Source organism: Pleurodeles waltl, chromosome 1_2, assembly GCF_031143425.1.
Source record: "Pleurodeles waltl isolate 20211129_DDA chromosome 1_2, aPleWal1.hap1.20221129, whole genome shotgun sequence".
NCBI lineage: Eukaryota > Metazoa > Chordata > Amphibia > Caudata > Salamandridae > Pleurodeles > Pleurodeles waltl.
Genome location: NC_090437.1, coordinates 185,414,690 through 185,486,778, shown reverse-complemented (window position 1 = coordinate 185,486,778; position 72,089 = coordinate 185,414,690).

Here is a 72,089-nt window from a genome sequence, read left to right as displayed (position 1 = left end):
ACCTCACAGCAAAATCTATGACGGAATCAGATTTACAATCTTGTCCAAATAAATTTGATGCTGATTTGAGGTTTTATATTTTTAAGAAGCTTGGGGGCATATTTATACTCCGTTTGCGCCGAATTAGCGTCGTTTTTTTTGACGCAAATTCGGCGCAAAACTAACGCCATATTTATACTTTGGCGTTAGACGCGTCTAGCGCCAAAGTATGAGTAAAGAGCGTAATTTTTTTGCGTGAACGCCTTCCTTGCGTTAATGAGATGCAAGGAAGGCGTTCCCGTCTAAAAAAATGACGGCGACGCAAATGCGTCGTATTTATACTCCCGGGCAAAAATCACTCCCGGGAGGTGGCGGGTCAAAAAACCCCGCATTTGCGCCACTATTTAACGCCTGGGTCAGGGTAGGCGTTAAGGGGCCTGTGGGCTCAAAATGAGCCCACAGATGCCCTCCCCTGCCCCCAGGGACCCCCCCTGCCACCCCTGCCCACCCCAGGAGGACACCCAAGGATGGAGGGACCCACCCCAGGGACATTCAGGTAAGTTCAGGTAAGTATAATTTTTTATATTTTTTAATTTTTTTTGTGTGGCATAGGGGGGCCTTATTTGTGCCCCCCTACATGCCACTATGCCCAATGACCATGCCCAGGGGACATAAGTCCCCTGGGCATGGCCATTGGGCAAGGGGGCATGACTCCTGTCTTTACTAAGACAGGAGTCATTTAAATGGCGTCTGGGCGTCGAAAATAATGGCGCAAATCGGGTTGAGGCGATTTTTTTGCCTCAACCTGACTTGCCCCATTTTAAGACGCCCTAACGCCATTTTCCCCCTACGCCGGCGCTGCCTGGTCTACGTGGTTTTTTTCCACGCACACCAGGCAGCGCCGGTCTGCTTGCGCCGGCTAACGCCATTCCATAAATACGGCGCCCGCATGGCGCTTCAGAATGGCGTTAGACGGCGCAAAATTTTTTGGCACTAAACTGCGTTAGCGCAGTTTAGCGTCAAAAAGTATAAATATGGGCCTTGGTGTTGAAGTTTAATTTTCAATGGAGTTAGAAAATTTCCCTCTGTCTGTTTTGAGAACCCAGGAACCAAAACTAATGTAGCTCTTGGAGAAGCCATTGGTTGCAGTGTCTGAGAAGTATAAACCTGTATGTTCAATTCATTCACTTCTCATATAAAGACAACCTGACGACTAGAGTGACATCTACAGGTGATGACCATGCAGGAGATAAAGCTGGAGACATTAGAGTGAATGTAGCTTAAATGTTCGTATAATGAGACCTGGTTGTAGAATGCAAAAGAGAAAGAGATCTTCTTTTTCATTCTGTTAAAGCTGACTGTCTGGGCAAAGACGTCAGAGGTGACCTAGGTGAAAGAGAGGACATGGATGTGGCTCTTGGCACCATCAATGGAATTTGTGGATGAGCTGGTGTATATGGTTTAGGTGAGCAAGAAGTTGAAGTGGTTCTCAGTGGAAAATCCAAGGGTGTGAAAGGTTCATGTAAAGGATCCTCCCCTAAAATAATCATCCTTGTTACAGGTAATGAATGTGAATCTTCCCGGCAGGATTGATGTTGTTCCTTTGAAAAAATGGCAGTTACAGAAGCAACAGAGAGCCTTGATGTCAATCTTCTTGAAAGCAATCTTGACGTCAATAGTATGTGCTAGAGTCAAAGTCGTGGTGCTGTTGTAATTTTTGGCAGAGAGCAGGTCTGTCTTGACATCAACCGGAGGCCTTGGGTATAACGGGGTGACCACAATGGTGGCAGCAATGTTTTTTATGTCATCACTCTTTAGATCTTCGTCTTTGAGGGTCTCTTTGAGAAAAAGGTGACTCTTTCAGTCTTTTTTCTTCTGCTTCCTCTTTTCTTCTGCTCACATGTCCTCAAGCTTCCCTTTGAGACCCCCCTAAGTACTAGGAGAGTTGTTTCAGTGTGTAAATTGATTCTTAAGTTCCATCTGTGAAACAGTAAAAGGTGTTTTTCTCATGTAGATATTGCTGTACTTTGATAATAAAGTCCAACTTCACTTTTGCGCTGTACTACTAAATGTGCAACTGCAAAAAAAATATATATTACGGTGATACCCTTGCAGAACTTATCTACACATCAAAAGGTTGGAGTACAAAATGCGAAGTTCAAGAGGCCTTCTTACAGGTCCTCTCTGAAATATGAGCACAATTAACAGGAAGTTAAATCAGATATACATTTAATGAGTCATATTGACTACACCTATTGTCGACAACCAAAGTTAAAATGTTTTTTTATTTACACCATGAGACCAGAAGACATAGATGGTTGAATAATTCACAGCATGTGGATCTAAAACAGGTTCACGCTGTAAAATTCTGGTAACATCCTCTCTCAAACTGGTATCCAAACTCAGCTTCTCAACTGCTCAGCCACAGGCAGTGCTTAATTTGTAAATTAAGAGGTGCTGGTGCTAAAAGCCCTTCTCTTAAACACGAGGCTGCTGTAATTAAATCTGCCAGCACTGAATACTGAGGCAGCGTAATCCTGAAGCCAACTCGGGCCTCTTCAATCCATTTACTGCCATCCCTGCCCCTTCAGCTCATCCTGCAACTTTCTACTTTCTCCCTTTATGACGCTTTTTAGTTTTTCCTTCTTCCGTCTTTCACATATGTGTCTTTTGCTCGCAAAAAATGCTTGAGGCATGAGAATAAGCCCCGGCCCTCACAAATAAGTGCCGGTGCTCAGCACCGGAAACAACAAGCACAAATTAAGCACTGGCCACAGGTCAGGCAAATCAGATATACTGTATACTCAGAAACATACCTATAATGTGATATATGCAAAAACAGATGATGGCAAAAATATGCAGAAGAAATCAAACATTCACCCCCAGTCACAGATCTGGGTTTAATTCATCAGTTTGCTTTTGCTTGCCATGCCATTCTAGTTTGGACCCAGACATATGCAAATCAATCTGGACCCTGTTCCCCCTGGAAACAGTCCAAACTGCCAGACCAGGTCCTCCCTAGACCAGAAACAAGAATCCTGGGACCAGTTTCAGAGTATCACCATTCATAAGCCAGGCAAGCACAGGACCCACATTTGGGCATACCCTTACCACTTAGGGTGACAAATGCAAAAACAACAGATGATGGATGGAATGCGGAACAAATCAAGCATTCACCCCCAATCACAGATCTGGGTTTAATCTATATTTTTTTTGTTATCCATGCCATTCCAGTTTTGACCCAGCCATATGCAAATCAGTCTTGACCCTGTCTCCTATGGGCTCACTATGCCACTGAATTCAAGCTAGCCTGGCTGGTGAAAGGTGATACCCTGAAACCGGTCCTAGGATGCTTCTTTCCGATCCAGGGAGGATCTAGCCTGGCAGTTTGGGCTGGAATGTTCCCCTGGGGAACAGGGTCAAGAATGATTTGCATATGGCTGGGTCCAAACTGTGGTGGCATGGTGAGCAAAAGAATTGATGGATTAAACCCAGATCTGTGACTGAGGATGAATGTTTGATTGGTTCTGCATTCTGTCCATCATTTGTAATTGTTTGCTTTTGTCGCCCTAAGTGCACCGGGTATGGCCAGACCTGGGTCCACTGGATTCTAGCCAGCCTGGTTGATGAAGGATGATTCCCTGAAACCAGTCCTAGGGTGCTTGTTTCTGGTCTAGGGAGGACCTAGCTTGGCGGTTCAGGCTAGACTGTTCCCATGGGGAACAGGGTGAAGACTATTTTGCATATGGCAGGGTTGGAGCTGGGGTGGCATAGTGAGCAAAAGAATTCATGGATTAAACCCAGATCTGTGACTGGGGGTGAATTTCTGATTGATCTGCATTCCATTAATCATTTGTGTTTGTTTGCGTTTATAACGTGATGTAAGTAGTTTATGTCCACAAGTGTTTAGTCAACATATCTGTACAAATAGTGAGCAAATGAATCAATGTGGTGCTCACTCGCCTTTTGGACACTTTCGCGTGCCAGTCCTGTTTTCCTAAAACCCATTTTGTGCAAAAATAAGTGAAACCTTTGTGGTAGCTGAACTGTCATGAAGTTTGAATGGCTTAACTTGCACAACTTCATCACAGTCATTTTTTTTAAATGTAAAAGTTAAAAATCAACATATGCCACTGAATATGGCAATTTATCTTAAGAAAAAAACAAGAATACTCCAATTAAAGCTGGGAATTGCCCAACTGCCCAGGAGTCATTAACTGTACTAGCTCTAGGTGAACAGGAAATGGTTGAGTACATATCATATCTGCAGCACATCTCCCCATTATGACATGAATGCTGTCTAAACATCTCCCTCATCCAAAATAATGAATGTTACAAGTGTGTTATTTTTTGGGCGTGTGTGGTACAATAATAAAACCTTTATTTCATGGCCAGGACCAAAAGTACCATTTATTTTCTCCGTTTCTTCCAAACATCACATGCCACCAGTAGTGGGCTTCTCAGTGCTAGTGAGCAAGCGTGATGAAGAAGACAGAGCAAGAACTGGCAGTACCTGAATCTTTATGAAAATTCTTTTTTCCTTTGAGAGAGACCAGCACTTGTGCAATCCCACCTCGTCACAACTGATCTCACAGCATGAACAGACAGAGGAGAAGCCCCTATTCATTTTGTGTGTTTGCCAAAACAAGCATTACATCTGATCAATAAGCTTCCAATATTTCATTCTTGCAAAGGCTGTGGAAATAGCCAGCAAGCAAGCTCTACAGAGGTTCGAGATGGGCATGAAACTTTGAGAAGACACAGACGCTTCTTAGATCCTGCTGGAGGGGGTGAGACGCCAGAAAACGTGGTAACAATGCATGTGTCTTAAAAAAGAGACCTGAGATAGCAGTACATCTTGCAACTAATAACTGCAATTTAGCTTTTTGGCATTTGGTCAAAATATTGGCAGTTTCATTTCATCAACTTCAGTCTCGTCTCCCTGCTGCCCCAATGACTACAGTTACACTGACTTGTATTTTCATAGACCCTTCTCAGTGAACCCGTGAAGCAATGGAAATGAAACTTATGAATCTGTATAAGAACCTCTTGGAGGTAAACCTTCATTTTGACTTTGAAAGCCCTACCTTTCTCTGCTTCTTTGGCCTTTTCAGTGTGCATCCGTCATGCACTCAGCAATCTACAGTCATTCGAAGTGTTAAATTCTTACAACAAGATGTTCTGCAGTACAATTTCATCTCTACTGGATAGTAACAATTTAGTGTGTACTATTTCCATAGACAAAAAGTTGTTACTGCTCCCTAAACAAGCCAGTTCAGAGACTAACAATCAGAGGGAGCTGATTAAATTTGGAGAGACACAAGTCCTTTACCTATGCCATTGAAGGGAGAGGACCTACCAGCTTCTACCCTATAAAATCTGTGCAGTTTGCTTAACTAAGGTCGTCACTTTCCACTCAAAGTGTGAAGGGTAAGGGGGTGTTTGTGTGTATATGAGTGCCTTTCCCCCATAATGTGTCGAGTCTGTATTGAGTATGTGTGCATGTAACAAGAGGAACAGAACGTATGAGTGAGGTTTAGGGTTGTTATGTATGCGTGAAATGGCAATTCAGAACTGTGGCCTTGGTGTCCCAAGCTTAAAACTCCATAGTTACTGGACATCCGCTCTTGCACCCTGTAAAACACGATTCTGCTCACCCTGAGCACACCGCTTACTCTTCCTTTGTTGTGCTCGACATCACCCAACAACCAGAGGACTTAGCTTGGGGCTGTTTTAGTGAAATTCACATTTCCAGTGACCAACTGGTACCAGTTCTCCTCTTCTTTAAATACCGCCTGGGAAGGTGGATAGGCATTCTATTTTTAATCAAGGAGTGCTTCAAAATGTAAGCAAACTATGGTTATTGGCTCTGGGATTCTGCAAGTTCAGATAAATGACCACCCGCTGGGACCTGTATTTTACTCCCTCTAGACTCTTATGAGCCTCTGTTCACCAGCGCAGAGATACATTTACCAGACACAAGCCCCTGCAGGTGCTTTTAGGGCTGGGAATAAACCTCAGACTCTGAATGACAACCGCGGTTGTGACCTAAAACAGTAGAGAACTGCACTGCCAAGTGAGAGGAGAAAAAATGACCCCTAAGCAAGAAGAGAAGAACACGGTCCCGCATACTCAAGTGTGCATGCAGGGCTCCTCAATGCGATGAGTTGTCCAGGAGTGATGAGGACCTTAAGCTCACCCAATCAGAATCAGCATAAGAAGCTACTGAGTGACCAGAAGAGAGTGGTGCACATACATTGCCTCTTCAGGACCAACCATAATCACTACAGAGCCTGCACCTTTCGCGATCCAGCCTGAAAAGGCGTGTGTTTCCTTCTTCAATCCAAGCATCAGGTAGAGTACAGGTGGCTTTGGCTGGCTGCTCAAATTCAGTGTGAACAGTCTTTTTCGGGTTTGTATTCATTTAAAGCCATACTTTGCCCCCAAATATCAGTTTTCAGAAACTGCAGGCCACGCATGCAGATACTGTGCGAGTCCTGGGTCCTGTGGGTAGTTTAAGGTGTAGTAGAGAAGCTCAGGACTAACTAGGGACCTTGAGCATACAACAATTCAAAATAACAGTGTTCCCTAATGTCAGATTGTTTTTTTACTAGATTGTATAATGCCCAAATGGTATTTTACTTATACAAAACAACGAAAGAAACTGCAAAAACAAAACGCAGTAAGTGCTTATGGCAGGAACATGCCCAGTGCTCTCTCCTAAGTGATACACACATGTGATAAATAGTAATCGGTATGTGTATCACTAGAACAAGAAATGTGCAGTCTGTTAATGTAATACACAGAGTTCATAGAGTCCTTGTTTAAAGTCAACAATGTTTCGATCCCTTTGAAAGTTTTGGGATCATCATCGGGACTCAAGAAGATAGAGGAGCCGCAGGAAGAAATATGTACACAATAGTCTGAGGTCTCTTATTTTCCTTGAGTACGTGTGCAGATTACTCCTGGAGGAGGACCGGAAGGCAGGGAACAATCGGTACGAGTAAATATACCCAGGGAAGCTGCCTTCCGAAGCAGGTGGGGGGGGGGCAGAACCTGTGCGGTGCCTAAAGGTGCAGCGGCTAGCAGATCCACTCGTGGAGATGCATATGGTTATACCATCAGGTTCATCTGGAGAGAAATTGGCTTGAGCAATTTGCACCGGTGATCTCCCGCAGGCCAAAAATGAAAAGGGTGCAATGGATGCAAAGTCAAAAATTAAATGAGCCAGCTGGTCTGCTCGAGAAGAGGTGTATCTGAAATTCTGTGGGTAGCCCACCAGCCACAAATTTTGACTATGACCAACAAGTTAACAGAAATGGGTTTGTGAAGTTTCAGCCCACAGTAAAGATGTGGGAGCCTTTTGTACTAATTTCCTGCGTCTCTCCATTAACAGAGACCTATTAGACCTTAACTAGAAATCGGAACTCAAACTAAAACTGAGTGTAATGTCAGTGAAAGGTGCTGGAAATGATTCATGGGAGGTGATGTCCAGATTGCTTAAAGTATTTGGCTTCTCGTTATTGGTGGCATCTAAGCTTCTATAAGTGAAAGGACAGCTGGCTAGCGCACCTGGCAATATCAGGAGTGTTAAGGACCATAAGCTCACCTGCTGAGAATCAGCATAAGAAGCTACTGAGTAACGAGAAGAGAGTGGTGAGCATGCTTTAGCTCTTTGTGGCCAACCACAATCACTCGTGAGGCTGCATCTTTTGGGAGACAACCTAAAAAGGCAAAGTTTTTCCATCTTCAATCCAAGCTTTAGGTAGTGTCGAGTTGGTTTCGTTAGACTGCCCAAATTCAGTTTGAATAGTCTTTTTCGGGTGTATATACATTCAAAGCCATACTTTGCACCAACCCAAATATTAGTTTTCAGACGCAGCAGGTCGAGCGTGTAGATATTATGTATTCCCTGGGTTCTATGGGTAGTTTAAGGTGTACAAATGAAGCCCAGTACTAAATAGGGACCTGGGGCATACAAACACTCAGGGGAACAGTTGGCCTTATTGTAAGAAACATTTTACTATATCCAAATGGTATTTTACTTTAAATACAAAAAAATTAACAGAACAGTAAAAACAGTAACGCAGTGGGTGCTTAGTTCAGGAACGTGGTCGGTGCTCTCTTATATATGATACACATAGGTGATCAATTGTGATTAGTATGTGTATCAATAGAACAAGAAATGTTCAGCCCGTTAATGTAATACAAACAGTTCATAGGTCTGGGTTTAAAGTCATTCGCATTTCGATCCTTATGAGAGTATTGGGATCTTCCCAGGCCTCAAGAGGATATAAGAGCCCGCAGAAGAAATATGTGCACAATAGCCTGAGGGTTCTTATTTTCCTTGAGTGTGTATGTATATTGTGCTAGAAGGAGGACTTAAGGGCACAGAGCATATGGTACCAGTCAATATAACTAAGGAAACAGGAAGCTGGCTTAAAAAGAAGGGCTGGTGAGGTGCTTAAAGGTACGGTGGCCAGCATGTCCACTTGTGGAGACACATATGTTTGTACGATCAGGCGCATCTAGAGAGAAATGGTCCTGAGCAATTCGCCCATCTGATGTACACCAGGGCAAAAATGAAAAAGGTGCGATGGATACAAAAGCCAAAACTATATTAGCCAGGCGGTCGGCTCGAGGAGAGGCGTATCCAAAACTCTCTTGGTAGCACACCAGCCATAAATGTTGACTATGACTAACCAGTTAAGAGGTATGGGTTTGTGAAGTTTCAGCCCATGGTAGAGATGTGGGAGCCTTTTTACTCATCACCTAGTTCTCTCTATCAACAGAGACCTGTTAGACCTCAACTGGAAATCATAACTCAAACCAAAAGGTGGTATTATATCAGCAAACAGTGCTACAAATGATTCATAGGGGGTGATGTCCAGATTGCTTAATGTATTTGAGTTCTGGTAGCTAGGGGCAGCTAAGGTTCTAAAAAGTGATAGGACAGCTGGTTATCACAACTGGCAATGTCAATAATCAGGGCTTGAAGGGTCTTATGCAAAGGGATTGCACTATCAGCTAGTAAGAAAAGATAATCACATTTTTATCTCCAAAATGGCTAGTCATAGCCATAATGTCTTGTAGTCAGCGCACCCATAGTACCATCTGGACAAGTTATCACCCTCAGGAAGAGAGGCACCTTAACTTAGGTTCAAAGTGACACCATATCGTGTAGCCACAATAAACTGTGGATCACAGACAAGAGGACAATGCTTCAAACTGTCTTGAAGCACCATGACCAGGCCCACAGAGATGATCGCCCAGGTGATCCTAGTTGCTCCAAGAATCTATGCACAGATTCTTGCAGGAGCTAATAAAAAGGTTATCACTGAATATCACTGATGCACTATTTGAAGCATATCACTGAATTCTTGAGCAGAATGCAGACATAACTGTTTCCGACTGAAGACAAAGTGCATAGTATTGTGTATTTTTCCAAAATGTATTGGTTTCCCATTTTCCCCCTACCACATGATGACTAATGATTCACAATGAAAATCTAGCATGAGGCCCAGCTGGACATTAGGCTATGGGTAGTGTTAACGCGTCCCTCTTTGATAATTTATTACACCATAGGACTCGTTTTAGGCCAATGAATCCTTGAGACACACCTTAGGACGAGATAGCTAATCAATATGTCAATCAGTGCGTCAATAATGTCATCAATATTTAGTACAACAATGCATTTCACCTTAGTCAGAGTCATTTAATCAATTCAAGACACCACCATGACCTTGCAGTCATGAATAACCACACCAGTTTATTAGAATTTTATGAGGTTTATTCCCTATTGATTACAATTCTAAGAGCAGGTGTGTTAATCTCAAAACCAAGAAACAAAATAGCATAGTCACAATATGGCAACTCTGATAAGATTTCATTAAGGCAAGAATCACAAACATCAAAACATAACACGACGTGAACATAGATCAACTTTAGCAGAGTGTCATTAACGCATTAGTTCAACAAAGCATGGATTCAGTCGTTTGTCTATTTGCGTCAGTTTAGTGAACCCCTTTCCTAACCACTGATTAGCATAGGCATGTTGGGCTTCATGCAAAACAATTTAGAACGCCAATTTGGAAAACATCTAGCTATGGTCTCTGTCAAAATTAAGCAGTTGGTACCTAGAAAGGAAAAGCAAACAGACAAATCACAATTTCATTCTCATAGTTACCCTCCAAGGTTTAGGTCAGCACTCAGGTTCAGTCTTCGTCTTCAGGACATCAGTTGATTCGCCATCAGTCAGAGAATCAGCTCTGGGGCAAAAGGGGCACTTCCCTCATAAGGAGGCACAGTGTGAAATGGACAATTTAAGGAAAAGGATGGCTTGAATAAAAACCATATAAGTCACCAAACAGAGTGACAAAGTTTCTGGATAAAGTCAATCACATTTCCCTAACAAATCTCTCCTGGCCTCCTGCTCCCTAATTCTCCAATTTACTTCCTGGTGACAGGGGTTTTTATCCCCTTTTCATCGTACATTCCCCTAAAACTTGATTGGACGATTATTGCACCCCACTATCTTTAGCCAATTAAAAACAGATTATGTCATTAATTTTGTCACCCCACAACATTTCCCACACATTTTATTGGTGCTTATTATTGACGTCTTTAGCGGAAGCATGTCCGGTATGATTTCATCCTTCTGTAATTTTCTTTGCACATCTTCGGTCAGTAGCTCCATTGTCTGTACCGGTTTGAGCGACCTTGTACATTATATTAATCTACACTGTTGCCTTTTAATTATTACATTTCTGCAAGCAATATGAATTTCATGAGAACAGATCTACTATAGTTACATTCAGCTTCTAGTTTGAAGGAAAAAAACAAGAGTTCATGTCCTTTTGCGAGTCAGCACACTGCACATTTAGAAAACACATTCAATATGAAAGCCAGGCAGCTAGGCCTCGACTCATGCTAACTAAGGCCTACAAGATTTATTTAGCAAAACTTTAATAATATAATCATTAATAATTAGTACAAAACCATTCTTTAACAGAACATTAGTCATTTTCATTAGTCCCCGTATACAATGGCGGCCACTCCCCGCGGTCACATCTCAAGTGCACGTTTTAGCAAATTATACTAATACAATTTCTATGTAGCATTATCACACATTAATTCATAAACATTTCATGTTAATATAGATTATATAAGCTACACTCTCTCAGTCCCTCCTCTGATGACGTTCGTCATCACACCAACCTTTCCCTTTCAACCTTTCCCTTTTAATTTTTCACTTTGCGCATAATGCGCATTTCAAAATCTTGCCCATTGTGTGAGCTTTCCCAAATTTCATTAAACATTTTCTCCCTTTCGTTTTCTTCATTTCTTTTATTTCTTTTGGTCCAATTTCTTCTAATTCTCTCATTAATTTTGCATGCTCCCCATAAGCCTAATAAACAAATCAAAATGATGAACAGACCCCCTAATATTTTTGCAAGCACCCCATTCCAAATATTACTAAACCAGCTCCCTACTCTGGCAATTTTGAAAAGATCCGGGCGGATGCGGTGATTTTAAATAAAGATAATTTATTCCGTAAAGATAAAACCGGGAGGGAGACACCACAACCGCCGCTGCCTCCTCGACACTCCGTTTTTCCCATCCCCAAGGATATTACAAATTCCTTTTACAAATTTCTCCCAAACTCCAGGTTCCTTCAAATCTTTCAAATCTGCACTATCTCTTGTTAGGTTAGTAAACATACCTCTAATCTTTTTACTGTTATCCGGAATAAACGAGCAACAATGACGCTCGTTAAGCATCGAACAGACTCCGACGCTCTTTGCTAAAAGAATGTCTAAAGCAAGCAGATTTTGAAGAGTCATAGGGCCAGATGTAGCAAAGGGTTTTACCTATTCTGTCCTTATGGGAAAATGTGTTCGTACATATGGCCCATAGCTCTTTCCGCAGCAAGTTCAGTATCCATAAGGAGTATAGCCCCTGTAAAATTTGTCAGCATGTTACCCACATTAGTAGACAACTTTCAAATCTTTATGGAGTTTAAAATAACCCCTACTGAAGGAATTATGGCTCCAAATATGTCACCAACGACAGCAGCCGCTGTCTCTAGTTTTTGTTTAGTATGTTGTAATATAATTTTGGCCTATATATACAAAGCCTACCTACATGCAATGCATTTATGGCTAATTTGCCCTGCTTCTTTATTGCGGTGTAATCATAATCATTTGCGTATGTGTGTTTTTCTAACCCCTTTTCTAGCCGTTCTTTCAGTGCTTTGCTTCTATCATCAGTGTGATCTAAAAAGCTTTTCTCTACAGGTGTTAATAAGCAGGTCAGATTGTTGGGTTGCGCATAAGCGGTGCCAAATGTCAATGTCGGCTCAAAGAAACCTCTAACTAATTTTATACTATGCTCTTTAGCTAACTTGTTCAGAAACTCAATCACAGGCACAAAAGAAAACACTACGTCTAGATTTGAATACAAATATTGCACATGTTCCTGGTCATAGAATCTTGTTAGCAGCAAACTACAGCTTATCCCGTATGTTAGTGGCAGACTATGATAAGTGACCCCTTCTTGTACTGATGAAGGAATCTTTGTGCACACATAACAGTTCCTCGCATCCATAGTATCAACATACTCATTCAGCAAGCAATAAAAGACATTAGTAGAGAGTTCCCCCTTTGAATTAGTTCCCTCATGCAAATATTTAGTATCCTGCTCTAACTTCTCCCATGGTGTTAGTGTAGCAGTCTCAGGTTTTGAAGCACTGTTAGTCACTTTCTTATCCAACCGTGGCATTCCCACAATCACACCCACAATTATTATTGCACACACAATACCTAATATAATACTTAACCAACCAAACACTTTACCCTTTTTGCTACTACCTCTAGTGTAAGCCATGATCTGTAAAGAATCAAATAGCAGGAAATATAGGACAAACAATCAACTTGAGGACGATTAAAATGCTCTTTTTTTTTTTCTTCTTAATGCAAAGTCTCTCTTTCTCTCTGCGTGTTATTTACAGCGTTTCACTCGCCCCAGGACCCTTTTGTAAAATCAGGTTAGCAGCTTGTCATAATCGTTTTTCAAAGTCAATTCAGGTTATCAGTGTCAGCTTTTAGCTTTCAAATTTCAATTTCAACACAGTCTCTTTCTCTATTTGAATTCAGGTACCGTAGTATTGGCCTGGTACTTCTCGATCAAAGCAAAATGCTAAGAATTCTTGTTGCTATTCAGATGTCGTTGCATACGCCCATTCAGGACCTGCGTACCTTCTGTTTGCGACTCTTTTCCTTTTTAGTCTGTGTTCACTCTGCAATTCTCCTTCACTAAGATCCTCCCTTCTGGTTGTATCGACTTCTTCCTCTATTTTCTCACAAGGGACGACCTTTTCTCTTGCAGCTTGTTTCTTTGGCCAGTTATCACCTTTATGCGTTTTCTTCCTGCTTGGCCTTCAAGGACGCTGAACAGCACACTCCTCTTGTGCTATGGTGTTTTCTCTTGACAGACCTGCAATTGGCTCAGGAAGTGTTTGTGTGTTCTGATCTCCTTCTGCTCTCTCCCCCTCATCTTCTGGGTCTGTAACGGGTTCAAGCTCTAACCCGTATCCGTCTACTTCTGGGAAAACTTCTCCTTGTTGCGGTTCTACTGCTGCCTCTACTGAGATAGGCTCACCGTCAGCTCTCTCAAACTCGTTTACTGTTTGAGGGACTAGGCCGTCCTCAGTGGCCTCTCCTGCAGTCTCAGTTCCCCTTTGAATACTCTCCGGCTCTGAGACTTCCTTTTCTGTAGTTGCTGTTTCGGGCACTTCAAGTTCCTCATCAGTTGGACATGTCACTTTCTTTGTGTGACTGGCATGTATCCAGTTTGGTACGCCTGCACATTTTACAGCAGTGGTTGTTATTGTTATTACGTGATATGGCCCCTTCCAGCGTGGCTCCAAACACGACTTCCTCACATGCTTCTTAACAACCACCCAGTCACCGGCTTGTAGAGTGTGACCTGGGTCACTGATTGGTGGCAATGTATTGGCCTCCACCTGGTGGGAAAAAGAGCGGACCACATCAGCCAAACCCTTGCAGTAGTCCAACACCATATCATCCGTGATATTCACGAGAGCATTTGCAGGTACTGCGGGTAACCTCATAGCTTTGCCCATGAGTATCTCATGGGAAGATAGTCCTGTTTTCTTGTCAGGGGTGTTTCTCATTGACATCAGCACTAAGGGCAATGCATCTGGCCATTTCATATTGGTAGCTGCGCACAGTTTTGCCATTCTCGACTTCAAGGTACCATTCATCTGTTACACTAGTCCTGATGCTTCGGGGTGATAGCTACAATGTAGTTTCTGCTCAATGTCTAATGCAGCACACAAGAGCTTTATCACCTCATTGTCGAAGTGTCTGCCCCTATCTGATTCTAAAGAGACCGGAAAACCGAACCTTGGTATTAATTCTCTAAGCAACAGCTTTGCTACTATGAGGCTGTCATTCCTACGTGTAGGGTAAGCTTCAATCCAGTGACTAAAAACACACTCAATTACCAACACATACCTCAAGCCTCCACACACGGGCATCTCAATGAAATCCATCTGCATCTTGCTAAACGGACCTCCAGCTCTCCTTATGTGGCTCCAAGTCACCACAGTCCCTTTTCCTGCATTCATCTGTTGACAGATGATGCACCTGTGACAGGTAACCTCTGCGGCTTGTCTGAATTTCAGATTAAACCAATCAATTTTGAACAATCTAATCATTGCATCTCTCCCAAGATGTGCCTGCCCATGATAAAGCCTTGCAAACTGTGACAAAAGACTGTTTCGCAAAACCAGTTTCCCCTCCTCTGACACCCACAAGTCGTCAGCTCTTTGCACACATTGCATTCTATGCCAGGAGCGTTTTTCTTTTCTGCTAGCACGGTCCTGCAGTGATTTTAGCTCATCTAATGTGTCAACAACTCATAATGCAAAATTTAAATACGTTTCATTTTCAGTTTGCGGTAACAATTCCCACTGATCCTTGCACGATATACAGTTCAATGCGCAAAACCTTGCGACTTGATCTGCATAGCCGTTTCCCATTGGCACAAAGTCTTGTGACTTAACATGAGCAATGCATTTCACCACTGCAATTTCAAGAGGTAACTGAATCGCATGTAACAAATCCTTAATCTGTTCGCCATTTTTAACTGGTGAGCCAGAAGAGGTCATAAAACCCCTCTGTGACCACAATTGGCCAAAATCATGTACAATTCCGAAACCGTACCTGCTGTCGATGTAGATAGTGACTTTCAGATTTTCAGCTGCGTGGCATGCCTTAGTAAGGGCAATTAATTCTGCCACTTGTGCGGAATACACTCTTTCGAACCAGGAGGCTTCTATAATACCAGTGATTGTACATACAGCATAACCTGCTCTCAGTATTCCGACTGAGTCTCTCAAACAGGATCCATCCACAAACATAATGTAGTCATTTTCTTCTAACTGCGTATCTTTAATGTCAGGTCTGGGTTTGGTACATAGTTCTGTTACCTCAAGACAGTCGTGCTCCACTTCCTTCGTATTGTTAATCTTGGTGTTTTCAACAGGAAGAAGAGTTGCCGGGTTCAACACAGTACATCGTTTCAAGGAGACATTAGGTAACCCTAAAATAATGGTCTCATATCCGGTAAGTCGGGCATTTGTCATGTGCTGAGTTTTAGTTTGGGTCAACAGGATTTCAACTGAATGTGGAACCATTACTGTTAGGGGATGTCCCATCACTATGCTTTCACACTGAGTGAGGCTCTGACCAACTGCTGCAACTGCGCGCAAACAACCCGGTAAGGCTGCTGCCACTGGGTCCAGAGTAGCTGAAAAATATGCTACAGGGTGGTTTGCACCTCCATGGACCTGTGTCAAGACAGACAAAGAACAAGCATCACGTTCATGACAAAACAGTAGAAAAGGCTTTGTATAATCAGGCATACCTAAGGCTGCTGCCCTACACATGCACTCCCTTAATTCCATGAATGACTCAAGCTCTTCCTCTGACACAATTATGGTATACAGGTCATCCTTAGTTTCCTTGCCTGTCAGTTTTATCAATGGTTTAGAGATAATCGAAAAGTTGGGTATCCACTGGCGACAGTAGCCCACCATTCCCAAAAACATTCTGACATCTCTCTTTGTTGTCGGGGGATTCATCTGTAGTATGGCCGTCACCCTCTCTTTTGATATTCTCCTTGACCCTTTCTCAATCAAGTGCCCTAAGTATTTTACCTCTTTCTGGCAGTACTGCAGCTTCTTTGGGGACACTTTGGGGGTTATTACAACTTTGGTGGAGGTGTTAATCCATCCCAAAAGTGACGGTAAAGTGACGGATATACCACCAGCCGTATTACGAGTTCCATAGGATATAATTGACTCGTAATACGGCTGGTGGTATATCCGTCACTTTACCGTCACTTTTGGGACGGATTAACACCTCCTCCAAAGTTGTAATAACCCCCTTTATGTCCGTTCTTTCCCAAATGGTTTAATAAGGCAATTGTGTCATACCTACAATCATCTTTTGTTCTGGACGCAATCAGCAAATCATCAATGTACTGCACCAGAGTCGAACTGAAAGGCAGTTCTAATGACTCCAAATCCTTCTTCAATATCTGATTGAAGATAGAAGGTGACTCAGAAAAACCCTTGAGGAATTCTGCACCAACTGTACACCTTGTCCAAGAATTTGAAACTGAATAAAAATTGGCTGTCCTCCTGAAGAGGCACGGAAAAGAACACTTGTGATAGGTCCACCACTGTGAACCACTCTGCATCACACGGAACCTGGAACATGATTACTGCTGGATTCGGTACTATTGGGCAACATTTTACCACAATGTTGTTTATTTTCCTCAAATCCTGCACAATTCGAACCTTCCCACAAGGCTTTTTCAAACCCATTATTGGTGAATTACATGGGCTGCTCAAGACCTCCTTCAGAACTCCCTGCTTTACAAAGTCTGAAATTATCTGCGATACCTGGATGAGAACATCTTGTGCCATGTGGTACTGCGGCACCTGGGGGAACACTGGATTTGTCTTCACTTGTACTTTAACTGGTTCTACTCCTTTTATCAGTCCCACTTCCTTTCCTGTCAAGTCCCACACTTTCTCTGTCACTGTTCCTTGCAGCTCAGCTGGCAAGTCAGATACTGTAAGCATCGGGAACAAGGTTATCAGAGGGTAGTCTTCATTTGCGGTCTCTGTTTCTGATTCTGAAAGCTGCCCATCATCTCCGTCATCATCACTGTTTGTTTGCACTTCAATCCCTTCATTAGAGCAGGTAATCAAACATTTTGTCTTGCACAGTAAGTCTCTTCCCAGTAAGGATACAGGACTTGAATCACAGACTACAAACTTATGCAGTCCCTGGAAGTTGCCCCTCATATTTTGAAATGTACCGACATCAGTGCTTTGTTGAACGACCCCATCATGCACCACATTTGGGCATTCCCGCTTCCAATGCCCCACGCCCCGCACGTGTGACATGGTGACATCTTTTTCATCCCCTGTGCATCATTTTGAACCACATCAGTATTCAAGTCTGGACCACGATTCACAAAACCTCGACCTCTCTGCTGTGCATGAAACATGCCATTCCCTTGCGGCTGTTGCTGTACCATCTGTTGAATTCCATTTCCCTGTATATCTGCCTGCGCTGCCTTAATCTGCATCACCATCACTTTCTCCTTCAACTTTCTCTGCTTCAGTTCAATCTCGTCACTACAGTACTTCGCATACTATAACACCTCATCAATCGTCTTTGCTTGCCAGCAGATCAAATGATTCTTAATCATCTGGCTAACCTCTGGTCTCAGTCCTTCAACAAATCTAAACACAAGGTGGTTCATGTCTTTCGGCTCAATAGTCTCAGTGCCACTGTAATGCTTAAATGCTTTAAACAACCTCTCATAATGAGCGTGGATTGACTCCTTGACCTCCTGTGAGTTCTGGTCGATTTTCTGCCAATCAGTCACTTTCGGTGACACTTTCTGCTTCAAAAACTCAATCACTTTATGATAGTACTTCATCACCTCCTCAGATGGTGCTCCAGTCACCTTATCCCTTGCCGGTTCCTGTGTCGGACAGTCCACACCTCTCTTGCACTCAAGCCATAAATCAGGTGGAACAATGATCTCAAACAAGGTATTCAAGTCCACCCAGAGACACTTCGCAAGCTTCACAAACCTGTCCGTCTGGTGATACCACTCTATCGGTTTCTCCCTCAACCTGGGATAATCATTTGTAAATGACAAAATGTCTCCCCTAGTCCACGGTACGTGGATTAAGACCCCTCCAGCTGTTTCTCTCATTGGTAGCATTTTTACTGATCCCGTGTCTGGTGAAGCTTTAGCTTGAATTGATCCCGGACTGATGCTTTTCTCCTTATCTCTCTTCTTTGCCCATCTGCCTTCCCATTTCTCTAAAGCTCCCCAGATCTGCACACTGTGTAGTATTTCTTTAAGATGCGCTTTCATTCTGGCAGACCTCATATGCTCAAAATCCTTGGAGTCAAAGTCTAATCTGTAGCTCCTTTTCAAATGTTTAGTATTCTCAATATCTATATTGTATTCGTCTGCCAGGTTTGCCAACCTCTGATGTACCTTACCTACTTCTTTAGTGATTTGGGGGTTACAGATATCTTAATTCTGCTTCTGTGTATGACTCTAACCTGTTCACCCCCATTGTCCCTTCCACTAATTCCGCAGCTTCCAGTCTCACAAAATGTAGGTATTCTTTCCTTTCTGGCTTTTCCGCAGTTACCGCAGTATTTTGTGAAGCATAGGTCCTTTCTAACCACTCATTCAATTGTTGCACCGAGAATCCTTGCAACGAAATGTTTACAGACTGCATCAATGGTGACTGTGATGTATCTGCACTCATTGCCTGTGGGGCCAGCACGCTCAACCCTGCTTGTCTCATTGCCTCTAGAGGAGCTCCAATCGGACTGAGGTCTAACAAAGATCTGAGTCCTTCAGCTGCTTGTTCTCTTGGTAAAATGGGCTGGGGGGGTTCCTGTGAACCCTCCTCTTGTTACTTCTGGGGTCCTCATTCCCTGATCGCATGTGCCAGGCTTATCCTGTGCATACAGTGGTACCGGGGGCCCAACTGTGATAGGTAGCGATATGGCAGCTGGTGTCTGACCTGATCCCAACCCCCGCAGAGCAGTAACTCCCAACGCTTGGCTCACTGTGGCTGGTGCAGGTACTAACGGAGATCCTGCTGCTGGATTATAACCCAGGATCAGCTGTTGCTGTGGCTGGGGCAGCAATTGCGGAGTTGGCTCAATCTGCACTAATCTTGATTTTGTATATATCGGATCAAGCGGCACCATTAGATTCATAGTAGTCTCTAGTACTGGGACGTCTGGATAGATTCTCTGTATCTGCAGTGGAGGTTGCAACTGTATCTGCATGTCTGGCGCAGTGGGTACACTGACACCACTTTGTGTCAAATCTGTATCACTAGTCTGTACTGTATCTGTAACTCCCTTATCCTGCGTCTGGTTCCCAGGACCCGCACTAGTGCTCGGGCATTGTCGTTTACTGCGTAAGGTGGTGGGCGATCATGCAACAACTGATTAAGAAACTCCTCATCATCTGAGTCGCCTTCCTCTATCCAAGACCTCCTAGTTCCTCTTAGTCTCTTTGGGTTTGCTAGAGCTCTTATCTGTCTTACAGCTGGCTTTCTTTCCCTGTGTCTCGTCTTCTTGTGTTATTGCTGGAAACAATTTGAGTCCGTCAACTATTCCCCTTCTCCACATTTTGCTCTCGTGGTCCCATCTAGCCTCCACTAAAGTATTTTCTGCCCTCCTCATTCTTCTCTCGAATTTCTGCTGTCTTTGTTTAATAGCCATTAAATCCCAGACTGCTAATGCCTCATACTGAGCTGGCCTCTGAGGTGGCTTTTGTACATTTAACATCCACCTCAAATTTTCCAAAATTCTCGTATTGAACGTTCCGTGTTCCGGAAACGCCAAACATCCTTCCTTCTCTGTTAATGTGCGCCACTTTTCCTCCATTACTGTATAAGCTGGAGTACCCTCAGGCGGTGTAGGCTCCCCTTCACTCGCCATAATGTATGCATCTCCTTTCAGAGCACTCCTAAAAGCCTTGATAAAATTCATCTTTGCGTCTTTCCTTTTGTTTTGTTTTTGATCAGGAAGTGGCTTTAATTCCCAGGACACTCTTCACCCACCTTTCTCCACCTATTGCCTCCGTGTCCAATCCGTGGCCAATCCGTGCGTGACCCCTCTCGGTAACTGGCCTATCCCAGCGCGGCACTGCTGACGTCACACTCACACACTGCAGCTGACAAAGTCTTGCGGCTTGTCCTCCTTATACTGGATTTACACCAAACTAATGCAAAATTATTGTGAGCACCTTTAACAACAACAACAACTCAAATTTGTCGGTTTACTACAGGTACACAATCGCTTTAGAACTTTACAGAGATTTCACTTGAAGCCTCGGCCGCTACTCTCTCCTTCTCAGTTCCCGCATACGCAAGCAGAATTCGACCCACAAATCCTACTCTCGACTTGTCAATGGTTTGTCCTAGTCACTTTAGAACTTGCCAAATCTCCATCGAAGGTTTCACTCATACACTTATCTCAAACTCGACTTGTGAACCACTCCCGATTGACCTAATTAAACCGCACAAATTACAACATAAACCCAAGTGTCTCCTACACTTGTCAATATACTCCACAGTCTTAGACCTCCCGCCGCCCGCCAAGCTTGGAATCACCCCCTCAGTCTTCATGCACATTTCAACTACTTGGCCAGTAATGCTCAAATCCAATCAGGGTTTTTTGTGTGGATAAAATATTATATTACAGGAAATAATATCAAATGGTGGTGCAATTAATAGCATCAGTGCCTGAATATGAAACTGTCTACAGATGGGTATTCATAAAGTTCATTTTCCTTCTGTAAAGGTTTCCCTAGCTGCTGCTGCAAACCTGATCACAAGGAATAAATGTTGTGACAATATCACCAAAGTCTTCCATTCCATGCTTTTTGATCAAACCTGGAGTATTTCTAAGATGGCTTGTATAGTACACAAAGTCCAACACTTTGGAATCCTCCCTATCTGACTCTGAAAATATTTTGTCTGCAGGTATGGTCTCATTAAGAAGCTTGGAAACACTTCTGCTTGATACTTTAGTCTGCATAAAAACATATACCATCAATAGGGGACTCTCAGGCAGTGCTCCTAAAATCCGGACTGTTCAACCTCCTAATATCTATTTAATTTTCTTCGACACTATTTTTACAAAACACCTTAAATGTCTACCTTCTAATGTTGCTAGCAAGTATGGTCCCTCAAGCCTTTTTTTGCTCTCAAATCTTATTTTTCTAACTACACCCCTTTCTCAATTTCACTAAAAGCTTCTTTCGGTCTCAGGAATCTGTGGATTTAGTATCAAGTGATTCTGTGCTTTTTATATAGCTTGTATTTAAATAATGGACCAGGTATTCATGTATTCATAAACTCTTTTCTTACAATATATTTTTTTCCTGTTTGAGAAAATCATATTTTATTTTAGTTTATATAGAACTATTTGAAACAAATGGGTTATTGAATACTTATATTTGATTTCTGAAATATTTATGTTGTGAATCTCTGACAAAATCAGTAAATTTCTGTATTTTTCTCTTCTTCTGGGGGTCACTCACTTTGGTTTGTATTATTTAAAATTTCCAAAAAATACAAAGATACATACCACACGTCTACTGCAATTCCGGATTTTCTGAAACACTCAGATCAAATGTCCTTACAAAAAACCAGGATGAAGGACAGGAGCAGTCGGCAGTATGTTTTACCCTGCTCTTTGAACGAGTCCCCTGCTCAGGTGCTGAGCTGGGGCAGGGGGCTGCTATCGCGTTCAGGATGGGTTTTCTAAGGGCCCATGGGATGGCTTCTTGGTGGCTGTGCATGTGTCTGCTTGGTGCGGGCTGCAGAGATGGGCTGCTTCTACTTGTGGCAACTGGGTTCTTGAGAGATGAGACCCTGTTGCTTGGTGATGGCTATAAACAGGAAGCACACATGGTGCCGTAGCACACTCCTGTGCTTCGTGGTGTCAGTTTGTTGCAATGGCAAAGCGTTTGAAGAAGGAAAGGCATGTTCAGTCTCCAGAGCAGCAGGAGCCTGAGGAATTACTGCATATTTTTTGTGCAGACTTGCAGTCCTTGATTCTGCTTGACAGGAAAAGGAGGTCCCTGCAAAGTGTCAGTGGTTGGATGATGAGGCAGATGAGACTGATGATTGTAAGGGTGGGTACATTCAGTCTGAACAACTAAGGGAGGTCTTATCTCAAATCAGAGACCAACTGGGGTTTGAGGCCCCAAGTCTTAAAGAGGATGAGTTTCTGGTGATGTAATATAATTGTATTTTGTAAGTTTGCGCCGCTTTTGCGTAAAACAATGACGCCCATGCAGCGCAAAAAAAGTATAAATGTGGGCCTCAGTCTTCTTGGAAACAATCTACACTGACGTCTTACGGTAAGCTTTGGGGGTCTTTCTCTACTTGGTGTAAGGCCCAGTAAGAGGATACAGCTCATATTGATTCCTTTAAGATCATGGACTTTTTACGGGATTGTTTTTTTTAAAGGGATCGACTCCAAACACTCTTCCAGCTCACTGGGCTATGACTTGTGCTTGTCGTTCTTTTTTGGATTATTTTTCTACCTTGTCTCCCCTGGTTTTGAGGTTGCTTAAGAGCTTCTGGTTACAACAGATCCTTGTCCGCAGGATGGTTCCTTCTTGGGATTTGTCCATTGTTTTGAGAGGAATGTAGTAGGCACCGTTTCAGCCTTTGGAGGAGGCAGAGTTGGTCTGGTTGTCTGTCAAGATAGTTTTCCTGGTAGCTGTAACCTCGGCCAGGCATTTGGGTGAGTTGGGGGCTTTGCTTGCTGTTTTTCCCTTGTTGAAGTTTTTCCCCTCAGGCTGGAACCAAAATTTGTCCCTAAGAGGTCTTCCTCTTTTAATTTTTCCCAGGAGGTGGTTTTGCTGTTTTTTCCTGATTCCTCCTCTTCCCTTCCTTCTAACCTGGACGTCAGGAGGGCTCTTCCGATTTATTTGGATCATACTAATCCATTTCTAGTTTCACAATCCTTATTGGCTTATGGTTAGGTTTCCAGGGGACAGAAGGTCTCCATCCAGACTCTTAGTAGCTGGGTGAGACAGACTATTTTCCTTGCTTATGCTGCGATGGGGGAGTCTCTCCCAGAGTATGCACAGGGAAGATCTACTAGGGCAGTGTCCATGTCCTGGGTCGAGGCAGGAGGTGTTTCTCCCTTAGAAATTTGCAGGGCACCCACTTGGTCGTTCCATCAGACTTTCGTTACACACTACCATCACTCAGTTTGTGATGATCTTGATGGACATTTTGGTTTGTCTGTCTTATCTGCTGCTTCTAAATTAATTTGTTTTTTCCTGTGAATAAACTTTGTATACAGACCACCTTTTGGTGCTAGTTTATTTCTTTGTGCTTGGTAACTTCCTCATTTGTTAGGAATGTGAGGAGGAGGATCACATGAGGGGGTAATGTTCAGTCACTTACTAGTAATCTTCACTATCCCGTGCAGGGATACTTCTCGTCCCAGTCCTCTTCCCTCCCTCCCTCCCGGATGCACGTTATTGGGCACTGCTTGGACACATACAAGAAGAGTCGTTAAAAAAAAAGATGTAAAAATAGAGAAGTGACTTTAGTACTACTGCTCTCAGTGAGATATCAAACCTCGTTTGTTAGGACTGTAACCAGGAGGATCCCTAATCAGTGCAATGAAGATTACTGGTAAGTAACTGAACATTCATGGCCAAAACCACAGAGTATCTAATTGCAAGCTCTCACTGCACTTTAGAAATGTATTGCTTTGTTAAGCAAATTAATAAAACTTGTAAAGAATTGCTTTTCGTGGACAGTTGTTCACTAAGTGGGCCTTCTTTCTAAAGAAAAGAAGAATATTTGCTTTAACCTCATGTAAGAGATCTCTAATGAGTGGATGCCATGTATGAGCTACACCTGCTTTATTTTCCTTTGCTAATGATAAAATGAGATACCCCTAGGAGTTCTTCACTATTGCTTTCAAAACTCAATTTCTAGCTGTTTTGGGGTTAATCACATATACATTGCAACTTAAAAACAGAGTGGGCTAAACTGTGTATTTTTCAAAGCAGTGCAGTGCCGGAGAAGTGGATCAAGCACATCTCGAAGCTCTACAGCAGTAATGACACAGCGGAACTAATTTCTAACTCTAGTTGCGCGATGAATCCATTGTCCTTTGAAATACAAAAGGTTGGTGGACAAATTCAACGCTGCAGACAGAGTGGGGCTCCCTGTCCAAATGACCTCCTCACAGGCGTTCTAAAACACAACCCTGTCTTATGCTCTGGCTGGCTTTGCGACATGTTTAACACCTGCGGCATGGAAAACAAAATTCCAGAATCCTGGAAAGGGGCAATTTTTCATCCAATCTACAAAAAGAACCTCTATGGGAACTGAGGCAACTATCGTCTGATTGCACTGCTTGACCTTGGCGCACAACTTTTTGCAGGCCTCCTGCTAGAAGAACTGAAGGTATGGGCAACTAAGCTTAATCTGATACCCCTTAATCAAACCGGCTCCCGACCCTCATAGAGTACCTCAGACAATCTGACAGCATTAGCCATGTTAGCGGAAAAATACACAAACAAGAAATTGGTCTTGTACATCTGCTTCGTGGACTTATCCAAAGCTTTTGACTCAGTAGAACGGCACAGGTTATGGAGGAAGCTAGTGAACCTCAACATCACCCTGGGCCTGTTAAAAAGAATACAGCTTTTATACTCTGACAACTGGGCAAGGGTAAAAAAAGGCAGCAATGGAAGAGTTACCGCTAATATCCAGATAGATAGAGGAGTCAAGCAAGGTTTCATACTGTACCCAATGCTTTTCAATCTATGCTTAGCAGACTTGTGTACACAATTGAATGCCACTAGCTCCTATGCTCCCAAACTGAGTAATCAGTCCTTAACATCATTATTCTATGCAGACTGTATCATCCTATTAAACCTCTCAGGCACAGGCCTGCAAAAAATACTAAACAGCTTCGATGAATACTGCAAGACAAATGAGCTGTTGGTAAATTTGGAAAAAAACAAGGTAGTCATCTTTGGCAAGTGGGTAATCAAGAAAAAGCAATGGCTTTGTGGGGATCAGCCAGATGGCAGAAGTAACAGCTATAAATACCTTGGTGTCTGGCTGCAGAAGCGCTAGTCGCATCGCCTGCACCTAAACACCTTGAAAGCAAGAATGGCGCCCCAAAGTGAATCAGTACAAGCCCTGTCGATGAAACTGCAAAGTCCCACCAGGAGTCCACTCCTCATGGTGATCAAGGCAAAGTTCTTGCCTTCCATGGTGTATGGTTTGGACATATTTCCCAGCAAGTTTCTTGAATTCATGATTATCACCCAGAGCAAAGTATTTCGCACACAGTGCCTCACTAGCACAAATCAGGTTGGAATTCAAACTGGGAAGCATCCCGAACAACGAGTCCTGAACAACAAAGTTGTTAAAAATGAAAGCGGAACAACGTTTTCGTTTTCCATGAATTCCTTGTTCAGGGCCTTAACCACGCATGTGCTGAACCATGTACATGCGTGGTTAAGGCACAGAAGAAGGGAGTCGGCTGAGGAGGGCGAAGCAGTCAAGGAGGAGGTAAGTTGGGCTGGGACTGGGGCTGTTTTTTTGGGGGTGGGTTGGGGTGGGGGGCTTGGTGATTAAGGTTTAGGGTTGGGGTGGGGAGGTCAGGGTTTAGGTTTTAGGGGTGGGGTGGGGTAGGGGATTGGGGTTGGGGTGCTTTAGGTGTTAGGGGCGGGGTTGGGGATTTGGGGTATTTTTAGTTTTTGGGGGTGGGGTGGGGGCTTGGGGTCATTAAGGTTTAGGGGTGGGGGTTCAGGGTTTAGGCTTTAGGGGTGAGGTGGGGGGTTGGGGTGCTTTAGGTTTTAGGGGCGGGGTTGGGGATTTGGGGTATTTTTAGTTTTTGGGGGTGGGGTGGGGGCTCGGGGTCATTAAGGTTTAGGGGCGTGGGTCAGGGTTTAGGTTTTAGGGGTGAGGTGGGGGTTGGGGTGCTTTAGGTTTTAGGGGCGGGGTTGGGGATTTGGGGTATTTTTAGTTTTTGGGGGTGGGGTGGGGGCTCGGGTCATTAAGGTTTAGGGGCGGGGGTCAGGGTTTAGGTTTTAGGGGTGAGGTGGGGGGTTGGGGTCCTTTAGGTTTTAGGGGAAGGGGGTTGGGGTTGCGGTAATTTTGGGGGTGGGGGTTTGGGGTGGTTGTGTGGGTGGGGGGGTAATGGTAATTTTTAGAGGTGGGGGGCCGGGGGGACGCCTCCTGGAACCATGCATGCCGTTCACTAAGGCCTTTACCACGAATGTCTTTACAACGAAAAATCGTTGTTAAGGCATTCGTGGTAAAGGCTTTAGTGGTAACAACGAGGTCGTTGTTCCGACCTCATTGTTAAGCCATGCTTGGTTCGAGCATGCGTTGTTCCGACATATAACCATTCAAACTACAAGGCCAAGCATTGGTACAGGGTGGGGCGCTCTTGAAATATGCCTCTATGCTAAGACAGGCACAACCAAATACATTAAAAGCACTGATGTGGGAAGAAATAGGAATGAACTTGCCGGACATCGCAAATTTATGGGCAAAGAGAATCCCCTCGGCAGCAAAGCATTTGCAGGCAGAAGACCTATGTGGCAAAATTCCATACCACACAAACTCTTCAAGCTATTATTAAATGAACAAATCAAGCGACTTTCGTGGAGCAAGGATACAGATACATTTTTAATGTGATTGCATTTATGGATGACAATTAACACTTATAGGCCCTGATAGCGCAGCCATACATGGCAGAAATATTGAAAAAGATGGTAAAAACAAAGGTGCTCCACGCCTGACTCAGACTACTCCCTTCACTGGACACAGCTCCAAAATGGAGCACACCGCAAACAGCAGGAGATGCAGGCCTTGGTCTTATCCCCGGAAAGACCTTGTACACATTCTTTGTATATGCCCTGTACTCTTATCTTGGTGGAAGCTGTATCTCAAAAATATCTGCACCAGCCCTTCCTCGTAACTAGTATTTTCACACAGTCTCCAAACCAAGTAAACTATATTTTAATCAGCCCTTTTTACGAATAACAGATGCTGCATGCACCTCGCTAGATACTGTCTGCCAGTCGTCTCTCGAGTTCGCACAAAAAACACCTGTGACCTGACGCGTTTTCTCATTTTAGTGCTTCCATTGGGTGGCCAAATATGTTATTACCGTTTTACTGGGTTTTAGCAATTTGCGTGAAATTTGGCTTTTACCTGGCTGTTTTATGGTGCTTGTTGACGACAATGTTCCTTTATATGGAAATTGCGATTATTTTTATTAATTGTGCAAATAAAGTATTCTATGTGTTTTTTCCATGAGTAATACGCATATTATATACTAACATTAGGTATAGTATGCAAAGTACACTTGGGTGGTTTTCTGTGGGAAAATGGCACGTGAGCTAAGTCCTTTAGCCAGTTACCTATGGGGAGTCTGGCATGAAACGTTTGCTCGGGAGTTACAAATCCCTGAAGAAAGTACCTTCTCAGAAACGCACTGGGGCATTATCGGAACAGTTCATAAAAAATATACTTTACTTACGTAAATATATATGGAACATACATGTTTGTTATACAAAGATGTTTTGAATAAACTGTACCCGCTTTTCAGAAATACTATGAACGTGCAACTCCCACCCTCACTGAAGAAATATGGAAAGACATCTCCTTCCGTCCCCAACAGTGCACTGAAGGTCAATTCTATTTTATAGCCTGTGCTTCTTTTGAACTGCATGACAACTCGCCTCAATCTACGCCTGGTTACACCAAAAGCATAAGAGTAAAAAAAAAAAAAAAAAAAACTGGTTTCTCAAAACCCAATTTTCACCTAGGCCGTGCCTTGGCTTTTTTCTTTGTGTCCAGTACTTTACTTGAAAGGCACTTAACACATAATTTAAACTAAATAAATTTAAAAACATAGCAGCGCCAGATTTATACGCAACTGAAAAAAATAATAATAAAAACACGAAAGCAACAGAAAAAGCAAACCTAATATAAAGATAAACAAAAATCAACAGACAGCACTGTGCTTTGTAAAAGTAGAACAGATCTGGAGAAAAAGGTTAAGTATTCCAATAAGCATGCAACTGTAAAATGAGAACTAGCACCTGCCAGCTCGTGGTCTCTTTATGTAGCAGGATCTTAAACAATACAGCGACTAAACAATGTGTATAATAAACGTTTGTGTTTTAAAGAGCGGTTGTGTAATCCTTTATCTGACACTTGGGGACATTCAACGGTCTGTCACACTTTGAAAAAATACTACAACACAGCTGTTTATTTGTCTTTAAACTTACTTTACATCGGTAAGGCAGCTGGCCGGTATGAGTCCACGTATGCCGCCTCAGCTCAGAGATACGGAGGAATGTCTGCACGCAGTAGTCACCCTTGTGTTTCTTAATAACACTAAAAAATAGGTGTTCATAGTGAGGGTACAGGGACTTCGATTACTTGCGGCTCAATCTACTAACTAGAAAATACACAGCGTACTGCATGAATGGTCAGTTCTCTCATTTTAAGAATAACTTAAAAGTGAAAAAATGTTTTCGATTTAGTCGTTATTCATAAAGCACTGCACATGTGCTTAGTACTATGCAGAAGATTACAAAATATAAAAATATGCCCAGGTTAATGGCTAATGTACAATAAGCAAATTCAGAGGAACAGTCCAAGCACGAAAGCAAAACTTTAATAATTTCTGTACTTCATACAAAACAAGTTAATATGACGATTAGGTGATGAATGAAACCTGGCCGGACCTGGAAGGGATGATCTATAATAGTATGTGAGGCTGAACTGTGAAGGCTAGCATCAACTGGTTCAAGACAATATCTTTCTGGGTCACAGGAAGAGGTCCAGTTAGGAGAGTGAATATTCTCTAATAATCCCAGATTCTGGATTAGCAAAACAGGGCAAGTCACTTCTGAGTACATGCTTAAAGAATCTTGTAGGGAGCAGTAGTCAGGCCTTTCCACTAGGTCAATGTGATGATGTAACAGTGAATCCTGTTTATGAAGCCTAGTGTTGCAAATTTCCTCATGCCACCAGCTTTCTGGCATAAAGGTCACATAAAATGCTCAGAAAGTCAGGGGAAACAGAGCTCCGGGCACGTGCCCGAAATCGTGATGTTATCAATAAGAGCAGCTTCTTGATCTACTGGAGCAGACTTCATGTCAAAGCACAGACTGCATAATTGGCAATGATATGGAAAACTTCCATAGAAACTAACTTTGCTGGATTTGTTCATGGTGGAAGATCAATAATTAGAGATGAAATGCCACATTATTGTATATTAGCTTAGGATGGTCTTGCTGACTAACAGGATCTTTTCTTCCTATAGTGAAACTGAAGAAGTTGGGGCCAGATGTACGAAATTCCGGCATTGCGACTCGCAATTTGCGAGCCGCAATGCCGGATGCAGGATGGTGTCCCTGACAGCATCTGCGAGTCGCATGGGGGTCGCAAAGGCCCACCTCATTAATATTAATGAGGTGGGTCGCAATTTGTGACCCCCTTCCGAGTCGCAGCACTCACAGGGATGGTGGGCCTGCTGGAGACAGCAGACCACCATGTCTGTGACTGCTTTTAAATAAAGCAATTTTTTTTTGTTTTGTAATGCAGCCCGTTTTCCTTAAAGGAAAAAGGGATGCATTACAAAATGATAAATGAAACATTTCAGTTTCATTTTTTCAGAGGGGAGGGGTCCCATGGGGACCTCTTCCCTTTTGCGAATGGGTTACCACCAGTGTGACACTGGTGGTAACAGTGAATTGCTTTGCGACCGCGTTCGCGGTCACAAAGCAATCCCACATCGAGCTGCAACTCGCAAATAGGAAGGGGAACACCCCTTCCTATTTGCGACTCGCAGTCCCATTTTGCGAGTCGGTAACCAGGTTACTGACTCACAAAATGGGAATGGGCATCGCGATGTGGCTTTTGCGCCTCGCAAACAGCCATTTTGGCTGTTTGCAAGGTGCAAAAGCCTTTCTACATCTGGCCCATAGTTCGGACAGACAACACATCAATGCGCGGTAAGGAATTTTATTTAGGATCTTTGGTTTTGGCCCCTCAAACATACCATGTCTATTTGGAGTGCACCATCCACACACAGATACCACAAAGAAAGATGCAGCCATCAAAGCTTTATAGAAAGATCATACCTGGGAGCTCAAAGCAGAAGTAATGCATTACTCAGTAGTGCCAAGCTCTAAATTTAGATCTTGCAGCAGAAAAAACTTTCCATTGCCAGACGTTGCCTTGCCTCATGATTTCCAGAATGTAATTCACAAGAAAAGCCCTTTTAAGCCTGGTTGCTTTGAGGTTATCGAATCCCTACGGAGATCCAAAAGGAGAGCAAATAAGATGGATCCATGATTCTCACAGCAACAACAGGAACCCACTAATGGTGGTAAGCAGATCTGTGTCAGTGAATCCTCAGACAAGACAACCTCCCTAATATGGCAGCAAAAACATTCCCATCATGATGTGGAAACTTTGTATTTTGGTTGCTTCAGTCCTTTATTATGGAGAGCTGACCCCTCCAGAAGAATGCCCGCAAATGCTGAAAGAAGCAATACGACAATGCAGTATAAGTCTTAAATAAATGTTTACAGGAACACAGTAGCTATGACCATGCAAAATGGCTTCTAGTCAAGTAGTTTTGAAATTCTATGACAACCAGCCAGTGTCCTTCACAAACCCCCTTACTAAACAGAGATAGCCCTAGAATCTTTGAAGCTAAGGCGAGCTTAACATTAGTAGCCATTCAAAACAAAAGATAGGAAAGTGTCCTTTGTTTGCTGTTTTGGAAGCCAGCACAATGCACTGAGCTGCTTCCAAGCTAGCAGGCTGGCTGCCTCCTGCATCAATTGTAAGCTCTCATAAGCACATTGTTTTTCACCAGGTCTTTTCATTCTCTTTTCACAATAGACAAGGCATCTTTGACGGCTTTTTTAGGTAAATAATCTTAACGTGTGCACGACCCCTTAGTAGATACTTCAGTCTGATATTCTCACAAATTAAATTTATTGATGGAGAATCATGTTTATTTTCTCATTGAAAGTCACCTACCAGTATATTGGTTTAGTGAACATGAAGAGAATTCCAGGGCAGATAAAAAAGTTGGGTACCTGTTAGGATAGCGTTTTATCATGGTTATCTTCTCATATTGGTATTGTTAGCATAGAACCGATCACTATGCTACAAATATACTTTCAGGGAAGCTTATGGCTGGTCACCAGAAGGCTACACAATACAAAACAAAAAGGCTTCCAGAAAGAAAAGTCTTCTGGTTTATCCTCTCCTTATGATATTTCATCTTTGAAAAGTATTTGCCTGTTTTGCATGTTACTTATCAGTTTGAAAACACAGGAAGCAATAATCAGGGTGTGAATATGAGGCAGAAAGGAGAGCTATGATTACATGAGTAACTTGTCTCTTCTTGGAGGTAGAGCTGCCTCAATGTCGGGAACCCATTAAATCTAACAATAAATTATCCTCTGGGGAAAATACCTGGTAGATAGCCTAAATAAATATCCACTTCAGTTCATAATCGTGCCTTCTCAAGTTCAGTATTTAAGGAACCAAGAAGAAGTACAATTTCTAATGTGGCTTGCAAAGGAAGAGAGGGCCCACTCCCTCAGCTTCCTTCCAAAGTAAAGTTTCAATTAAATAACTACTATCATGATTCCTGTCTCTTACTAAGTACCCACATGTTTACTGATAAGAAGGAATTAATTTGTGCAGGTGGTTTCTGCTTTTGAGCACAGTCATTCGTTTTTGGGGACTGACACTGACAGGATCAGCCATTGACAATTTGCACTGCAAGAGATGCATGTGAGAAAATGTAACCCAACCGTGCACCTCTTCCCTCTGCCCACAGACTGCACAGTGCAGATGCCTACCTGCAGAGTCCATCTGTTGCAAGTTGATGCACACTTATCAAGGGATAATAGTGAATAGTATACACCATTGTCAAGTTATCAGCTTGCTTTTGTGTGAAATCTCCATATTTTCAGTTGACATTTGTGTGAAATTTCAATGCATAATATGTGACATTTTGAGGGACACTGTTGCAAGCAGAATTAAGCAATCAAGTCAATGCAAGAAGAAGAGTTTCAGAAATTACTGTTTCTGATGGATACTTCTAACCACAGATTCCTCACCTCAGAATACTCCCCAGGCTCCAGATTGGATCCAAAAACTGTCAGAGCAATGCTCCTGTGCACCCCTTTGTGGCACCATGAGGCTCTGTGCTGGTGCCATACCACCCTGGAAGTTACAAAGTGGAGCCATATATAAGCTCCTCCCCACCCTGTGCAGGCACTGATGTCAGTTAATTTCATTCTGTACCTTCTGGATCAATTCTGTTTACTATAATTTTAATCTGAACACAGCTTTGTGCCTACAACCCTGCCGGCCAGCAGCGTTTAGTAGCAAGTGATGGCCTGTTACAGCTCTAGTGCCAGAACTAGGGGGCCAGCAGTGTTAGAAGCTACAACTAGTATAGAAAAAAACTGAAAGAACAACCTCAAGAACCCCCTTCCCACAAAACCACCCACCTCCTGCCCCCAACTCAGCTACGAGACACTATAGAAGGTGAGTCACATGAGTGTAAGAGAGTCATAAGGACCTGCTGGCCAACTAAAGGTTGTGTTGTGAGTTTAAGTCGCTATAGTATCGACTGGAGGTAGGAGACGCAGGACTTTCAGGTAGGTAGGGGAGGTGACTTCATTAAATTCAGAGGAGAGAATTTGGAGTATAGGTGCCCAAATGGTAGCAAAGTTGCAATTTTGATGGTCCCTTGCAAAGGAAAGTTTCCCCATCCCCAGCAGGAAGCAGAGTTTGTGGAGGCATGACGTGTAGTTGGGTATTTTCTCTGTGCCCCAGAGTGATAGAATTACCTGGTGGGCTGCCCCAAGAGCCAAAGCCATCTGCCTTCCTCTCGTGGAGCGAAGTGGGAAGGTTAATGGGTTGGGGAGACCTAGGATGGTGTACATCGTGAATTGGGGGATTGTCAAGTTAAAGGCAAGATCGATATCATCCAGGATGCAATCCTGGAAGTTCTTCAGTTTTGGGGAGTGCCAAATGAGGTAAAATAGCATGCCTGTGTTATTGCATCTCCTCCAGCAATCAGCAGCCTTAGTTGAGCTCCAGGAATGGATTCCGGCTGATACTAGTAGGAGGCAAGTTTGTAGGCAGTTTCTGTGCCTCCTGGGCTGTGAGCAGAGTGATGAGCCCTGTAAAATATATCCCCCCACTCAGCGTCTGTCAGTTCTCTCTCTAGTTCGGTCTCTCATGGAAGCAGACCCGGTGTTTTAGGCAGGGGAGTTTGAGAGCTTAGGAGTGTTTAAATCTCAGAAATGTTTGCGTTTAATGCCGCATTTGAGTATTACCCATTTCTCGAACGGAGTGAGAGGCCTCTGAGCAAAAGGGTGAATTGAGGTTGTATTATCCAATGGCAGACTTGTAAGTATAATAATCTTTTGGCTTCAGTGAGATCATAATCATCTTTGAGGTGGTCAAAGAGTATGATACCTAGTGGGTCAAATAAGCTTCCAACTCTCTTGCAGCCCCCTGCATGCCATCGGTGTAAGTTATCTAGACTCAAGCCTGAGTGCAAATTCGGAGTTGGTGCATATTGGTGTCATGGACGATTGAAAGAAAGTTAGTCCTGCTTTGAGTGCGACCACGTCCTACATCAGGATGGAAGAAGCTGATGATGGGAGAGGAATATACAATTATCGCCCTATGTTTGCCAAGGAGCCAAGTTTCCTTCCAAATGTGAGACCGGTCCACTGATTGGTCCATAAAGCACCAGTGTTTTCGGTAAGTGGGTGGCTCAACTCGACTAGGAAGCACAACTGAGCAGCTTGGAAATATCTCATGAGGCACAGGACCGCCAACCCTCCCTCCAGCTTGGGGAGGTGGAGTTTCTGTCTGGATAAGCACTGGGGTTTCCCATTCCAGATGGATTTAAAGATTGCTCTCTAAAGAGTATGTACTATGGTGCCAGTAGGGTGAGGAGGAGTGTTTGAAAAAGATATAGGATACGAAGGAGGATGGTCATTTTGATCGCCGTTATGCGACCTGGCCAAGAGAGGTTATGGCGGCGCCATGTCTCAATATCAGCCAGTACAAGCCTTGTGAGGGAGGTGTAATTACTATGGGCAGTTTGCAATGAAGTACGAGCAAGCTCAATCCCCAGGTAAGGAAATGTGGGTAGATGACCAAAGGAATGGAAATTGGGAGAGGGGGGGTTGCTTCCAGTCCAGGGTGAACTGTGAGCTTTAGGATTTGGGACTTCGGCATGTTACGTAGGCCAGATATTGGCCCAAAGTTATTTAGTTCAGTAACGAGAGCCGGTAGTGAGACCAGTGAGTCGGAGAGGGCTATTATCACATTGTCCGGTTATAGGCTGATGAGATGCTGGCCCCTGCAGATTTGATCCCTGAGAAGTTAGAATTCATTCGGATATGCTGGGCCAAGGGCTCAGTATAGATGGTGAAGAGGAGGGGAAACAAGGGGTAGTCCTGTCTAGTCCCTTGTCTTATTGGGAAGGGCTGGGAGGACACTCCATTCACTCAACCTGAGGCCCTGGGCGAACTGTAGGCACATTTGATCCAGCACATCAGCTTGGGACCAAAGCCAAAGCGAGAAAGTATCTTGAATAGGAAGGGCCAGTGGATGCTATTGAATGCTTTCTCGGCTTTGATCAATAGCAGTAGTGCCTCCCGTTTGGATCAATGTATCTTGCTGATTAGGGGCAGGAATTTTTTCGTATTGTCTTTGCATTGTCTGGTTGGGACAAAGCCTGCCTGGTCTGGGTCCATTTAGCCAGGCATGAGGGGGTTCAGACGGGGAGTAAGGATGCAGGTGAATAGTTTGGTATCTATATGAAGTAGGAATATGGGTTGGGAGGACATGCAGGCCGTCGGGTCTTTGCCCTTCTTCGGAATCACAGTGATGGTCGCATCTAGTGTCAGTGAGGGAACCGGTGTCGGCAAAGAAATTAAACAGTCTTATGAGGAGCGGAGTGAGTTCTGGACAGAAGGTTTTATAGAAGAGTGGGGAAAAGCCATCAGGACCTGATGATTTCCACAGTTTCAGCTGAGATTACTTCTTCTATGCAGATAGTTTTAGCAAGGGCCTCTGCTTCAGATTGGGGGAGTGGTGTGCAGATGCAGTCATTCAGGCAGGTGGAGGGGTCTACGGTCGTGTCAGCCTCAGCTATATAGAGGGATTGGTAGAAGTCTCGAAAGGTAGGTGCAATCTGGGGGTCCATGCGTGCTTCACCATTTTGAGGGAAGCGCACCATCAAGATGGAGGCTGCGTGGGTGCGAGCCCTGAGTTAATGGACCAGAAGTCATCCACAACAGTTGCCTCCCAGATAGAATTTGTGTTTTAACCTAGCCATGGCGTATTCAGCCCGGTCAAGGTCCAGGCGTTTCAGTGGTTGGCAGGCTCTCTCCAGTTCCCTCCATACCCATGGGAGCTCCTGTATGCTTATGTATCTTCTCCCATTCTGTCACTTTGCATTCTAGGTGAAGTCTCTTCTCTTTGCAAGCTTTATTCTCTCCGGAGAAGATGACAATCACCTCTCCCCGCATCACTAGTTTAAGGGCTTTCCATAGGGAGGAGAAAGGCGTCAGCCCATTATCGTTGCTGCTAAGGTAATCTGTAATAACTCTGTGTACCGTAGGCTGTCCCTCATTCTCCATCTGGAGGACCGGTAGTGTGATGCAACTATGTGTGCTGTGAGTATTAGGGGTGTGTGGTCCAAGAGGGACCTGGGTTTGATCAAGGTGTCCCTAATGCTAATGTAAAAAGCATGGGATGCCTGAAAATAGTCAATGTGTGCTTAGGTTTTCTTTGCCTCAGAATAAAAAGTGTAGTCTCTGGTGCTTGGGGGTGTTATGCGCCATGTATGGACAAGCCCACAGTCCTTGAGCCATTGAAGCCCAGCATGGGAGAAAGTTCTGGTCTGGTCTGATCACTGTCCTGAGCTGTCTAAGTCATTGTCCATGACCATATTTAGGTCGCCCCCTATGAGGATTGCAGCGTCAGGAGTGTCTAGGATTGGATGTAAGCCTTCTATAATGAAGGCCTCTTGTTTTGTGTTAGGGGCGTTTATGGAGGCGACTGTGAAGTGGAAGTTTGACAAGTTGCTTCCTGTATGTGAGTACTTTACCGTTTATCTCAGCAACCTTTGTGAGAATCTCTCCTGGAAAAGTATTAGACACCAGCAGAGCCACCCCCTTCTTCGCTGGTGTTGAGGACCAAAGTTGCTGGTGGAACCATTTGGAGAGCATCCGAGAGGTATCTTTGGGAAGAAGATGAGTATCCTGTAGGAGACATATATGACTCTCAAAGCGCTCTAAGAGCGATAAAACAGCAGCCCGTTTTATAGGGTTATTGAAGTGTCGGACACTGAGGCTTAAATGTTTAAGGGGGGAGGGATACAAACAAGAATAATATGTAACATGTGAGCAAAAGAAGTTCAAAGTCCCAGAACAGGGATATGTCCACAAGTAGGGTGAGGGCTATTAAGTGGGAGAGTCGGTCTACTCACGGTGATGTATGGGAGGTTCCCGTGCCCTGGGCCCTGTGGGAGAAACTGTATGCAAGGGATCACACAGACATCTTTGTCAGGATCCGTAGTTGCTGGTGACTGAGGTCAAGCTGGCCAGGACCAACTGCTGCTTCTGGGCTCATTGCGCAGATCTCGGAGAGTTGTGTTACTGCTAGTGGCCTGCTTTTTGCCAGTGCAGGCACCCACAAGGAGAGCTTTCCCTAGAGGTTAGTTTTTCAGAGTCTGGGGGGGTCGTGGCCAGACCCAGGACTTGTTGGGTATCCTTAGTGTCCTTAATTGGTGTCCTGAAGTGTCCTTAATTTCCCAGAGCAAAATAAGCCGGAACGGTGCCCCCATCCGTATGAAATGTCTTTAGAGCAGAGATTTTCCATGATGAGTTTGAGCTGCTTGCATCACTGGAGTGTGAGGAAGAAGATGGCTTTATATAGGGCCAGCGTGTGGTCTCGGAACGGAATGGGTTATCTCAAGAGAGCTGTAAGACGTCTTCTCTGATCTGAAAGTTAAAAACACATACTATGATGTCCGCGGGTCTAGAGCCAGCTCCTCCTGGGTGGCTCGGTCTAGTTGTAGATCCTTGTTATCATCCCTTCCTAGGATAGATCGGAAGGGGGCTAAGTGTATTCTATGATATCATCGCCTCCGGCTCCTGCGGGAACCCCCATAATTCAGATATTGTTGCAACAGGACTGGTTCTCGGGGTCCTCTGCTTGGGCTTGTAATTGGCCTTGTTGCTCATGAAGGCAGAGGATCTCTTGTCACAGTTGTTCTACATCCTCCTCTCTTGCTATCTCATTGTCCTCGAGGCCTCACACCCTCTCTCGTTTCGAGTTTAGGTTGGAGCGGATGTCGCGCATTTCCTGAGACAGATCCCTCCGAAGGACTTACAAGTCTGTTCTTCAGAGAGTCGAAGAGGGACGTTAGAAAGCCCATGGTAACTGGGGTGAGCTCCGCATCAGTGGCCCCATCAGTGTTGTCTAAGGGCAGAGGGAGCGAGGTGGAGTCAAATTTCTTATTGTGTGCTGGCGTTGACTGAGTCAGCATCTTCCGTACCGATTGGTCTTTCTTGTATTTCAAGGAGGCCATATCTACGGGTGGTAGAGAGGTCCAGAAGGGCTAAGTCTTGTCTTGTGAGGAAGTGGTGGAGCCCTTCTTGGCTCTGGGACACTGAGTTCCCACCACAGGTTCAGAAAGTCCAGTGGTGGTAGGGCCTAGGATTGCACCCGGCCTGTAAATAAGGGGTAGGATGAAGTGGGTGAGGTTATTGTTTTTCACTATGTGCTGTGTGTGGGTTAAGCCCGGGACTCCCCTTTGTCCCCCAGGAGACTCTCGGTGTCAGTAAGGTCAGCAAGCTCTCTGCAAAGCCTGCGCTTGAAAGAGGCTCTGTTGGTCTCAGACCCAGCCAGTAGACGAGGCTGTCGTGTTTAGCGGTGGTGAGCATTCCACAGCACACGGTGCAGGGATAGAACACTGGACCCAAGGGTGGGTCTTGTCAAGAAATAGTGCTTATCACAGCATCTCTGCCTGCTATAGGTAGCGAGCATTGGAGCGTTTTGTGGCAGGTAAGGGCAATTGCGGTCGCCTCAGCAGGATCTCGTGACACGTTGATGTGTCTTTGTGATGTCTGAAGCTTAGTTAGGAAGTCCGTCACGTTATCCGGGTGGCGCCTAAGAACGAACAGGTCCCAGGTGCTAGGAATGTTGATTTGTCATGTCCGCAGAGGGGTTAAACCAATTTCCAGCCACCATCAAGCTTTGGGGATGACGCAGGTGAGGTCCGATGAGCATTAGCCAGAGTTTGAAGGACTGCTGTGCTGTCTGACCTGTTTTGGTCAGGGTATGGTCCTGGGTCGGGGCTGTGCAGGCGATTTGTCCCTTGGAGGTTTTCTGGGCTGCTGGGTACTGTTTGCGATGGCACTGTCACACTTTCTCTGGTGCAGCATTGGAGGGTCACCGACGCTGCCCCCTTGCCGGGCATCATCCTCAGTGTTCCTCCACTGGCAGGAGATCACCGGCAGGGATCACTCTGGGAGGGGGACGAGGGAGTTGGGTGCTCGGAGGCAATCGAGCCTGGGCTGTCAGCAGCAGTGTCAGGCTCAGATCAGTTAGTTGCAGAGATGCAGGCCGGTAGGCACCCGTGGCTACGTGATCAGTCTCGGACTCCCCCCTCAGCGGGTGAAGATCATAGGCGTGCGCCAGGTGGGTCCCACCCTGGGGCAAAGGCAGTCAGGGGAGCAGGTGATTGGGCCAGGGTGGCCAGCAGGGATGAAGGCTCAGCTCAGTTGGATGTGGCAGTAGGGTCCAGGAGGCAATTGTGTGTGCGCATTCAGCCCCGGTGGGCACCATGTTTGGTGGTGGGCCATCTTTTAGTGCGCCGTGTGGATCCCTGGGCATATAGTGCTGGGGGCTGCTGCAGGCACCCTCATAGCTGTAAAGGCGTGTAATAGGTATGCGGGGGGATCAGGGCTCTTTAGGCTCAGGATGCTGCTAGATTCTGCTCAGGTGGGCCCAGGCGGTGGAGAGACCAAAAAGTGTGTCCTAGTCCGATGCCATCTTGGCCACCGCCCTTCCACCCTGTAGCTTCCGATGTGGATCTGGAGGTCTGCTCCCACATTTATTGGGCCACTATGATTTCTTAAATTTTATAAACCATTATCCTAGACAACAATATTCCCTCCTAAAATGACAGGCTTCAAGCCATGCCATGATTGCAGAAAACAGATATTGGTCATGAACCTGCACAATGTATGTCTCTGGTGTACTGGTTGGGTACATGATTCAAGTCATGCAACAAGTGTGACCTCATGCACTCAAAGACGATCCAGGACAGGGATGAGAAGCTGTATGTCACCAAACGTAAGAAGAAGTTGAGACTTTTGCTTTAGTCCTGCTCCAGGTTGTAGGCGTGGCCTCAGTCTAACTTCTGGGGCCTTTCTTGCTAGAGATCTAGCATGTGGATGAATTCCTCAGGTAAGTCCAAATTGAAGTCTAAACGGAAACATAAAAAAGTGAAGCAGAACTCAACACCATTCGGTCACGCCGTGTCCAAGAAGAAAGCACAAGGGTATCAAGATATTAGTTGATCTCCTCCAGGGCCCCTAAGGGTGGAGCTGATCCCCCAGGTGATCACGTGCACACTGAGTTTCCCAGGCCATCTGTAATGCCATAGCAAATTGAGGCCTTCATAGAGGCCATGCTGCAGGTCTTTGGCTCTTTTCTGTCTCCCTCTGGCACACCTTCATACCTCAAGGACTGCAGGGCCTCTAGTGAGGTTACAGACAGTGTATCTCTAGTTGGGTCCAGTTCCGACTCCGGTACAGATGCCTTCACTGCGCCTGGACCGGCATCAGGCTGTCACTCATCAATGTCTGGCCTGGAGCTGCACTCAGTCTGTAGCCTGGGCCTGCAAAGTCTGGGCCCTTGATCTCCTTCAAAGATCCCCTCATTGTTACTCTGATAGATGCTTGGTCAAAGCCTTGCGCCTCCTTGCACGTCCATTAGAAGATGGCCAGGCATTGCAGGCCAGTGTCTGGCGAACCTGATTTTCACACTAAACAATCTGCAAGACAGACAGAGAGAGAGAGATAGAGAGAGGAGAGACAGAGAGGTTGGTGGTTCAGGGTCCAACCAGTATGGTTAACCACAATTCTTTCCTCAAGATTCCTCCGGGTAGGTAGTCCAAGGGGTTTAAGACATTTAGAAAACAAATGTTCTTTTTGGCCAGGTTGGTGCTGCGATTTATCAATGCTGTCGGTTTGCTGTGCCACTGTGTGTAGCCCTTTGGGACATGGCCAGGGAGATCTTGCCCACTGTCCCAGAAGGCTCTAGGTTTCACTATGGACAGGATGTGACCCAGTAAATGGTTTGTTCTGGCCTGGATACTACTAACTGCTTGGGGAGGATGGGTGGCACCAGCGTTGTGCTCCACCACCACACATGTATGTACTCCACAGGCTTTTCCTGCGATGTGCAACCCTTACTTATGGGTGTGCTCTTTGCTGGCTCCTTTGGCAAAAAAAGCTGATTTGGCCCTGGAGTTTTAAGGACAGGAGAGCCAGGACATGCTCCCTGGGACCGTTGACTTCTACCGAGCAATTCCAGCATTAGTTTAGGAAATTCAGGGGTATATCAAGGGGTTGTGTCCAGACGGCGCCAATCACCCAACCATTGCAGCAGTCAACCCAGTCCTTTTGAGGCCAAGAACGTAGGTATGGCAGGATTCTCGCAGCCCAGCAAGGGAACATTGCTCCCAATAGCACTACCCTGCAGCAACCACCTCTAAGCCCCTTTAGATTGTCCTTAGCAGGACACACCCATCATGATGGGGCCAGGATCCAGTATTTCTTCCTAGGATGGAGATACAGTAAGTCCAACAGATGGGTGATCCAGATCGTTCAGCATGGTTATGCCTTACCCTTTTAGTTTAGACTGCTAAATTTCACCCCACATTCAATCGACTTTCAAAGGAACACAATTCCATTGTGCTTCAGGAGGTATGAATGTTGCTATCCAAAAGGGCTAAATGGAGGTCTCTAGACTCGGAAAAAAGAGAGTTGTTACTCTCACTCTTTCATTGTGATGAAAAAGGACAGGGTCATCTGGCCTATATAGGACCTCCTACCTCTGAATACCTTTGGGCAGAAGGTCCAATTCAAGATGCTCACATTGTCCCAGAACTTGGCCGCCCTGAACCTACCAGACACTTATTTTCATAAACCCATTCTTCAGTCCCACTGGCGTTACCTGTGGCTCAGGGTCAGTCAGGAATATTTACAGTTTGCAGTGCTCCCCTTGGGCCTCACCCGTGCCCCTCGGGTGTTGACGAAAGTGATGGGGGGGGGGGGGTGACACACCTTTGTAGGTTGGAAATATCAGTTTTCCCCTACCTCAACTAGCTGTTGAAAGTACACTCAATACAGTCAGTTGTAGACCACCTCAAGATGATGGCGAAACTCTCAGTAACATTGGAGTTTACAATCAACTAATCAAACTTGCATGTGACTCCTTCAGAGAGGCTGCCATTAATTTGGGCTGACCTGGACGCAGTGCAATTCAAGACGTTTCCTCCAGTACAGCAAGCCTGGGACATTCGGGCTATGATTTTGCTGTTTAGGCTTTGTTGTGGATCTTGGTGAGTGCAGCTCTGAGGCTTCTTGACTTCTTCATTTCCAGCATCTACCTGGTTGACTATGCCAGGTTGCACATGCAGGCTCTGAAGTTGAATTTGGAGTTTCAGTGGGCCAAGCATCAAGAAAATTTGATGGATGTCATCCGGGTTTCAGAAGAACTCACAGCCTGCAGTGGTGGCTGCTCAAATGGAATAGGTCCAGTGGAAGGTCCCTTTCCCTTCCCCACCCAGAGCTGACAGTGGAGATGGATGAGTCACAACTGGATTGGGAAGTCATGTAGGGAGTTGAAGATACAAGGATTCTGGTCTCCAGCAGAAACCCAACCCTTTATCAGTCTGTTGGTGTTGTGTGTCACTCGTCTGGCATTGAAGGCCTTGCTGACGTCAATCAGAAGAAGTTGGTGCAGGTTCTCAAGTACAACAACCACCACCACATGGTACTGTGACAGCAGAGCACAGTGGGGTTCTGAGCCAGGAGGTGCACCGACATTTCCCTGATCATGAACCACCTGAATAGATCCTTGAATGCCAGGAAATGCATTCCGGCTAGAATGCCACACAGGACTCCTGTTAGCCTGTCCGCTGCTGCCTCTCCTGCTCTGAGTTCTGCAAAAAGAGCAGTAACAACTGGTGCCAAGTCTTGCTAGCTGCACCAGATAGGGCCAGAAGAGTGTGGTCGTTGGAACTTCCATGCATGAGCATCTCTCCTCCCATAGGCTACCACATTGGGGGGGATCTTCTGTTGTAGCAGCAGGGCAGGCTTCATCATCAGAGCATGTACAATCCTTCAACAGAACATGCATAATCTACACCTACATGTGTGGAGACTGAGCTGTAGCAGTTAATTGAGTCTGATCTACCATCTGAAGTAGTAGGTGTCATCCTCACCGACAGGCGGCCTTCCACTGAATCCATTCCTGCCAGGCACTAGGACACATTTGTGGTTGTGCATGGAGTTCAAAAGATAGACCCTGTACAAGTCAAACTGTTGCATGCTCTTTTGCTCGTTTTGCCTTTGGCACAGCAAGGCCTTGCAGTGGACACTAATAAAGTATCAATCAGAAGAGCAAGTTACTTACCTTCATTAACTCTCTTTCTGGTGGGTACTCTATCTAACTGCAGGTTCCCCACTGATCCCCCACCGCCCCGTTCTGTGGAGTGGCCTCTTTTTCACATATAAGAAGATCCCAAGATAAAAACTAGCATTTTGGTAGCAGCAGTTCGTTCATGCTCCACGTGAGGACAGAGAGAGTCTAGCAAGAAACTGACTTCAGCAGACAAGGATGATGCTTATATGCAACTCCACACTGCCACTTCCAGGGTAGTAGGAAGCAAGAACAGAACTGCACTGTGCCACCTAGCAGCACGCAGAGCATTGCTGAGCAAGTTCCGGATCTAGTCTTGGACCTGAGCAGTATTGTAAGCTGTAGAATCTGCGATTAGATAGAGAATCCACCAGAAAGAGAGTTTCCAAAGGTAGGTAACTTTTTCTTCTTGATCAATGTAATGATGTAGAAACAACCTTAAAATTGTTGCTAAATTGCTACAGTGCTTATTCAGGGTCACTAACCTACTGGACCGGAGGATTCCTATCTCTAAATGCCAGCATTGGAGTACTTATCCTGGGCTAGACAAATAAATAATAATCACTGTGACTGCACTTATAGCAGATGCCCCCCCAATGGCCCACTTGACAGGGGTGGACATAATAAGTATGGTTTATTGGTTTTTATTACCCTGACATTTGATGCCTCAATTCCACATTGGCAAAAATGTGCCCACAGATGTAACAACAGTCATACGTGGCCTAAAATAGGTAATCAATGAATTGAAAGATTGGCCACTGGAATAGGCAACACACATGTAAAAATGGTGAAAACACTAACAAGCCTGCATTGAATTTGCACTAATCTAAGAGTCGCAATGACATTTTCCTCCACTTCTGAATGGGGGAGATTTTTTTAGATATTGAGTGCTGATTGTACAGAACATCTGTACAATCAGCACTCAATATCTAAAAAAATCTCCCCCATTCAGAAGTGGAGGAAAATGTCATTGCGTCTCTTAGATTAGTGCAAATTCAATGCTGATATAATTTGTTCAGGTGTTCTAAAAACAGGAAGGCTCCTCATGGAATACTAGAAGGTTTCTTGAAAAAGTTTAAGATTCCCTGCCTTTTCTTCTCTCTTTGGGGTATCAGAAAAGTTCCACTCTGAGTTAGTACATCTATTTAAAACAGTAGAGGTTGGCACCTCTTTAATGATTGGATGTGTGGAATGCATGGGGTAGAAGACAGATCAGGTAGCCCCAACCGATGTCCTTATGAACAAACAGAGAGTTATTTTCTTGCAGCATTCGCATTCAGCAGCAGAGCTCTGGAGCTTGTTTATTTTCCACTTATTTTAGTAAACACTGCTGATTTTGAGTTTCAAAAGTAGTCCACTGTTTGTTAGAGTCAGAATACAGACATCCCTTGAATAATCCCTACAAACCAATAAGAATGTATGTTTTTTAGACATCCTGCGGGATGATGACTGTGGTGCTGTTTTTGAGTAAACATCTAGTGCAACAATGAATGTGATGTGAAATAGTCCTACCTGGATGTGAAAATACAGTCACTATAAACAAAGGGAGTAAGATGTTTTTGTCTGACAAAATCATATTGAGGGCCATTAGTTGTAGTTCGGGGAAGTTATACGATCTGATCTTTTTTCAACATTTTTCATTGACCGGGTAAATTTTCCTGCACAGGAAAATTACGTGGTGAATGGCTTGGCACTCAGCATGTTTTGGTATAAGTTGCTTCCCGTCAAAGTTAGAGATAGGGCTATCCAAATGGAACTACCATCCCCATGTCCAGGCTATAAAATGCACAGCTGGTGGTAGCAGAACTATATTCGTAGTGTAGAGGCCTGTTACCTGCACCCCTCTTTGGGGATACTACAAACTGGTCATTTCTGGTAAACTGGTGTAGTCTGTTGTCACTGGCATCCTTCATTTGTCCTCAGTATGAGATGTATATGTTTGCAGTGGATGTGTGTGTGTGTGTGCCTGCCTTGCTTCAGGCGTACTCTTTACTCACCCCCTCAATGAACAGCCAGATTGCTGTGTATAATTCAGATCAAGAAATCCGCAATCAAGTATGACTCTTTGTTTTTGCAACAGTAGAGTGAGCTAGTTAAAGGCCTAGTATTGCCCCACATTAACCACAAGAAGAAACACATTAGCAATGACTGTGTCCAAGGGCATGTCTACTGCTATCCCTTGAACAAAAGGAATGTGATTCCCAGGTATTCCAGCATTCTTTCTTCAGCGCTGCCCAAAGGGCTCGGGTCTCATCGCAGAAGTTGCTTACCTTCAGTAACGCTCTTTCTGTTAGAGGTTTTATGTAGTCGCGCATTCCTCACCTTTGGAATATTTCTCAGGCGTCAGTCAGACTGGATGCAAAAACATTTTCATAGTACCTCAGCATGCCAGAAGGTGGTGCAGCGCGCCTGCACACTGACCCCGTTCCGCTCCAGAAATGATGTGCAGGGACTATAAAGGTGCCATTTCAGTGAACTGAAGTCAGTTGCTTTCTACACTGTCCATGCCTTCAGACGTGGAGCCTAATAAGCAAATTGTCTGAGCAGTCTGCAGATTCCTAGACTTAGGGTCTTAATAATGAATACCTTCCAACCACAGAAGGGCTAGAAAGGGAGGGGCAGTGAGGAACCTGTGGCTACAGTCTCTACCGGAAAGAGCCTTACCAATGGTAAGTAACTTGTATTTCTTATTGAGGCTGCTAGATGCAGATCCCTCACATTCAGAATTGATACCAAAGCAGTACCCAAGGGAGGACAACTGTTGATGGACTCAAACCGGAAAGGGCTTCAGGACCAGGCAAACAAAGTGCCATTCTCAGCAGGCATGGCTGACCAGACAATGGTGCTTTGTGAACGAATGGGGAATGCCCATGTAGCCGCCTGGCAGATGTCTAGGACAGGGATCTCTTTGGCTAACCTTGTGATAGCAGTTTTTGCCCTGGTGGAATGGGCATACAGTCCTTCCACGGCTGCATCTTCACCAGTGTATAGCAGATCTTGATGCAAAGAACGATCCAGTATGAGATGGTATGCTTCTACACAGCCTTGGTTTTTTTGGTTCGGCAAACCCCACAAAGAGTTGATCATCTAACTGGCGTTCTTTTGTTCAGTCGGTGTAGAAGCTGAGTGCTCTCTCAGGATTCACACAATAGAGCCTCTCCTCCTCCTTACAGAGGTGAGGTGGAGCACAGAATGCCGGCAGAGTTAGGGATTAGATGGTATGGAACATGTCACAACTTTTGGGAGAAAGGATGCCCTACTACGCAGAACCAGCTTGTTGGGAAAGAAGGAGGTATATGGAAGATGAACACACAAGGCCTGAAGCTCACTCACACAAGCCATGCAGTAGGCACCATGGCCTCTCCTGTGAAACTTTTGGGTACCCTTTTGGGGTGAAGAGGCTGGCGGTAGGGAATAACTCTGCCAAACCCATGAAAGGGACGTTGAGAGTGTAGCTGGTGATGCTGGGTGGAAAAGCCCAGAGAGCAAGCAGTAACCCTACTCTCTTTAAATCATTCAAGAGTCAAGTCAGCTTTGTTCCCGAACAAGCGAGTCTTGCCATGCCTATTAGGAAAGCCTGGACTCCGCCCAAGAACCAGTGGATTGTAGCCACAAATGGTGGGTTGAATGGCGACACTAGGGCCTATGGCCAATGGAGTTGTGGTGTCCAAGCCGCAACGGATTGTGAACTTGGCCGCATCATGACCATCTTGGATGGGCTGTGAGTAAACAGGGTGAAGGTATTCTGGAACTCCATGGAGAACTTGTTCCACTGAGGCATTGATGGACCACGGAACCAAACTAGTGGCAGAGAACAAGTGTTTTCCAAAAGTCTCTTCTCTCTAAGATCCCCTGTCAGAAGGAGTGGTAGCAAAAGTATTAGGGTTGGCCAAGCTAGTGGAAGTTTGCACCACAAGACTGGAGACAGGTGCTGAGAGAGAAAGGCTAGGTAGCGCAGGGCAGTGGGCCTGGAAATTGCCAGTTAACTGGAAGGCCGGTACATGGTTTAGCCCAGGCCAGTAGAAGAAGAAGGGTGTCCATCAAGTCCTCATTGAAGGGAGGAGAAGCTTGGAGGAAAGGCTCAAGTGCAGTCTGGCCAGGCTGCAGGACTTCTCTCAGGACATTAGTTTTTGTCTCCATAGTGGGGAGTTGAAGGTCAGGGATTTTGGCCACTCTATGCATGAGCATGACGTAGGAGGCAGATTTTTCCATGGCTGTACCAGGAGGGGAGAGAAGGGCGGTCTCTGGGGAGGTGTCCAGCAATTCCTCATTCCAATTGGCATCTGCATAGGGCTGAGCGAACTCATGACCCTGATCCGGATCGTTGTCGTAGTCTGTGCCAAAAAGAAAATGTAAGGAGTATTGCCTAGAGCAGAAACCTCTGTCACACTCGATTGAGGCATTGTCAAATTCAGACTGGCATCAGAAAGATAAATAGGGGGTCACCTCTTTGGGTGGTGAAGTTGACATTAGTAGTGACATGCCCTGGCCTCGATTGGATAATTAAGCCGAGAGTCGCGTTTGTACTGGAGCTAAGAGCGTAATCTGCATATGGGGTCCAGGTAACGCCAAGGACAATCCCAGCAGTAGTGATCCAGGTGGTAGGCCTCTCAGCTCTGTGGGATCCAAAGGCTCGCCAGAGGGAGCCAGTAAAGAACCAAAGGGACAGAGCATGGCTCAGCAAAACTCTTCGATTTGGCGAGATGTGCCAGAAGCAACTGCAGAATCAGCTCTGAAGTCGGCCGCCTTCGGGTGGGAACAAGCACTTCGTAATGAGAGTGGGAATGACGCTAAGGAGTGGAACTCTGCTTTGACCTCTTCTGTTTCTTATGCTTACCTGAGGATTCGAGGTGCAATAAAGACTGTCCTCAGCAACAGCCCTGTCGACTCCAAGAGTGGGACTGGGAAAACTCTTTCACCTTGGAGCAAGAATTGCAGTGGTCCCGGCGCTGCGTCTTATTGTGCTTGGTGACTTAAAGTTTTGCCTCACATTCCCTGATGGTCTTCAGATTCATTGAATTGCAGTCCCCGCAGGTTATGGCCCGAACCCAGACATCAGAGGCACACCTGGTGGAGATCTATCACAGACATCTGTTTCCAACAGTCCTCACAGGGTTTAAAACCTGTCATCGTAGGGGGGAGACATCCCTTGCAAACTATAGAAAATTGTAAAACTAGCTGACCAAAAGCAGTTTCTGAGATGAGAGAAGCTTTGCATCCTTGTCTATAGGCACAGAAAGAAAGGAACTCAGTGTGCAAAAATGGTAACTTCATAGGCCGCACACCTCATTTTTAGAGTGGGGGAGCATTGGTGCAAAGCGCATGGCTTTACCTTCTGGCACACTGAGGCACTACAAAAAAGAGCCAGTCTGATGCCTGGGGAATATTCAAAATGTGAGGACTCTGGGGATGGGAGTGTGTAACAGAAAAATACAATATACTGAGTGAGGACGTTTCTGAAAGAGATGCATGTTCCCTGATATTATGGGAAGTCATCCATCACCATGAAACCAGAGTGACACTAAACACTATCGGATTGCTGGTTACCATATGGTTGGAATGTATCAGAAGGAAGATGCTCTTCTCTCTCTTCAACATTTATAGTGACCAACACCATAAGGGGCTAGTTGGCCTAGCTCCAGTTACCACTAACTCTGTACGTAAGCTGGTCATGTGAGCAAGAATATCAGGCCACTATTTGACTTGGTGAAGCTCCGTGCATCAATACAGGGGAAAGGATTGGACCAATGAAATCTTAGCTATTCCTCCTTATGAGTCAGCTGTTGCTTGCACCTCAAAAAAGAGTTAGGCTACCATGCAAGCTGAGAACCTGATTGTTCTCATCTGAAGAACTGTTTCACCTTATCTACTGTGTCAAACAGCCACGTAAACACAGCCTGAAGAAAGGAAAGTATTGCTTGAACGAGGAAGGGGCATGCATGAGTAAGAAGTGACACTGCCACTCCCCAATCCTTCCCCTAAACTCCACACTGCAGAAATGATTGTCTTTGCCTGCTCTCAAAACATCGCTCCTACGACAGAGGTCCCTTTTCCACGGCAGTGACTACATGGTTAAAAGGAAGACGTTTAATAACACCTTAACTGAGGACTGCTAAATTTCAGCAGGTTCATCACAGGCAGTCAGCATTACCTTTGTGTTGCTGCCCTAAACTTTGTCTCATCAATCTCGGATGCTCTGATTGCTTTCCAACTCTTTCCATTGCCTGAAGTTCCTCCACCAGTAAATTGTGAGATGGCATTGATCCAGCAATGCTGTTAAGTCTGTACCTTTGATTTCTTGCTGCCATGGCATGCCCCTAATATTCGAGACTGAACGATGAGTTACAACTAGATCTGGAACCTATCCCCGCTCTAACAGCCCATTGAGCACGGGGCACACAGATGGAACTTTTACACTGGACCACTGGGATGTGACTACGCCATAATACCATCTATGACTTTAACATCCATCAACAGCGTTAGCATTTCTCTGCATCAACCAGGACATGAAAGTATAACCCCATATGCTTCTAAAATAAAGATTCAACATGCAGCACCAAGACCACATACAGTCATAAAGAAGTATGTGTTATCGGTGTTGCCTTATAATCTGAATACAGCATGTGTTACAACCGTAAAGAAAAAAATTAATTAATTATCTGTAACAGTAGCCCTCCAGTATTGGTATTTTTCAATGATTCACATGCTTGAATCGCGTTGTTGCCTTATAATCTGAATACAGCATGTGTTACAACCATACAGAAGAAAATAAATTAATTATCTGTAACAGTAGCTCTCCAGTATTGGCACCTTTCAATGATTCAAATGCTTGAATCATTCCCTGTCGTCAAAGTGATAGTCCCACTTTAAAGTTGTAAAGCAGTACCATAAAGCACAATAACCTATAATGGCTAGAAGACGTTTATTTGATTAACTTATCCACATCATCTATAAGGAACCAAACTCCAGCCAATCAGGCTTCAGCACCCTCTAGAACACGCCCCACAGAGGCATCTACCCTCAGATTTTCAAGCAGTAGTAGGAACAAAATACCTGTATAATAAGGGGAGCCTCTACAGGGAGAAGAGTGTTTCGAATGTGAACCTATGAAAGATACCAACACTGGAGAACTTCGGTTAAAGGTAAGTAAGTTATTTTCATCTCCAGCATCGGATCTTTCAAGATTATCATGCTTGAATCAGAATAGCCAACAGTTAGAGTATCTATACAACCATCATTAACATGGCACAATACGGTAGGTGGGATAACAGAACAGAAAAAGGCTCACCTTATTGAAATAAATAGCGTAACACCTCTTGTCCTATGGCCGCAGCACTATGATCTGATGGTTCCAGGCAGTAATGCCTGAACGAATGCCTGTTCTTCCATGCTAAAGCTCAACATATATCTCTGAGAGGCACCATGGTGAGCAAAGCAGTTGTAGTAGAAACTGCCCTAGTAGAGTGTGCTTTAACCTTGTTCGTCAGAGGTCTTCTGTCCTTGAAGTGGCAAAACTGGATAGCTGCTGAAATCTATTGAGCTATGCTTGCCCTGGAAACTGGGAGACCTTTACAATGATTCTCATATGCTAATAGCAGTTGGTCTGTTTTCCTTTATTGTTTAGCGCGATGTACATACAACTTCAGACATCTTTTATGGTCCAATGTATGCAACGATCTTTCAGCTGCTGTTTGTGGATTCAGAAAGAATGTCCTCAGGACAACAGGCTCATTTAAATGAAGGTCTGTAGGGACTTTAAGAAGGAATCTTGAATTGGTTCTGAGATCCTCACTATTATTCTTGAACTGTAGACAATTCTCTTTAATTGTGAAGGCTTGTATCTTGCTAATCTTCTTGCCTATGTAAGAGCCAATAACAGTGCTATTTTCCACATTGAAAACTTTATGTCTGCCTTGTGGATAGTTTCAGATGGAGACTTCATGAGTTACACAAGCACTGTATTGAGCTGCCAAGATGGAGAAGGTGTCCTAATTGGAGGAAAGACTCTGAAAAGGCCTTTAAGCAACTGCTTAATTACCGTACTAGACAACAAGGAAGATGAACTACTCAAATTTCTGTGCTGCTAAATGCACCTTAATGGAAGCTGGGACCAAATCAGATTTTGCCAAAAATCAGAGAGGCAGAATTTACCTTGGTGCTACAATTTTATAAATGTTTGATTTCTGGCAACAGAAACAGAAACACTTCCATTTCAGTTCATACATACCAGCTCTGGCTTTCGCAAGATTGTCTCTTCAGTCTTGACAGATGTTAATGCTTGTAAACTCATTGTATTTAGGAGCCAAGCTGGGAAGTGTAAGGAGGTCGCCTTTGGATAGTCTACTTGGCTGTGGTTCATTGGTAATAATCTAGGTAGGTGTTTCAGCTGGATGTGAGTTTTTTCCATTAAGAGTAATAGTTCTGTGAACCAGTGCTGCCTGGGCTATCTTGGAGCAATCAGAATTATTCAATATTGTTTCATCTTCATTTTGCTGAGAAGTACGGGAATCAAGGGGATTAGGGGAAAATGTAGGTAACAACCCCTGGCCATCTAATCAAAAATGCATTCCTCCATGAACCCTGTTGTGGGTGCCAACTTGCAGAAAATTTGACATTTTTGATTTTCCTGTGTGGCAAAAAGTTCCAGTGTCGGTTTGCCCCATCGACTGAAGATTTTGACCAAAGTTATCTGACTGAGCTCCCATTTGTGATTTTAGGTCCTGCTCAATGTATCTGCCAGGAAATTGTTTGTCCTGCTCTTATTCTTATTTTGTTTTTCAATGCCCATTTTCAAACTTCTGGTGCTTCCTGCAATAGAACCAGAGATCTTGTGCCCCTTGTTTGTTTAAATAGTGCATGCCAGTGGTGTCGTCTGTGCGGATGAAAACTGACTAACCTTTTATCCTTGGTGTAGGAAGTTGGCTCTTCATATAGTGGACCTAAAAGAGGTACACTGTGTATTGAGTCCAGGCAAACCCTAAAGGTATCACATAGGCACAAATGACATCCCAAATGCTTTCTTTTGTGGTAGTGTGGGCGAGCAGTTAGGCATATCAGAGGGTAGGGCTCAGCATGTAAAGAACACACAAAGGCAGTAAGTGAGACACACACTCTATAGAGAAACACCAATTTATAGAAACAACAGGCACTTTTAAATAAATTTAGATACCAAGATCACCAGAATCAGGTGAGTACTTTTTGACATATAGATTTTTAGAGATTTCAAAAGCTGGCAGTGCAAATTTTGAGTGTGGTAATGTTATCCTATGGGGGAAAATATTTACTGCATTCAGAAACTTCACAGCGACTTATGGGACTGTTCTCCGGGACGTAAGGCGAGTATGTGGCAGGGTCCAAGGCCACACAAGTAGGTCACATCGGGAGGCTCTGGAGCGTCCATGTTCACAGGTGTGTTACAGCGTTGGCTGTCCCATTCACTTTAATGGGAAACAGTCCAGTCTGGAAGTTGCTGCAAGCTGGTACTGGTATCCCAGGAACAGGTGTAGGGGGCCTCGGGTGGGGTTAGCAACTCAAAACTTCTTCAAATGGTGAGGCTGACCTCTTGCGCTCCAAACAGTCTTCTCCAGGCTTGTTGATCCCTCGGAGGACCCGATGGCCAATGGGGCAGAGTACCGGACATTGCAAATGCTGCCTTTAGATGCAGGGAAGAAGCTCCTCTGCTCCAAGGGAGTCCTTCCTGGCAATTTGCAAAGCACTGGCACCTCTCCTGATTTCTTGGAGGCTGCAGCGGCAGGACAGGTCAGTTGCTCCACAAGGGTCGGATGCAGCAGGCAGGCTTAGCGCTAAGTCTGTCGTGTTCCTCGGTTCTCGGGTCAGCAGGCTTCTTTGTCCACTCCTTCTTTTAAGTCCAGCAAAGCTCTGTTTTCCTGGTATCAGGGGGTCCCCTAAATACTCAATTTAGGGGGCGTTAAGAGGATCGAAGGGTAGTGGCCAATGAGCTACTTACTCTTGGGGTCACTACGCCCCCTAGATGACTACTTCATTTTGGGGAGTGGGATTCGCCCTGTCCCAGAATTCCTAATCAACCACACACAAGATGACAAAATTCCTAAGGCTGGGTTCATTTCAGGCTGATTACCTTAGAGGTGTGTCCAACCTGCAAATGCAACACACCTCCTGCATAGCTAATTTTCCCGCCTGTCCAGGTTCCTAATGGGCCCTGGGGGGCGGGTGGGAGGGGGGGAGAGAACTAGGGGGTCGGCATCTCCTTTCTGAGGGATGGGAGATCTGAGTGCCAAAGATTGTGGGCTCCTTTGAAGCTTCTTGCCTGGGAATGCAGATTTGCAGGGCACCCTGGTGGGAGGGGTATGTTAACACCCCTGACAGAGCAGGCTTTGTTCCTGACTTCCCGAGAGCGAAGCCTCTTACCCTTGGGGGTCAATAACCCGTCTGTTGGTGGCAGGCTGGCTAGAACTAGTCAGTTAGCCCACCAGCAGTTGGTAGGTTTTCAGGGGGCACCTCTAAGGTGCCTTCTGGGTGCATGTATTAATAAATCCATCACTGGAATCAGTGAGGAGTTATAAATATGATATGTTTGATACCAAACAACCCTAGTTTCAGTGAAGCCATCATGTGGCTGAGGAACTCGTACTGACTGACCAGTGTCCAGCACATGTACTTAAAATGGCTTCTCTAGTCATTTACTATGTCTAAAAATCAACAAAGACATAGCAGGGGCATATCTGCTCTTGTGGATATGTCCACACTGTAGGAGGCTGGCCTGGCATGTAGTGAGTACCAAGGGGTACTTACACTCTGTACCAGGTCCAGTTATCCCTTATTAGTGTAGAAGAGGTGCTTCTAGCAGCTTAGGCTGATAGAAGGTAGCTATAGCAGAGCAGCTTAGGCTGAACTAGGAGACATGCAAAGCTCCTATTATACCACTGGTGTCATATGCACAATATCAGAAGAAAACACAATACACAGATATACTAAAAATAAAGGTACTTTATTTTTATGACAATATGCCAAAAGTATCTCAGTGAGTACCCTCAGTATGAGGATGCCAAATATACACAAGATATATGTACACAATACCAAAAATATGCAGTAATAGCAAAAGGAAGTAATGCAAGCAATGTAAAGTTACAGTAGATTGCAATAGGAGCACATAGGTATAGGGGCAACACAAACCATATCCTCCAAAAGTGGAATGCGAACCACGAATGGACCCCAAACTTATGTGAGCTTGTAGAGGGTCGCTGGGGCTGTAAGAAAACAGTGAGGGTTAGAAAAATAGCCCACCCCAAGACCCTGTAAGGTAGGTGTAAAGTGCACCTACAACCCCCAGAGAGCACAGAAGTCGTGATAGGGTGATTCTGCAAGGAAAACCAACACCAGCCTTGCAACAACAGTGGCTTTCTGGACCTGAGTACCTGTAAGACAAGGGGACCAAGTCCAAGAGTCACGACAGTGTCGAGAGTGGGCAGATGCCCAGGAAATGCCAGCTGAGGGTGCAAGGAAGCTGCCACTGGATGGAAGAAGCTTGGTGTTTTGCAAGAACGAAGAGGATTAGGAACTTTCTCTTTGGAGGATGGATGTCCCACGTCATGAAGAAGCTTGCAGAGGTGTTCCCACGCAGAAAGACCGCAAACAAGCCTTGCTAGCTGCAAGGGTCGCGGTTAGGGTTTTTGGATGCTGCTGTGGCCCAGGAGGGACCAGGATATCGCCACTTGGATGAGGAGACAGAGGGGGCACGCAGCAAGTCAGGGAACCCTCACAGAAGCAGGCAGCACCCACAGAAGTAGTGGAACAGGCACTTAGAAGAGCAGTGAACCAGAGTCCACCCGAAGTCACAAAAGGAAGTCCCACGACGCCGGAGGACAACTCAGAAGGTTGTGCACTGCAGGTTAGAGTGTCGGGGACCCAGGCTTGGCTGTGCATGAAGGAAATCCTGGAAGAGTGCACAGGAGCCGGAGCAGCTGCAAATCATGCGGTACCCAGCAATGCAGTCTAGCATGAGGAGGCAAGGACGTACCTCCACCAAACTTGGACTGAAGAGTCACTGGACTGTGGGAGTCACTTGGACAGAGTTGCTGAGTTCCAGGGACCACGCTCGTTGTGCTGAGAGGGGACCCAGAGGACCGGTGATGCAGTCTTTTGTTGCCTGCGGTTGCAGGGGGAAGATTCCGTCGACCCACGGGAGATTTCTTCAGAGCTCCTGGTGCAAGAAGGAGGCAGGCTACCCCCAGAGCATGAACTACCAGGAAACAGGCGAGAAAGCCGGCAGGATGAAGCGATACAAGATTGCAGTAGTCGTCTTTGCTACTTTGTTGCGGTTTTGCAGGCGTCCTGAGCAGTCAGCGGTCGATCCTTTGGCAGAAGGTGAAGAGGGAGATGCAGAGGAACTCTGGTGAGCTCTTGCATTCGGTATCTGAAGAATTCCCCAAAGCAGAGACCCTAAATAGCCAGAAAAGGAGGTTTGGCTACCTAGGAAGGAGGATAGGCTAGTAAGAAAGGTAAGAGCCTATCAGAAGGAGTCTCTGATGTCACCTGATGGCACTGGCCACTCAGAGCAGTCCAGTGTGCCAGCAACACCTCTGTTTCCAAGATGGCAGAGGTCTGGGGCACACTGGAGGAGATCTGGGCACCTCCCCTGGGAGGTGCAGGTCAGGGGAGTGGTCACTCCCCTTTCCTTTGTCCAGTTTCGCACCAGAGCAGGGATGGGGGATCCCTAAACCAGTGTAGACTGGCTTATGCAGAGATGGGCAGCATCTGTGCCCATCAAAGCATTTCCAGAGGCTGGGGGAGGCTACTCCTCCCCAGCCATCACACCTATTTCCAAAAGGAGAGGGTGTCACACCCTCTCTCAGAGGAAATCCTTTGTTCTGCCTTCCTGGGCCAGGGCTGCCTGGACCCCAGGAGGGCAGAAACCTGTCTGAGGGGTTGGCAGCAGCTGCAGTGGAGACCCCGGAAAGGCAGTTTGGCAGTACCCAGGTTCTGTGCTAGAGACCCGGGGGATCATGGAATTGTCTCCCCAATGCCAGGATGGCATTGGGGTGACAATTCCATGATCTTAGACATGTTACATGGCCATGTTCGGAGTTACCATTGTGACGCTATACATAGGTAGTGACCTATGTACAGTGCACGCGTGAAATGGTGTCCCCGCACTCACAAAGTCCGGGGAATTAGCCCTGAACAATGTGGGGGCACCTTGGCTAGTGCCAGGGTGCCCACACACTAAGTAACTTAGCACCCAACCTTCACCAGGTGAAGGTTAGACATATAGGTGACTTATAAGTTACTTAAGTGCAGTGGTAAATGGCTGTGAAATAACGTGGACGTTATTTCACTCAGGCTGCACTGGCAAGCCTGTGTAAGAATAGTCAGATCTCCCCGTGGGTGGCAAAATAAATGTTGCAGCCCATAGTGATCTCCTGGAACCCCAATACCCTGGGTACCTCAGTACCATATACTAGGGAATTATAAGGGTGTTCCAGTATGTCAATGTGAATTGGTGAAATTGGTCACTAGCCTGTTAGTGACAATTTGGAAAGCAGAGAGAGCATAACCACTGAGGTTCTGGTTAGCAGAGCCTCAGTGAGACAGTTGGGCATCACACAGGGAACACATACATATAGGCCACAAACTTATGAGCACTGGGGTCCTGGTTAGCAGGGTCCCAGTGACACATAACAAACATACTGACTACATAGGGTTTTCACTATGAGCACTGGGCCCTGGCTAGCAGGATCCCAGTGAGAGAGTGAAAACACCCTGACATATACTCACAAACAGGCCAAAAGTGGGGGTAACAAGGCTAGAAAGTGGCTACTTTCTCACACACACATATAATATAATGCATCCTGCCATAGGGCTGTAAGGCCTGTTGTAGAGGTGCAACCAGAACACAGTTTCCTACACTTGGCAGGAATGCCTGGAGACCTAATGAAATGGCTTTGAACAAATTTATAGGCATTTTTATTTGTTGCAGAGATCCTTTCCTACGTATTTTTAGATTCTGTGATGGGCGCCCCATTGCTCTAGGGAAACATCAATGGTAATAACGAATTTGGGTATTTGAGGTAAGAAAGTTAGCCAAAGTTAGCCCTGTTGATAGAATGCCATCTTTTGTTCACCAGGGTAGAGCCGTTGTCCTGTCTGGAGTGATCCGAACTGGATCATCAAATGATCCTTGCATTTGAATCCATTATTTATGTAACTCTTTATCTAAAAGCAGCATTCTCAGTCGCAAAATGGCACTACGGAAATGGCAAAACATCATCCCTAGAAGTGATTTGAACTGGTGTACCGAAATGGACTTTCTTTTCAGTGGCCTTTGTGCTAACAGTTTGAGTCTTGTTCACCTTTCCTGTGCTAAAAATGTTTTGTGTTGGATTGTATCCAGAACTGTTCCCGGGAACGTTATCTTCGTTGAAGGATTATTGATGATTTTTAATGACTGATGGTTAAACCTAACTTTTTGAACATTTCTAGACAAGCTTGAAAGCGGAGAGCATGCCATGTACTGGGAAGGGTTTAATTTCGAAACTTACCTGTGGTGAATATATATAGATGCGGATATGGATAGCGAGAGAAATGTATTTTATTTGCAACCAAGAAATTATAAAAACAAAAGAAGTTCCAAGAGAATGAAACGTGTTGGCTCTGGCTACAATGAAAATGATGTCTGGAAACGTAATTGTCAATAAAGAATGACTTAAATTATGGATCATCATGACGTTTTTCGAAGCTTTATCTCACTGTGAACCTAAATGCGATATGATCCTCATCTATTATACTTGGAGTATATAAGAAATATTATTAGCACGAGGTTTTGATATTGAGACCAAGTGCTGAGGCATGTGCATATCGTTTGAGTTGTTCTCCATCAAGAGGGAGATGTAATGGCTGCCTTCCTCGGTCCACCTGCACCTGATTGGAATAACTAATTTGGGTGATAGAGGCATGTGCTGTGTTGTTCTTTTTAAAGCCTCTGTACATTTTTATATATCTTTCTTAGTGCTAGACAAGTTTTTGTTGTATGACAAGCAGTTGGTGCCGTTATCATGCAGTGGTTGAAGTATGGAGATACCTGGAAACCCTTCCTTCTTAAGTGAGCTGCCACTGGAGCTAAACATTTTGCAAAAAAACTAGGGGCTGATCTGAGCTCAAAAGGGAGAACTTTGAATTGATAATGAGTGCCGGCCACCCTGAATCTCAAGAATTTTTGATGTTGTGGATGAATAGGGATATGGAAGTAGGCATCCTGTAAATCCAAAGTTGACATGTAATCTCCATAATTAAGAAGATGCAGGATATCCTGAAGACTTACCATGTGAAAAGATTGTTTTCTCAGGTGCTTGTTTAAATTCTGCAGGGTACTTGTTTAACTTTGCAGGTCCAAAAAGAGTCGCCATTCTCCTGCTTTTTTTCTTATTGAGAACAATCGGGAATAGAAACCCATTCCTTTTTAGGAGTGAGGCACTTTCTCTATTGCTCCCTTGTGTAGCATGATCCGTACTTCTTGTTGAAGCAGATGTAGATGAGGTGGGATCGCTCCCCTTGATAGAATGTTTGGTGGCTCTGGGTGCATTCCAAGGTATGACCATAGGTGATTAGGTCTGACACCCAACTGTCTGATGTTATTTGCTGCCACTGTTGTAGAAATATTTGAAATTTTGGCCCCACGTGGTTTGTGGGATGGTGAGGGTATAACCAGCACTCTTAGAATGACACTGCTTTCTGCTAGTTTCTCTTTTTTGTAAGACTTGTTTTCTTGTCGGATTTTGTTTTGTATAATATGCTGCTGGCAGTGATCTATATTGCTGCTGTTGATAGGAAGGCCAATACTGTTGCTGAAAGGGCTGATATTGTTGGTATTTGGATGGCTGATATCCCCATTTATTTGCAAATAAACCTCTTCCTCTGCACCTCCAAAAAGGCATCTTTCTTATCCACAGGGTACCTAAGGCCTAAGGATTGTGCATTTGCTTTGATTGCTGGGAAGGCTTTGTTCACATGTTTTCCAAACAATGCTTCTCCGTCATATGGCATGCCTAGTATCTTGCTCTGAACTTCCGGACCAGAACGATGTGGCCTTAAACCATCCTTGTCGTATCAACACAGCAGCCCCCACCAACTGTCAAAACCTTGTTGATGCTACATTCATAGTGCAGTCCATTATTTCTAAAGAAGGTCTTTCGCCTTCTTGAAGGATTTTCTTTGCTCCTCCTCTTACATCTTCAGGCAGTAGATCTATGTATGTGACAATGTCTAAGCACATTTGCTTGTCATTAAAGCTTAGCATGGCTAGTGAATTAGCAACACTAACACTAGTTGCTGACATAGTTGAAAAGCAGTTACCAATGTTGTATAGGTGCCTCATTCTGAGGTTCCAATTACAACAGGCAATGCTTGTTACAAGGAGCACCCAATTGTCTTTGAGTTCCCTAGAGAGTGGAGAGTCAGCAGATCTCCATGACTGTGCTGCTTTTAAATAAAGCAATCATTGTTTCTAAATGCAGCCCATTTTTCCTTAAAGGAAAACAGGATGAGTTTTAAAAATAAAAATCCCCCCTCCCCAGCGCCCCCATACTTCTCAGCTGGTCTTGGCTGCTTGTGCAGCATTCCTCAGTCTCTCAAGCACGTCCCATGTCCTGATGATGATCCCGGTACTAATAGTGGGATCGAAAGTTCATTGACTAAAGTTCCCTGACTCACAGTGTTGTAACTAAGTTAATGTATATGAGCATGGGCAACATATGTATGTGACTTATTCTTTATTTCTGTCACAATGAACTTGTCGGAGGAGGGTTGCATTTAATGCTTTTGGTTTCCCACATTATGTCTATTTAATAAATACCATTTTGAAACAATTTATTCACCTGTTTTCATAGATTTCATTGCAACTCTATGATTATTACGTTCATCTTATTTAATCAGGGACCATTGTTCCTCTAGAGTTACCTTACCCAAGGTCCCTGCTTATTTATGGGCTCCCTGGTTTTTCGCAGCATTATTTTTATTTTTAAACATTCTTAAAGCAGGAGGGGTCCTAAAGTGACCCATTCCCATTTGTGAATGGGTTACCATTAACTTTAAGTATGTGGTAAAGTACAAATGTTTTCAACCGCATTTGTCACAAAACATTACTACATACCACTACAATTTGGTATATGGAGAGGACTGCCTAAACACGCCTCTTCCAAATACCAAATTGTCATTAGCTAGCAAACCCAAAATGCGATTCAGTAATGTGTTAACGAATCGAAAGTTGGCTTTCATACATTAGTAAAAACCTTTTTGCATTTGCAAACAGCTCAATTCTGTGAATCGGGCCGTTACCGACTGCGAAAAAACTTTGTACATCTAGCACCACATGCAAAGCTAGAGAGAAGACACAGAGTTAACTAAAAAGTGGAAGACCAGCAGTAAAATGTCACATACATATGCTTTTTTCTTTAAAATATGTACATATTATCTAACCTGCAAAAGATCTTGTGGCTCTTGTAATGCTTAACTACACAAAACTCACACAATTGAATCAGAGGAGGATTCCCTGTTGATGCTTCCAAGTGCTTCATTCTGATGTGCTGCGTCAGATCATCTGCAATAAGTCACAGTTATTACTGTACATCTTTAAATGGGTTTGCCAGACAAAACTATCCAATCAACGGGGTCTTCTTGCAATTCTGTTGATTTGCTTTCATCCTAAACGCAACAAAATCCTTTCAGGTAGCTGATATTGCTGCAAAGGCACATTTCCCACAGCTTCAATGTAGACTTCTATGAAAGAACAGAAGCATTCCTAATGCTCAAAGTTCAAGGAGGGAAAATAGCAAGTAATGGAATCTTTTCCTAAGACTGTGAGAGGTCAACTCCAACAAAATAATAACACATTCAGCTGAATAGTTTGTTTAATGCTTATTTTCCAAATGACAACTTAAAATCTATAGAATTTTAGCAACAGATCTGAAGGGGAGCACTTTAAGTAACTCAATATTTCACCTATGTTCACAGTATGAAGAAGCTCTGTTCCTCTGCAGCAGCAAGGATATCTGCAGTACAAACAGGACATGGTCTGTCACCAATCCCTGTCGTGGCTGATATAACAGCTTCGGACAGAGCGCCTGAGCAAACAATAGGCTAGTATTATTTAAGTAGAGCATGCAATATACCAAGTACCATGGCAAATTACCTACTGCTAGCACATATGGTTACTACAGACAGGGATCCCTTGTTCACAGTTGTACGTACTGTTACTGCTTAAAATGCTAACAGGGGCACAGTAAAAAGGAAAATGAACATTGAACCTCTCCTCAGTAAAGGGGCTGATTTAGATCTTCATGGTGTTACCGCCAATCCGTGGCGGCAGAGGGCCCAAGTACTCAGTCAAGCTGATAGTGTTTCGCCGGCTGTATTTAAATCTATGGCTGTGCAGCTGCAGACAGTGTCAACTGAGTGCACTCCATTGCGCCAGCTGTAACCCGCAGTCAATGCGGTAGACTCCAATGCTACCGATTAGCACTCTGTCGCCGTCATGACCAGAGGATTTCACCAACCATATTTAGATAACACAGTTTTGCTGGCGCTGTATCAGCGGCGGGCCCATGATGGTGGGCATCCTTCGTGGAACTCATTAAACATTAAATCCTGACAGTGGCTATTGGTTGAATGCTGGCAGACCACACTCAATGTGCACTGGGCAATTGTGAACACCTGCAAAACACACTAGAAAACATACTCCATTTCAGATCATGTTCCTTTGCTATTCCACTGCAGAACAATATTTCCCAGCAGAAACTGTCACACAGGAGCCAGGTTTTCTTTCTTTTTTCATCTCCCTCTGTGCCTTTTCTTACTTTTTTCTTATTTTCCTTAAACTTTGTGGGAATTAGATTGTTTTTCAATCATTTGCTATGGCAGGAAGGACAAGGAAAATGTTACTTGCCCGGTAAGCATCTGTTCATGGCATGTAGTGCTGTAGAGTCACATGCTCTGCATACTCCTGCCATCTAGTGTTGAGTTTGGAGTGTTGCAAGTTGTTTTTCTTCGAAGAAACATTTTTGAGTCACAGGACTGAGTGACTCCTCCTTCTCGGTGCTAGTGCACATAGGCATTGACTCTTTTGTTCGATTGTTTTCCCGCAGGTAGGTGAGAAAAGGAGTGTAGAGAAAGTATAGAAAAGGAGATGTCCATGCAAAGGTAAATATTATATATGTGCAACTATATACAAGTGTAAAGTAACTGAAACGGCCACAGGCGTCCGGGGAGGAGTGGGTGCATATGTGAATCTACAGCACTACATGCCACAAACAGATGCTTACTGGGTAAGTAACATTTTCCGTTCAATGGCATGTGTGGCTGTAGATACACATGCTCAGCATAGACTGTAAAGCAGTCCCTCCATGAAAGCGGTGGCTAGCCTGTGGGAGTTGCAGTTGACTGGAAAAGTGTTCTTAGTACTGCTTGGCCTACATTAGCTTGCTGGCGTGCAAGTACATCTACACAGTAGTGGTTTGTAAATGTATGTAGTGTAGACCACGTAGCTACCTTACAAATGTCTACTATGAGTATATTTCCACGGAAAGCAAGAGTGGCTCCTTTCTTCCTGGTAGAGTGTGCTTTGGAAGTGACAGTAAGTTGTGTTTTTTGCTTTGGCATAACAAATTTGAATACATTTTACTATCCACCTAGCTATGCTGCTTTTGGATATTGGTTGCCTTTATGAGGTAGTGAGAAAGCTACAAAGCGCTGTATAGTCTTTCTAAATTCTTTACGTCTATGTGGTCGGTTGGCGCAATGAGGACACGTAGGCAGCGGCAGTATACTTTTTGGATTTTATTGCAGTAGTTGGTTTGTTTTGGTACAGGTTACATTTTCCAGATGTTGGGAACTATTTCTTATACTTCTCTCCTCTTCTTCTCTTCTTAGGCTCCCTGAAGGCGCATGCGGGAAGAAGAAGAAACAAAATATAGGTAAGTATGTGTCTCTTTCCTACGTCTAGGTTTTCTTTCTTTCTTTTTCTTTCGCTTGCCTCCTCTTCCAATATTTCTGTCTATCCTTTTCTTCCTTTTTCCTGTGACCTGTTCTGGGTCTTTTTTCTTTTCTTCCCCCCTTCTGTAAGTTTTCTCCTTGGCGCGGGTATATTTGGGGCTGTCCTTTCCCTTTCTTTCGCTTGCCTCCTCTTTCCGTATGTCTGTCTGTTCTTTGCTTCTCTTTCCTGTGACCTGCTCAATGTATCTCTTCTGTCTGCTCTACTGATCCCTTTTAGGCTCCTCCTGGACCTAAAGCGACGTAAGAGTCTCTTCTATATTCTGTGCTCTTATATTTCTTTTATCCTTTGTCTGTCTATCCCTCCTCTTCTTCTCTTCCTAGCCCGCGTGAGAAAATAAATATACAAGAAACAACCAAAGTGTATAACCGAAACCACTAAATAAAATTTAAAAACTAAAAAAAAAACTATTCAATTATGCTCTTAATCGAAGCCTGTATTCCCTTCAAGCCCCTTCTCCTCACTCCCTCCTTTTCTTCCCCCTCCCTGTCTTATTCACGCACCTGAGGGGGCCACGCTTTCCCGTAAGCGTGGCCGGAGTGGTTGCTTGGCGCCTCCCGCGCCTCGGATTCCTCAGGCAGGGCTCCCAAAGTTCGGCAGGTCTCCGTTGTGTCGTCGGTGCCGGGTATGTCGTTGTCAGGTCGTCCTCTCGTCTCTTCCTTCCTGCTGGACACTCCGACACCCCAGTTCTCGTCGGGACGTCCTTTTGTGCACCCGAAAGCCGCGCATTTCCAGACCCTGCCCTCCGTTCCCCGAAAGCAGCAAGGGATTGGACGCCGTCATCATTGCTTCCGGGTTGGGAGCGGCAGCGATAGCATCAGTCTGGCGTGACGGGTCCGCTTGAACCTGCGGCCCGTCATTTACTCTCCCCCTAGCATGTGGCTGATAGAGCCACTCCGAAGCAGGATAACGGCACAGGAAATCAGCGTTGAGCATGCGAGAACCCGGGGCATGCATGACCTGGAAAGAGAAAGGTTGAAGTGAGAGGAACCATCTGAGGACTCGCACATTTGTGTCATTATGCTGAGCGAGCCAAGACAGAGAGGCATGAACCGTGATCAGGGTAAATGGTCGTCCCGCCAGATAGTAACGTAGGGATTCTATTGCCCATTTAATAGCCAGGCATTCCTTTTCCAGAGTGTGATAATTACGTTCCCTAGGCAATAGTTTGCGGCTGATGTATACAATGGGGTGCAAGGAACCTGCCTCATCTGCCTGTGACAATATAGCACCTAGTCCCACATCGGGGGCATTGGTCTGAACCAAAAAAGGTTTGGTAAAGTCCGGACAACATAGGACAGATTTAGACGTAAGGAGATCCCTGAGAGTTTCAAAGCTTTGCTTCTCCCTCGGAGAAAGGTCGACCAGGCGATTGGATTTGGATTTTTTTAAAAGATCTGTGAGAGGTCCTGCACGGGTGGAGAACTGAGGTAGAAATCTGCGATAGTATAAGACCATCCCTAAGAAGGCTAATTTACATTTCTCAGGATTGGCTGTTTGTTTGGCCTTACGTAGGGCTTGTATTATGTGGTTTAAGTGCGTGAGGTGTTCCTCCCAGGTGGCACTATATACTACAATATCATCAAGATATGCGGCCGCATAGGTCTTAAAGGGTCGGAGAATCATATCGATGAGACGTTGGAAAGTGGCTGGGGCCCCATGAAGGCCAAACGGAAAAACTGTGAACTGATAAAGGCCGGAGGATGTATCAAATGCGTTTTTTTCTCTGTCCTCAGCTTTCAGGTGAATCTGCCAATAACCTTTGGTTAAATCCAAGGTGGACATATACTTGGCCTGCCCCAACCGCTCTAACAGTTCGTCAATGCGGGGCATAGGATAGGAATCAAAATGTGATAGGGCATTGACTTGTGTAAAGTCAATACAGAATCTGGTACTGCCATCAGGTTTCGGAACCAGGACCACTGGGGAACACCAAGGACTGGAAGAGGGCTCAATCATGCCGGCGTGTAACATGTTTTCTACTTCCTGTTCCACTAACTGTTGCTTGGCCTCCGGTATCTTATAGGGTCGTTGGCATGATATTTTATTTCCTATGGTGCGGATGTGGTGCTGTATCAACGGGATGCAACCGGGTATTTTAGAGAACACGTCTAGGCCCGAAAGGACTAGACTTTGCAGTTGTCGTGTTTGTTCAGGAGTAAGGGCACTGTTCATCAGGGGTAGTGTACTCCCCTCTTTCCGAGGCTTTTGTTCGGGATATAGGGATAAGTCTTGGTCAGTGTCTGTGGTAACGTAATACAAGGGATTGACTTCTGCTCTCTCATTCCATTTTTTTAAGAGGTTAATGTGATAAATCTGTTCTCTGCCTGATCCTTGTGGTATGTTTACCTTATAGGTGGTGGAATTGATTTGTTCTTCTACAGTATATGGGCCTTGCCAACGCGCAAGGAGTTTATTTTCACTAGTGGGCAATAACACAAGTACCTTATCTCCTACATCTAAAGTTCGGAGTGAGCTATGGATGTCACAGTGGGCTTTCTGTTTCGCCTGTGCCTCTCTTAGGGTTTGGTGAGCCTCTTCCCATAAGTTGTTTAAGTTGTCCCTGAGGTCTTTGGTATTGAGGACATCCCTTACCTCTTCCTCTGATTCCTCCCACTATTCAGCTAGCATCTCTAGAAGGGTACAGGGGTGCTGGCCAAAAAGCATCTCAAAAGGACTATGCCCTGTGGAGGATTGTATATGAGTACGCAAGGCGTACAGGACTATGGGTAGTTTTTTTTCCCCAGTCTCTTCCTGTCTCGCTGATCACTTTGCGTAATAAGTTTTTTTTGGTTTTATTATATTGTTCGACTAAACCATCCGTCTGTGGATGGTAAACGGAGGTACGTATCTGTCGAACCCCCAGTGTGTGGCATATTTGCCCCATGAGGCGGGGCATGAAAGGGGTTCCTCGGTCAGTGAGTATCTCTTTAGGAAACCCTACTCTGGAGAAAAACTCAATCATGGCTTGGGCTATGGTCTTCGTATTCATGCTTGCGATGGGAATAGCTTCAGGGTATCGGGTTGCATAGTCTACCAGCACCAATAGATATTGGTGTCCTTTTACCGACGGGGTTAATGGCCCTACTATATCCATGCCGACTCAGGTGAAGGGAATGTCTATTATGGGTAGTGGTTGCAAGGGAGCTACCCAGTTGGGAGAGGAATTGATCAGCTGACATTTGGGACACTCTTGACAGTGTTTCCTCACATCCCCGTATATACCTGGCCAATAAATTTTTTGGAGTATTGCTGCTTCTGTTTTTTCCTTTCCCATATGACCTTCTCCGTTATCCCCATGAGCTAAATGGAGAACATGTTGTCTATGAGTCTGTGGTACTACTAGCTGAGGGGGCTTTCTCGGGTTGTCAGGACAGGTCCTATATAATAGATCATTGGTGATGGAGAAGGTGGGACCTACCGGGGGTTCATCCATGGCCAATGCATGATGCCAGGCATTTTTCAGAGTGCTATCTTCTCGTTGAGCCTGACGAAAACTACCTGTTACGGTCATCACTGCCATGGGTGGGTGAGTATAGTCATCTCGGTGCGCCGTAAGACAGAGTCGCCTTTGGTCTCGTTTTTCTTTCTTGCTGAGGTTCCTTCTGTCTTTAGGAGCCTCCACTTCAGAGGACACAAATGGTGCCTCTTTTCACCATGTCGAAGTGGGAAGTTCCTTACTGGTTTTCGTTAGCAAATGCTCGAAGTCCTCATAGTCAGTGCTTATTATTATGTCCTCTCCCAGTTGAGGTATGACTCCTACCGGTAGACGCTCCTCGGAACCCTTCCAATTGATGGATACCGTGGCCACGGGGTATAGTTTTTTGTCCCCATGTACACAAGTGATAAGAACTTGGGTGCCTGGTTGCCATTGTTCTGGTTGAACCATATCTTGATCCACCACACTTTTACTACATCCTGAGTCTATCAGTGCTTTTCGGTTTTTCCCATTGAGGACTAGGGTGGTAACGTATGTGGATTTCTTGCCCCCGGACCAGAAGACTTGTCCCTTTGTCATACTTATCTCCACAGGTTCTTCGGGTTCCTTCTTCAACGGGCAATTGCAGGCAATATGCCCTCACTCAGAGCAATGGAAGCACTGCGGTCCGGTCAGGACGTCTTTAGGGGAAGAGGAATGGGTAGGACCCGCTCTTTCTGGACCAGGAGCTGTGAATGGTCGGGATGTGCACTTCTCCCTACAGTCATTCGGGAAGAGGAGGAGTTGTGTTTCGTATGAGCCCCTAGGAACTCCGGTGCCGGATGGTAGGCACAGGCCAGATCTATGGCTGGGCGATTGGTCAGATCCGGATGTTGTCTGACCCAATTTCGGGTGGTGACTGGGAGAGCTTCTAGATATTGCTCTAGGATGATGGCCTCGAACATTGCATCTTTTGTGGTCTCTGTAGGGTGTAGCCACTTCCCACCTGCATGATGTACCCAGTAGTACAAAGTACGAGGGTTTTCTTGGGACTGCCATTTGGTCTGTCGAAACTTTACTCAGTAACTCTCCTGATCCAACCCAATCCGTTGCCTTTTTGGCCTCATTATAACCATACCAGACCACACCAGTTACCCCTCCAGGATTTACGGCCTGGTAGGCAGCCTGGCAATGTCCAGTGAGGAGAGGTGCAATGTATTGGCCACACTTTCCCATGGGCCAATTTGCGGAACTCGCTACTCGTTCAAAGTTAGTAAAAAAAGAATCAGGATCTTCGTTGTCCCGATATTTCTGGAGCACGCTACTCGGGACGCTGGGGTGGACTTTGGTATGAACAATAGTTTCTGTTAATTTACCCAACGCATTTTCATGGACCAACTGGTTATTGGACATGATCGTGGCCTGGCTTTTAAGGGCTGTTTGTAGGGCCTCTCTTTCCTCCTTGGCTTCTTTTATCTGCTGCTCCCATACCAGCTGGAGGTGACGTTGACCTTCTGCCAGCTGCGCTATCATGTCTGCAAGGGTGAGTTTGTCTTCCATTGCATCGAAGTTCTCATCCCACTTCTGACACCACTTGTGGTCGGTTGGCGCAATGAGGACACGTAGGCAGCGGCAGTATACTTATTGGATTTTATTGCAGTTGCAGTTGTTGGTTTGTTTTGGTACAGGTTACGTTTTCCAGATGAGGAGTAGAAAGGGTGAGAACTGCCGCACATCCAGGGAGTAAGTACACTAATATGTAATGAATGCAAATATAGTCTAAAGTAGGTGCCAAGTGGTCAGGTGCCTTACTACCCAGTAGGCACAAAAATGTGTACCGATGTACACAATAACAATGAACACAAAGGCCCTCATTACAACATTTGTGGTAAAAGCCGCTTACTGCCGTGCAGAAGACTGCCAACACACCGCCGCGGCCGCGGAATTCCACCACAGCTATTATGACCCGCAGTTCGGAATCCGCCAAAATTCAGACACCCACACAAGTCCGCCAATCAATGATAAACTGGCGATAACAAAACCTCCACCGTCACGCCAACAGAAATACGCCCACACTATCACGACACACGAATCCACGCGGCGGTCTTTCAACCGCGGTATTCCATTGGCGGTACACACCGCCACGCTCAAAATACACACTCATTTACAAAACACAGCCACATTGGACAATTCGAAATACACACACCTGATACACATACACACACCACTCCCACACACCCCATACGATATAAAAATTCCGAAAGAAGGCCAGAGAGAGACAGCACCAGCAAGAACAACAGCATCCACAGGCACCCAACACCATCACCCACAGAACTTCCACGCACGTCACACAACACACCACTACATATCAGCACACTTATCACCACACACTCCACCCCACACATCACCTACACCACCACATGGCATGGCAAAGACACCCCAGGTTCTCGGAGGAGGAAATGCTCAGGGTTCATGGTGGAGGAAATCGTCCGGGTAAAGTCACAGCTATTCGGATCACAGGTGCAGCACACCTCCATTGCAAGGAAGATGGAGCTATGGCGAAGAATAGTGGACAGGGTCAACGCAGTGGGACAGCACCCAAGAAATTGGGAGGACATCAGGTGGAACGACCTACGGGGGAAGGTGCGTTCCGTGGTCTCAAGACACCACCTGGTGGTTCAGCGGACTGGCGGCGGACCCCCACCTCCTCCCCCACAACTAACAACATGGGAGGAGCAGGTCTTGGCGATTCTGCATCCTGAGGGCCTCGCAGGAGTAGGTGGAGGAATGGACTCTGGAAATTCAAATCTTAACTATTACATACCCCACCCTACCTGCATGCCAGCATATACCCCCACCCTCAACCTCACCCCATCACTCTACCTCCTCACAAATGTCCCTACATCACAAACCACACATCCTAACACCAAGCCCTGCATGCAACAACAAAGCATGGACACCCATCACCAAAGCATGCCCACTGCACATACCCATACAACCCCCTTAACCATCATCACACAAGGTCCCACACAGGAATGCAAGCTCTGGGGTACACGGTCACCCACCCACTGCACACCATGGCACACACAGATGTAATAACCATCCTTTTATACCCCTGCAGGACCCCTACCCAATGTCACCGGACAGGAGGGTCCACACATGTCCACACCACCAACAGAAGAGGCCCACAGTGATGACAGCAGCTCTGTTCAACTGGATCTAGATGACCAGCCCCGCCCATCAGGGACCTCTGGACAGTCGGTTCCCCTGACACAGTCACAGGCCACTACAGACCTTCCCCCCTCTGGAAACACCAGCACAGCACCCATCCAGCGGACCCATACCTCCGTCCCCAGGACACGTCAATCAGCAGTGTGTCCACCACTACAGGGAACCCAGGTTAACCCACCACCCCAACAACAACAGGGACCTGGGGGCAGTGGCAGTGGGCACACGGTCCAGGGGACGGAGGCCCAGGAACACAGGGGAACTGGGAGGGCTGCTGTGCGACAGGGGGGGGACAGGCCAAGGGAACCCACTCTCCACGAGGCCCTCTCCTCCATCATGGGAGCCTACCACCACTCCCAGGAGACGATGGCAATGGTACTGGCCAAGTTTCAGGAGACCCAGCGCCTGCAGGAGGAACAGTAAATGGGCTTCAAGGAGGAACTCAGAACCATCAGCTCCACCCTGGGCACCATCGTAGGGGTGCTGAAGGAACTCGTGAACACCAGGAGGGACACTGTGGCACTACAAGGGGCCCCTGACACTAGCATGGACGATGAACTGCCCACCACCTCCGCCGGCGCTAGTGGACAGGACGCCCCGCCACAGGACCACCACACCCGCACCCCACCCCCTGCAGAGGGAGAACCACCCCGCAAACGGTCCCTGAGATCCAGGACAAAGACAGAGAGCGATGCCAAAACCCCCGCCAAGAAATTAGACCACCCTGATTGTCATCCTACTGTCCCACTTTGTCACCCTGTCCATACTTAAACTGCCCCAGCTCCACTTCCTATGCCCATATGGGCAATGCACCTGTGAGACTAATAGACTGGACTCTGCCATGGACATTCCTCAGCCATCACCCCTCACCATTTTACTACCCCCTCCAATATTGAGCACTTAAATGAACACACTTAAAGCACAAAACAATCTGGAGTCTGTCTGTGATTTCGAAATAGTGTATTAGCAATTACAGTGACAAAATGCTCTTGCAATTGTAATGTCAACATACCTATGTCACACAGCTCTAGTCCATGAGGAATCTAAACAGATGTCACACAGTGGGACCCACATCTGTGAAATCGTAAGGGAAGGTGATAACTCAGTGCCAACACACTGGGTGAAAAGGACAGACAGTAGAGAGGTAGTAGTGTTAAAGTACATGTAGTAGGCAGGTCTGTACTCTTACCTGTGTCTCACTGGAAATATTGCTGGATCACTGAGTCCCTGTTGTTCATGTCTTCTTCCTCTGCTTCCTTGTTTTCACTGTCCACATGCTCCACAGCTGCCACAACTCCGCCATCTGGACCATCCTCCTACAGAAAAGGCACCTGTCATCGCAAAGCCAAGCTGTGAAGCATACAGCAGGCCACAATGATCTGGCACACCTTCTTTGGTGAGTAGAATAGGGATCCACCTGTCATATGGAGGCACCGGAACCTGGCCTTCAGGAGGCCGAAGGTCCGCTCGATCACCCTACCAGTTCGCCCATGGGCCTCATTGTAGCGTTCCTCTGCCCTTGTCCTGGGATTCCTCACTGGGGTCAGTAGCCATGACAGGTTGGGGTAACCAGAGTCACCTGCAAATGGCGAGGGACAACTGTTAGACACGCACTAACCTGTAGGGATATCCCCAGACCCAGACAACCATTCCCACTGTCTTGCTCCCAGGTGCTCACCTAATAGCCACACACAGTGCCTCTGGAGTTGACCCATCACATAAGGGATGCTGCTATTCCGCAGGATGTAGACGTCATGCACTGAGCCAGGGAACATGGCATTCACATGGGAGATGTACTGGTCGGCCAAACATACCATCTGTACATTCATTGAATGATAACTCTTCCTATTTCTGTACACCTGTTCACTCCTGTGGGGGGGGACCAAAGCCACATGGGTCCCATCAATGGCACCTATGATGTTGGGGAAATGTCCCAGGGCAAAGAAATCACCTTTCACTGTAAGCAAATCCTCCACCTGAGGGAAAACGATGTAGCTCCGCATGTGTTTCAGAAGGGCAGACAACACTCTGGACAACACGTTGGAAAACATAGGCTGGGACATCCCTGATGCTATGGCCACTGTTGTTTGAAATGACCCACTTGCAAGGAAATGGAGCACTGACAGCAACTGCACTTGAGGGGGGATTCCTGTGGGATGGCGGATTGCTGACATCAGGTCTGGCTCCAACTGGGTACACAGTTCCTGGATTGTGGCACGGTCAAGCCTGCATGTGATAATCACATGTCGCTCCTCCATTGTCGACAGGTCCACCAACCGTCGGTACACCAGAGGATGCCGCCATCCCCTCACATGTCCCAGCGGATGGTGCCTATGAAGGACAACAGCGAGCACAGAGTCAAACAACTCAGAGGTACATACCCACAGTTTACACAGAACACCATTCATACACAAAAGGTGGCCTGTATGTGTGTTGAGTCTAGGCCTAGGTATGTGTGACGCAGTTGAAAATTAATCCATGTGGGCCCC